The sequence below is a fragment of the Cyrtonyx montezumae genome, unplaced genomic scaffold (genome assembly GCF_038088225.1).
Source record: "Cyrtonyx montezumae isolate F1298 unplaced genomic scaffold, pur_monq_1.0 scaffold_10, whole genome shotgun sequence".
Lineage (NCBI taxonomy): Eukaryota > Metazoa > Chordata > Aves > Galliformes > Odontophoridae > Cyrtonyx > Cyrtonyx montezumae.
The window spans coordinates 28,197,499-28,255,928 of NW_027071826.1; the positions used below are offsets into that span (position 1 = coordinate 28,197,499).

At 38.2% G+C, this 58,430-nt stretch overlaps 2 protein-coding genes across 3 annotated transcripts; one reads left to right on the forward strand and one right to left on the reverse strand.

Moving 5' to 3' along the window:
- The first annotated feature begins 8,407 nt into the window (after nucleotides 1-8,407).
- On the forward strand, nucleotides 8,408-17,624 carry FAM98B (family with sequence similarity 98 member B). The gene is made up of 8 exons (XM_065753905.1): nucleotides 8,408-8,520; nucleotides 8,798-8,946; nucleotides 9,621-9,755; nucleotides 10,552-10,727; nucleotides 12,719-12,799; nucleotides 13,069-13,185; nucleotides 15,186-15,353; nucleotides 15,752-17,624. Exons 1-8 carry the CDS (start codon nucleotides 8,456-8,458, stop codon nucleotides 16,121-16,123), a joined length of 1,263 nt encoding a protein of 420 aa, XP_065609977.1. The 5' UTR covers nucleotides 8,408-8,455; the 3' UTR covers nucleotides 16,124-17,624.
- A 3,242-nt stretch (nucleotides 17,625-20,866) lies between these two features.
- RASGRP1 (RAS guanyl releasing protein 1) lies at nucleotides 20,867-56,431 on the reverse strand. Of its 2 annotated transcripts, XR_010623316.1 has the most exons (18): nucleotides 56,157-56,431; nucleotides 54,075-54,244; nucleotides 41,379-41,484; nucleotides 40,746-40,808; nucleotides 39,328-39,459; nucleotides 38,228-38,381; nucleotides 35,030-35,203; nucleotides 33,895-34,011; nucleotides 31,950-32,225; nucleotides 29,855-29,935; nucleotides 29,171-29,275; nucleotides 27,795-27,904; nucleotides 27,031-27,175; nucleotides 26,069-26,105; nucleotides 25,307-25,453; nucleotides 24,443-24,822; nucleotides 22,680-23,183; nucleotides 20,867-22,172 (listed from the first exon to the last, which is right to left on the reverse strand). XR_010623316.1 is itself a non-coding variant. In XM_065754117.1 (17 exons), the coding sequence occupies exons 1-17, from the start codon at nucleotides 56,186-56,188 to the stop codon at nucleotides 23,049-23,051; spliced, it is 2,364 nt and encodes a 787-aa protein (XP_065610189.1). In that variant the 5' UTR covers nucleotides 56,189-56,431; the 3' UTR covers nucleotides 20,867-23,048. The 2 variants fall into 2 exon arrangements, 1 of the variants encoding a protein (XP_065610189.1); XM_065754117.1 differs by having other exon boundaries at nucleotides 20,867-23,183.
- Between the last annotated feature and the right edge of the window lie 1,999 nt (nucleotides 56,432-58,430).

A 58,430-nucleotide genomic window follows, 5' to 3' on the forward strand; every position in this document is an offset into this window, starting at 1 on the left:
GGATAGTGTGGTGTCTGAATGGAAGTCTATATTGTATAAAATAAAACGAGGATGAGCACCCTACAAAAGAGCATTCACATAGTTTTGGCATGTGTATAGATGTCACTTAACGACAGGAACATGGGAAATGGTAGTGCACAAAGGTCCCCTTAAAGGGCTAATGTATATATTAAAAGTAAGTTTATTTTTAGATAGATTATTAAGGAATATCATTCTCAAATAAGGATCCAAACAGATGTACATCTGGAGCTACGTGTATCAGTGGGGGTAAAGGCTACAGTGGAAGTCAGTTGAGTACTGAGACAAGCTTATTTACTGGCTTGTTTTTATTCACTGTCATATAGGTTGATACAGCAGACAGAAAATCAACTGAAGCAGAACACCACAGCAGAAAGAGGAGTTAGAAAGAAAAGAAGGGGCAGACAGTGTTTTTTTTAATGTTAAGATAACTTAAAATTATGCGTAACTTTGATTTAGTATACTCTTTTCTCCTCAAATGTCATTTCTCTCCCATTTAAGGGAAGGCTGTGCAACAATTTCTTTCTATAAAACTACTCTGTGGACATACACTGTGTACATAGCACACAGAGCACCATCTTCTACAGAGTAGGAAACATTTTTTCTTCCTAAAACGTCGTTACTGGAGCTTGTAACTATAATTTTTGGTTTTGTTACACTCCACAGTCTGCCCTTCATTTAGTTGTGATTTCCTGCTCTAAGCAATACAGAAGCCTGTAGAAGGACAGTAAGGCAAAAGGAAATCAGGATAAGGAGTTGCTCATCATTCTTCTCTGTTCCATAGTGTATTAATCTTGGAAAGAAAGAATCAAGTCAAGAAGCCAATAAAAGGCACAAGAAATCTAGGCGTTCTTCCTCATCTGTCTAGTCTGGCCACCAGTTGGTTGTGAATTAGCAGTGCAAATAGTGTGAAGGAGAGGAGTATTTACAGCATCGCTGTATTGCTAGAGGGTTGGTAGCAGCCATCACGCATGTGCTGTGGCACTCTTTGCTTTCCCCCACGTTACTCCCTTTTCTCAAGTACAGAGGCCCCAACTCTCTGAGGAGCAGCCATATGTTTGGGAACGGGGATGGTGCTGCACGGACAGGATCTGTTTTCTCAAGGTGGGGGGGAGGAATTTCTATGCTCTCAGACAGAGATCTCTAGGACAAGCTATGCTTAGTTTGTTGCATCACTTTGCTATGTTTCCTCAGCAAGTTTTTGCAAGATCCTTTTCAAAGACTTGCACAAGTTAGTTTATAATCTTATCTTCTGGTTTCTGTCTTAATAATTCATGTGATGGTATGCTATTGGCAATGCTCTACTCTAAAAAAAAAAACAAAAAAACAACCCAGTCCTGAACTGCATAGCTGATATGTTAAAGGGCCATTGCAGCGTTAAGAAGACACCCATAAATCCTGCCAGATTCAATTTGAATGAATTGAAAAATGTCTGATTTCCTGAGTATTCCCAAAAGGCATTACAAAAATCTGTGGATAACCATTCTGATTTCATCTCGCTAATGTTATATTGAGGTCAGCTGAAATGTATGCAGTGCAGACCTTTATGGAAAAGGAGAAAATACTGTTCTTAAAGTGCTTCAAGGGTGCTAATAATTATTGTTATTATATGCTAATAATAAGCTCAGAAATGTATTGGATGCCTTCGAGGAGCATTAGCCTTGATGTTACCATTGGAATCAGACCCCAAAAAAGGAAAGCAGAAGCGATAAATGGGCTGGAAGGTCAGAGAAAGAATTCAGCACTGTCAGAATGGAATGGGTCTAAGCGTTTTTCCTGATGGGGAAAAATAGCCATTAGGGGAAGAAAAAAAAAAGATTGTTGCTATTTATGAACACCAGGTTGCTAAGTGACATCATGTGATGTTCACTGCTTCAGCGGCCACCCACAGTTCTCAAGGAATAGCAACTGGGCTAGGAGCTATTAACAAAAGTGATACGTATAGGTGAGTCATCTAAAAGGGAGAGAGCCTCAGAACCAAAACCTGTCCCCAAACATAGGTTAACCACTTGCTTTTACACATACATCTGTGCATGTGAATTCATTTCTTTTCTACAAGGAACAGCATACATAGAAAACCATACCATATATTTTTTTAGTTGCTCCTAACATCCAGATTCGGTCATCTGGGCTCAAATGTTTCATACTCCTGTAGTTTAATCCTTTTTACTTCAACCACGTCAGCTCAGCTGCTTCGATTCAATTTAAGCAGCCATGCCACTGAACACTAGCATTTCCCAGGAGTTGTAGTAGTTCTCTTGAAATTTGTCAGAGGAAGTGGGACAAGGACAAGATTGAGATGGACAGCAGAAAAAGTCTGGATCAACACCCCAGGGAAGCGTGCTTGCCAAACTGACGATGAGCTTGGATGAGGAAGCCAAGAAGCTGGAGAATAAACAACATTAAAATCCTGGTGTTCTGGTGGTTATGATGATGGTGGTGGTGGTGATTCTGAAAGAAAATACAGTGTGGGTTTGAACCCAGAATCCAAATCCTCGCCTCTTATATTTTGGAAATTCCTCACGCTCAGGGCTTTGGAAGCAAGTGGCGTAAAGGAAGCATGCTCAGCTCTCCTAGCCAGTGTATCGTTTTAACTATGAATGTTTAATCTTTTTCTTAATCCTTTTTTTACTCACCTCTTCCATCATAAATGGTCTTTGATGGCTTTGTGAGTGCGTTACTATGAAGCACAAGTATTCATCTTGACGTTCCTGGTACTTGGCCTTTAATACTAACATATAAAATGTCAAAATATATATTTATATCTATATATGTATATATACACCCTAAACATCCCTCCTCTCAGAGCCTTCTGTTGCCTCTCTCTTCTCCAGATTCTTTCAGTTACATTTATCCACAAGCAGAATAAAATTGAATAGATGTCTCTCAAATACACTGTCAGTTTTCATTTCTCAATGAGCAAAACTACAACAGATTATTAATTTGATTCCTGTTGACCAGACACAAACAAATCGGGTATTGAATTAATTTTCTTTATTTTCACAGACAGTGAGTAGAAAGAAATGGAAATTTGATGGTGGTTGTGAGGGTTGGGATATACATGTTAGCTAAGTAAATTAGGGGGAAAATCTATTGTTTTCTCATATGTGATTAACAGTATGTGCCCACTACCAGTATATCTTTACTTCCTCACAAAGTTAACACGCACAGAGGTACATAGCCTGTTTAGTGCTTCAGAATCACAAGATTACTTCAATTTACACTCAAGTCACACTGATTTGGAGCATAATTTCCTCCTTAGAAGAGAATTTCTGCTAGTGAATGCAAAGTGTTGCCTTCTAATCTTGCTTGGTTAAGCCTTTCCGTTACCAGACTCTCAGAAAACTGCTTGTGTAGCACCACTGAAACCTTAAAACCAGAAATGTGCCTGCTTTTAGAGGGGAAAAGGCAAGAATTTTATTTCGTGCATACTTCTTTTGTGGTCATTTTCATTTGTGCTGCTGGGGGGGGGTGGGGGGAACAAACATGCCTTCAGTTCCTTTGACCATACGAACAGAGTAACAGAGTAGCTTTTTCTCTGCAGCAAACACACCTTCCAGACAGGGAGTTGCTTTCGGACTTGAGTGGCTCACTCCCTTCCTGTTTGAGACCAATTCCATCTCATTTGCAATGCTGTTAGTCAAGGAAGTGGCTATCCTGAGGTCACCGCTGAGCCCACCCTTCCCAAATGGCACTGCAGTCCTTTCTTCTGAAACACCATCCCCAAGGTTGAGCCCTCGTCGTGGTGAACAAGCAATGTAAATCAGTCAGGATTGGCCACAACTGGTGCACATTGAAATTCTCCAAGATAATTTGAAAGCTGTGGTTTGAAAAATGATGCTGGCTATTTATTAAAACAGCAAGCATGATCAGACCAAGCCAACTTGCTGGCTTAACAGATGGAAGCTTGTTAAAAGTCTTTATTTCAATATGTTAAGAAACCAGTATTGCTACAAATTTTAAAGTATGACTTGTGTTTCAAGCCCCAGTGGGACAAGTGTCTCATGCTTTGAAACTCTCTGTTCTACTTTCAAGACCCAACATTTGCCACTTCATAATGTTTTGATTTGTTTTGCTGTTGTTTTTCTGGATTTTTTTTAAAGAAGTCAACTCTTCCCATCTTTTAATAGCTATCCCATATTTCCTGTCTTTTCTTTCAATTGATAGATACTCTGATCCTTTATGTTTTCTCAGTTGAGGAGAATATGATGATTACTTCATTGAGTTCTGATCTACCATCTTTACTATCAAGGTAACACTGTTTTGTTTTTTTGTTATACTTGAAGCATGGAGGTATAAGTTTTGTTCCCAAGGTCACACTGTGTGTGACAAGGAGAGGAATTGCTTTGTCTTACCATAGACAAAAAGGTCTTCCTTTTTCTGATTTCTTTTCTTCTCACCAGAAGGAAAATAATTTTATATATATATATCTACTAACTCAGCTGTGTCAAAGCCATGAAACAGAGAAACTGGTTGTGAGGAAAAACTGATGTTCTGAAGCTGAAAGAAAGACCTTCTACAAATCTGTATACTTACCTGATCTACGTGTCTGATCTATAAGCTTGTTTTGGCACACACACATTCTTGGAAATGTTTGCAGGCAGGCAGTGGCACTCAATAGCAGGTTTCTGACCCTGCAGACCCCTCAGGTAGCTCACACACGTGGCCATGCACCTCATTCATCCATTCAAATAGTCACCATTTGTTAATTAAGTTGGTGTGCATAGGAACTATCCTGAGGCTTTTCTCTGTTATTTCTTCTTAGAAGGAGGTCAGGCTAGGTATAAAAGAGGGACATGTGAATACATCACATATGAGTATAAAGGATTAAAATAAGTTTGTGTGCAATCATGAAAAGATCAATTTTCAATCGGAAAACCCAAAAATGGAAACACTTTGTGCTTGGTTTTTCACTTCTGTAACTCTAGTTTTCAGCAAAGATGAATAAAACCACCTTTCAGTGAAGGCAGTGAAACCACAAAGAAGAAGTGCAATACACACTGCTCCTCTCAGAGAAGCCCTACCACTTAACTTCTAAGAAATAATGTCAGTGTAAATCATGATGTGATGAATGCTTCACTGAAGTGATTCATGCCATATGGTCTGAAGAGCAAAATGGGCACAGTTTATTTTTAAAAGAATGAGAAATATGAACTTGGAATATTCATTGCCTTGTCCTGCCAGGCTGAACATTTGCTGCAGCAGGGGCCAGACTTACTGCAGGTCTGTCTTCTTTTGCTCACTTAATAGCATATGTTGTAGCTGTTAGGGCTTCAGTCTCACTCATAATGGAACAAAGCCCACAAAATGATGAGCAGTGCTCAGCACCAGCTTCTGCAGAGATACGTTCATTGGGCACCCAGGTCTTGCATTGCCTGCTCACTTTCTCTTAGAAGATTCTATCCATGACTACTTCACAAGCAAGTGGCTTTACAGGGTAATGACTACCTTGGTAGTGAGAAGCCAGTTAAATTCAGCCCCTGACAGAGGCAAAGGGTGCTGTCAGTTCTGTGAGTCACATATCCCAACTTGCAGATAGTGAAGTGCCATTGCCTCCTTAGACAAGCACTGGAAAAAGAGGCATGTTCAGTTCAGTCTGCAGCGTGCTGATGGCTGCCTGCTTCTGAACTCTCCCTCACCAGCTGTGCAGCTGCATGCCCTAGGAAAATACTTTGAGAGCAACCCATTTTCCAGAAACAGACTTTTTCATTCCTCAGAATTTATCGTTATGCATAATTTGAGGCAGGAATTCATTTTGGACTGAGAACTTCCAAGTCACCACTTCAGGTGGCTTGGTTTGGTCTGGAAGATGTCGGAAGCATGTTTCTTAAATCAAGCATTTGTAATGTGAGGGCAGTTTCAGCTTAAGTGGGGCGGCTCTCACAGTGACAGGTGGGATTCTTGTACCCAGTATAAACCCATTCAGGCTCTGTGAAGTCAGTGTGTGTATTATTCAAATCTATGCTACTCCCAAAATAGACTTAATTTATATACAGACCAATTTCACCTTGCAACCTGATTCTACAATGCTCTAATGAACATGGGACTGCTCTTGGTGGGTATTTGCAAATAGTCCTTAAAAAATGATAACAAGTTTATTGAAGGATTAAGAGCAGTTTGAAATTGTGCTTGAAACTAGCAAGCTGCTGTGGTTTAAATATCAGTGAGCCTGCAGAACAGTACCTATCTTTTACCTAATAGGCTTTTGCTATTTTATAGCTGGACGGTTCAAGCTGATGCATAAAAAAGGTAAAGATATTGTTTTATTTTAACATATAACCCTGTTATTGATCTGTTTTATGCTCGGTTCGCATAAGCTTCTCCTACTGACTTAAGCATGTGCAAAGTTCTGTGTTTCTTCAATCATTTTTAAACTGTACACACAGTACAACATTGTGTGCAGGTAAGTTCATGTGAGAAAGAAACATTTACTGTCTGGTAAATGTATTCAATTTTTTCTTCACTCCAATGAGCCCCTCTAGTGGTCAGTAATTGCCTGCTACATGTTTCTCAGTGCCACAAAATGTTCGTACCTCCTCCCTACTAAAATAGAGGCTGTTTCCCACTCGTTTGAATGCAAGAGATCTGTTTCTTATTCCGGAGCCACAATTTATAAAGGCAAAGCAAGGAAATCTTTCCAAACATGCAGCTGCTGTATCTCTGAACAGTGTCACTCTCTTCACTAGGAAGAAATTGTTTCTTTGTTTGTTTGTTTGTTTGTTTGTTTGTTTGTTTGTTTGAAGTAATATTCCAGACACCTTGTAATAGTAGAGATTTTATACAAATTAGCAGAAGAACCAAATTCCTGCCTTCACCTTGCTTTCAACTCATGTGCTTTCCAGTATACTTGGGAGAGGTGTAGACAGTTGCAGCTGCACGCTCTGCTAAGGTGCCATTTTCTATTAGTTTAGGTGAACTCAGGTCAGCCCTGGTCTAGGCCTGTCCCATTTTCTAAACCAAACTGTGTGCTTCTGCCCCATTTGCATGCTAGTACTAGGATGTGCCTGACTGCTGAGTGATGGTGGGCTGCCAGACTAGTGAAAAAGAAATCCTGTCAAAAACTTTGTTCTGGTTTCAAATATTTAGGCCTCTGAGGACAGAGCTGACAACAGAGAAGCCACATCCGCCTTTCCCATGAGGGTGATGTCCATATGCTGAGGCCTTTTCCATTGATGGTGGTAATTGCATATTTCACAGCACATGTGGCAAGGGCAAAACCCAATCCCTTAGGGATAAGCATTTTTAGCCAGCTATATTGCAGTATCTTGTATTCCTTCCCAATGGATGGGAAACAGAGGAATGGACTTAGAGAACAGTGTGGACTGAATGAATGGCAAAGTTGCAAGCAGATGTTAGGCAACATGCCTATAAGGACATCACCAAAAATCTTTCACTTGCAGGTTTCAAGACACTATTTCTGAAATTCAGACTTATTCTTCCTCATGTGTGTAATATTTGTATAATACAGAAAAGTTAGGAAGCAAAACACTTCCGATGTACAATAAAACTTAGAGACCCAGGGAATAATGCTGCCACCTACTTGCACCATGCAGTACTTCTTACATTACCATATTGCCTTCTAGTTTTGATAGGTTGTATTATGATAGTTTCAATTGCCCTCAGTTCTTCTTAGCATACACTTCTGTGTGGCATGAAGATTATAGAAAAGAGTGAGAAAGAAAACTACCTATTTATATGTGTTTTGCTTTCTTACTCTCTTAACTAGACATTTTTTTTAGACCCCAAATCAGAGTAGATAATTGCAGATAATTCTAATAGAGTGACAGTAGCCTGGACTTTAAGATTTAAAATGTAGAGACAAGAAAGCTTGATAATGTTACTGCTGCTTCATCAGATAGAGAGAGGGTGTAACTCTACACCTTCAAAAATGTTTTCTGAATGAAACAGTGTTTTCAACTCAGGACACTGGTGTACTGATCGCATCATTCCTGAATGAAATTCAGAGTTCCTTTCCATTCCTGTTGCTGCAGGAGTACCTTTGTTCTATTTCAAACAGCAGATGCAAATAGGACACTTGAGAGAAATAAAGATTACAAATTATTTTGGGATTGGGCCCGTTTCTCAAGCGGGAGACAAAAGGGCAAGGAAACTCCCTGTAAACTGCTTTTCTCATGAAACAGGCAATGCCACAAAACTCTGTGGCTTCTGTCATTCTTAAAGCTCTCCTGAAATCTTATGTATGCTGTTCACGTCAGTGCTACTCAGTGCAAGCTCCTCACTTCCAGTCAGTGCAGGGAAGCTCAAGTCCTCCAATATGTAACAAATTGCTTGTTGTTTAAGCAGGAACAAGAGTCTTATTTCCAGGTTGCCTGCTCGGATGCATGCTCCTGCAGCGGAACGCGGCGGCGGGCGCAGGTTGCAGCGGGGCCGATTTGAGGTGGGCACTTCTCGGCGCGGCGGCGGCCGCAGTGGCGGCATGAGGGAGCTGGGGCCGGGCCTGAAGATGGAGTGCGACATCTTGGACGCGCTGGAGGCCCTGGGGTAGGGTAACGGGGGAGAGGCTGCGGCTTCCCCTTGGGGGGAGCGACGGGAGGCTCCTGGAGGGAGCGGCGGCCCGGCCGGCCCTGCTCCGCTGCCGCGCGTAGCGGCCGCGTATGGGGACGGAGCCGAGCCCTGGCTGAGCCGGGCCCACTGCCTCGCCAGGGAGCTGCCCTGGTTGTAACGCCTCCGCCGTGACGGAGCGCTCAGCGTGTTTAAAAACACCTGTATTTAATGGTAAACCCGCTTCGTGTTGATCACGGTTTGTCTCCCTGTGCAGGTACGCGGGTCCCCTCTTGGAGGAGGGAGCCCTGAGCAAAGCAGCGCAAAGCGGATTGTCTTCGCCGGAGTTTTTTGAGCTCTGTGTTTGGTTAGGATCCCAGATAAAGTCGCTGGGTGACATGGAAGAAAGCATCACGTCGGCAGATGGTAAGTGAACGTTGGTTTATTGGAGCTATGTAGTGTTTGTTCAGAGCACTCAACATTTAATAACTAAGTAAAATGAGTGCTGAAATTCAGAAGGCAGCTAAAAGGTAGCCAAAGAGAGGCTGATGCTTGTGTGTATGTTGCTACTAGATTAAGGTCTTGCCTGGTGAAGTCTCTTTCAAAAGAAAGGAAAGAAAAAAGACAACCAACCACTGACAAGAAACCTGAGCACATAGGTGCTGTTGGGTTACTTTGGCTCTCAGAACTTGTTCATCAGAAAATGACTGACAGTGGTCCACTGCTTTGTGACATACACTGTTAGCTTGACGGTGATATTCCCATCATCTGCAGGAGTGAGTGCTGCTGTTTCTCTGCTAGGCATGAGCTACCAATACATTGCAAGTACTTGCATTACGGCTTCAAACTGCTGTAGCGTCAGCTTCTTGTTTAAAGCATGAACGCAGTGTTGCCTTTGCTATTGAAAGTGGTGTCTGTTTGTATGTAGGACCTCTTTAAGAAGAAGGAAAATGTTACAGGAGTGGTAGGTGGTGTTTGTCAGGGTTATCAAAACCTGTAATCTAAATGTATGAATCATAAAAACTAAATTAGTTGGATGCTTCTATTAATAAAAAATAAAATAAAAACCCACAGCCAATGGTCTTTATTTATTTCCACAGGTGTTAAAGATATAGAGAGCTTCCAGCTAGAGATTAGTGGCTTCCTGAGAGAAATGGCTTGTCCGTATTCATCACTTATATCTGGAGACATAAAGGACAGATTGAAAGAGAAAGAAGATTGTCTTAAACTCCTCTGTAAGTTAAAATCATTTTTTCCCCTTACAGTATTTTATTTGCCTGCTCTACGATTATCGTACAATTTAGATATTTAGTCATGTGTAATGTCTCTACAGTCACTTCAGGCTATCTGAGTGTGCCTCTGATCACTTTTGGAGAAGTGAAAATGCCAAGACTTATATTTTCCTGCTTTGGCAGGGGGGTTGGACTCAATGATCTCTAGAGGTCCCTTCCAACCCCTACAATTCTGTGATTTCTTTGTGATGATGCTCAGCCTACAGAGGCCTCTGTGTAATTTCTTGATCCAGTTCCAGCTCAGCTGAAACTAAGACCTTACTTCTCTTGTTTCTGAGAGGTTTTAGGACAGCTTGGAAGAAAATGCAGCATGACTGGTGAGATGTTGAAAGCAGTATTGAAGGGAGCAAAGTCTAGGTTTAAGCTAGACCTGGGCAAAGGGAACACCAACTGAGACCGAGTATGGAAAGAAAGTATATTGGGAAGCTAATGGTGGCCAGTACTTGAGATTTGACAGGAAAATAATGGAATAACAGCAGGGAGCAGTGTGATGGTATGAAACTAGCCAAGGAACTTGACCTGGGGAAGGATATTAGCAGTTGAGTATGTGTACTTAAGATGTGCAGACAAGAGACAGGAAGTTTGATGGAAGTTAGTTCAGGTAGTGAGTAGGAAACAGACACTGGCTTGTCAGGAGAGGGCTGAGAAAGAGCCTTTTATCATTGTCTTGTTTTACAAGAATGTGGATACAAAAATTTTCATGCCTCTAAATCTGCCATTTTGATGCTTTTCTTTCTAGTGTTTCTAAGTACAGAACTTCAAGCTTTAAAGATATTGCACAGCAAGAAAAGTAAAAGCTCTCATTTAGAAAAGCACAACGAAATCCATCAGGAAGTACAAGCTATCTGTGATGCACTGGGCTTACCAAACTCCTCATCTGAGATTCCTCCTTTGTTAAACAATGTGGAACAAAAGGTACAGGTTTTCTCTCTGTTATTAACTTCTACATCTGTAAGCATCCATCTTAGTTAAGGGCCTAACAATGTGACTCATTTTATACTGCTTAGTGTTCAACTGTTTTAGTTATGAGATGAAATATGTGAGTGGCTCTCTGAGGGTGAGCTACGTGGTGAGCCCTACCTTGCCAAACAAACTTAGGGCATGAGTTGAAGTAACACTTTTGTGTTACCCATTCAAATGCAGAAAACTTTGTCTAATAATTGATAGCATGTTTATATACCTATATTCTGGGGAGTATTTAAATTTGATATCCAGTGTTTATATTTTTCCTCTTCAGCTTGTGAGTGTCTTAATTGCAAGTGTTGCTTTATTAGTGCCATTTCCTTAGCTGTAAATAGGATGAAAATGCCTGAATTACCAAGTTAGTCAATATGTAAGTTTAAACCTTACAGTATAGACACAGTATATCCCACCAAATTCTAACTCATTTGATTATGATGATTTAATATTTAATTTGTGTTTCTGACTGAAGAGTTCATCTTCTCTGTCAGTCAGTTTGAAGTTTTACTGTTCATTTATCCCTGTTATCTGGGGAGAGAGTCAGTCCTCAGTCCCTTTGTGAGAACTGGAAGATGAATGCTGTCTGTGTTTACTCATTTTTATATAATAATGCTTCTTTTTTTCCTTCCTCCTTGCTCAATAGAGCAGGTGAATGATCAGTGGCTTTGGGAGGAGGGCCCATTCCATGATTTTCTTACGTGTGTGGCAATACAGAACCTTTAATAGATTAGTATATAAAAAGCAGCACCCAAGTGACAGTGAAAACATTTACGTTCCCATAATGTCACTGTGCTTCATCTGTTTAGCTCAAATGGAGTCTTTAAATCTTTCCAATAAACATTTTTGATGGGGTGGAGAGACAATTCTGGTGCTATTTTCTGCGGATTGAACCATTGGAGTTCCAGCTAGGAGCTGATCAGCTAACACTTGCCTAGGACTGTTGATCTCCCTCCATGGATTTAAGCCCTATTTATATCCAAGGGGCTTTGTAGGCTCCAGCCCTGGGCAGTGGCCTTCCTTCATGGCTTCTTCGTTTCACTTCTTGGATACAGGTTTAGTTTCATGCCATGGTAAAGGAGTAGGACTCCAGTTCTGCAGCAGCCAGCCTTTTGGGCCAGCTTCTCACCTACACACCTTTGTGCCTTAGAAGATTTTCTTGGGTTATGGGATTCCTTATGTCTGCCATATTTTGTAAAGTCCAGACTTCCTATCAGATAAGATCAAATGCTTGGGTTGGTGTGTAGGGTGTTACTGTTAAGAGTTTTTGTTAGTCCTAAAGTGTCTTCAAAACATGTTCTCTCTTTTTCTACCTCCTCAAACTGCTTTGAGCTGTTTTTTGGTGTTTCCCAGATCCATCAGTTCCGCTGTGCTTATACAACTTGTGCTCACTTCATGGTGTAGAAATGTGACAAAACTAGTTCATTCATTTTCTTTGATTGCATTCCTTAGAAATGAAGGATCTTTTTTCCGACTGTTCAGAATTGCTACTGTACGTTTCATTGTTCTTCATCCCTTAGTGTCATGTGGGACAGATTCAGTTTATTTTAGTAGCTGTATCTAGTGAAGTCTATGCATTTAATGATGTAGCTGCATTAGAATGGTGATGTCAGTGATTGGGTTTCTTTGACTTCATAAACTTTTTTTTCAGTGCCATTTGTTATCTTTTTAGATTCTTGTAATAATTCGCTTGAAATGATCAGTGTCTTTTTCCAAATATTTTATTGCTTCTAATTTAATTAGATTCTGTATAAAATTGCACTGCTAATACTTAGCATTATACTAGATGATTTGTAACAGAAACTTACAAATGAATCTACTGTTTTTATTGAAGTTGGAGAAGTAAGCAGAGTTGGAAAGCAGCATTTCAGCCTGTCTGCTCTTGCCTCTGTCTAGCATCTTCAGCACTGTCAGCAGCTGTGGGAATAGTTCTTTGTGTTTTGTTTCAGATAAAGGACATTCTCTCAAAAGTTCAAAAAAACCACGTGGGGAAATCACTGCTAACAAATCCTCTGAATTCTGATCAAGTGGTAAGGATGAAAAAACTCCATTTTTTTTTTTCTTTATTTTGCAGGATGGTCGAAATTTATACTTATGGCTTCATCTAACTATGCATTTCACAGTCACTGTTCTGTTAAATACAGACTGCAGCACTACGCAGATGCACCCCTAATTTTATGTAGCTTACAGAGGTTACCTGGGAACAGCCATCTTACTTGCTGAATGGGCTTAACTTTCATTTGACTTGCATACCTGTATAGAATTGAACACTTGGATTTTTTTTACTGTAACACTGCAGGAGAGATTGGAAAAAATCAACGATGCTCTTTGCAGTGAATATGAATGTCGCCGTCGTATGTTAATGAAGAGGCTGGATGTGACAGTGCAGTCTTTTGGCTGGTCTGATAGAGCAAAGGTAAGCTTGCTGTGTTCCTTGCTTCCTGTAGGTGGGAACCTGCTACAGTTCTGTAGGCCTTGTTAGCAAATATACGTACTACGTAAATACATTTCTGTTACTGCTGTCCTCTTTCCAAGCAGTTTCTCATCCTGGGTTGAAACATCTGAATCCTAGATGTTGAGAAAGGGCAAGAATTTGACTAAGTGATACAGCCTGTCTTTTTTGTGAATGTCTGTAGCTCTGAAAACAGAACTTCTAGCATCCTCTGTTGAGGTTTTTCACTTGAAGTCCACACCTTTCTTTTTCTTTCTATACCCATCTGCCCCATTGAAGTAAAGTAAGAGGTATCCTCAACATTTCTCTTAAAAATGCAAGAGGAAGACAAACTCTAGGCCTTAACATAGACAACCCACAAGGTCAGCGAGAATATTACAGTGGCTGTAATCTGTCGTAGCTGCAAAGCAACTGAATAAGCAAATGGTCAGCTGAACAGCTTGTATGGGAAAAACACACGTTTACTTGTACTCCTTCAGGTGGCTGAAACTTCCAAACCACTGTTGTGGATTTTATCTGCTGGTGTTGTTTTAATTGTCACAGAATCACCAAGGTTGGGAAAGACATCCAAGAAACATCATCCAGTCCAACCGTCCACCTACCACCAGTATTTCCCCACTAAAACATGTCCCTTAGTACTACATCTAAACACCTTTTGAACACCTCCAGGGATAGTGACTCAACAGCTTCCCTTGGCATCCCATTCCAGCACCTGATCTCTCTATTGGAGAAGAAATTTTTCCTAATATCCAGTGGCAATAATTTCATTTTACAATTTCCTTGCATATATTAAAAAAATAGTAATTATTTAACCCAGTCTGATATTTCTGATCTAGGAATGCATACTATTTCTATCTAGTAACATAAAGAGATAAGATACTAAAGTTTGTAACATGATGAATGTACATGCAGGAAGCTAAAGGGAGATACTTCTCCTCAAGAGCTGCAAGATAAACTTTCAGGAGAAGATGAAAGACTGGTGTAAAAAGTCAGGATGGATATGTCTTAAAACTTCTGAAGCTTACTGAAAGGTGTCCAAATTTGGCATAGGCACGTGGAGACAGAATCTTTATAATGAAGCTCACTAAGCACCAATGAGAATCATGAGTCTGAGGTTCTGCTTTGCTGCTCGTAAATGGCTCACTTCAGTTTCTTCTGGGGTTGTGAATGCTTTTATGAGAATGCTATGAGAGAAGAAAAGAGAGGGCATTTACTTTGAAGTTGTCAGATATCACAGTGTGTATCACTTCTTGTTGCTGTAGCAATACAACTATGAATTTTCAAATTTAGAGTGTATTTCCAGGATGTAGTTGCTGTTGGCTGATCACTAACAGACTAAAATTTTAAGTCACTTGATGTTAATCCAAATGACATTTGAAACAGTGAATACTTTCACAGCAGAACAACAATTTAATGAGATTGAAATCCCATTACTATTTTAGAATCATCAGCACTTTCCTGTCACAAAAGAACAGTTGATATGAAGTAGTATGCAATTACAGAAATAATATTATATATTAATTCAAAATAACATGTGATTTCTTAATCACTTTTCCTTCATTTTTCTTGTAAGATACTTGTTGAGAACTCCCAGAAAAGTTTCTGGGATTCCAAATATTTTGGTATTGATTTTGTTTTTAACCTTTTTTCATTCAGTTGCTAGCTTGCTTTCCTTCCTTGCAGCAAGGAGTGTAAATTTTAGTCTTAGATTTATTGCAGAGCATCAAAAAATGTTTGCTGCCAGCAACAAAAACTCTCCTAAGTTTCAGCAGTATTTTTGTACGTCACCATGTGAAGAGAAATGGTGACAACTGGAACTGTATTTTGTAATGTAACCCAGTTTTTCAGACATTACAGCCAGTGCAACTTACTGAAACCCATACAGTGTGTGTTTTACAGCCTACGGTGTGTGTTTGTATGTTGCATGTCTAGCAAGTGAGTTATGTTTGATTTTTATCATTCAGGTAAAAACAGATGACATAGCTCGAATCTATCAGCCCAAGCGCTATGCATTATCTCCGAAGTCAACAATAACATTAGCTCACCTTCTTGCTGCCCGAGAGGATTTATCAAAGATCATAAGAACCAGTAGTGGATCAACGCGAGAAAATACAGTCTGCGCTATCAACAAGGTAATTTTTTTCTGTGGGATATGATAAATGGATTTTACAGACCTATCAAAACTGGGATTACACCGTGTTTAGTATTTTTATTCCTTTTTGAAACGTGGATATACTCAGTGCTTTTGAAAATAAAGGTTTGCAGCATTCCTGTAAACATTGCAACAGTATTAATTGGTTTTGGTTTTTATTTTTTTGTTTGACATTTGGGTTATAAAACCCCAATATATGGGTGTGCATTGACAAAGGTGTTAAGGTGTTTGTGAGTGTGTAAATGACTACTTGAATGATTCAGTGGAATTGCTACGTGTTGCCTGTATTTCCTCTGAAGAGCAGGTGGCATGCCTTTGTCCAGAAAAGAATTACCTTCTGTCCCTTCAAGTTATTATATCCTTCTTGTTTCAATATAGGTTTTGATGGGCAGAGTACCCGACCGTGGAGGCAGACCAACAGAGATTGAACCACCACCTCCTGAAATGCCTCCGTGGCAAAAAAGACAAGAAGGTGGTGGAAGAGGTGGCTGGGGAGGGGGAGGTGGTGGTGGGAGGGGTGGCTGGGGTGGTGGAGGGGGTAGAGGAGGAGGTGGAGGTGGCTTTGGAGGTGGAGGTGGCTTTGGAGGAGGGGGTGGCTTTGGAGCTGGGGGTTTCAGAGGTGGTGGAAGAGGTGGAGGTGGTTTCCAAGGTGGCAGGGGGGACTATGGTGGCAGGGGTGGTTATGGTGGCAGGGGAGGTTATGGAGATCCGTATGGTGGAAGAGGAGGTGGAGGATACCGGAGATACTGAAAGAGGAACAGACAAAATATAGCGGTGGTGTTTACTGGTATCAGGAATTTAGGTATGGTACCTTTGGTTTAGATTAGATTGAAGTATGACCATGTGAATCATTGCATTTGACCAACTCATGTTGTCATTGAATTCTTTTAGTTAACTGAACAGAACTTTTATACTAAAATATCACAACTAGAGTCCTCGCTTTCCGTGCTGGTTGTGTTTGTTTTGTTTTTTATTATGTTCATTTATTTAAAATAAGCCTCAAAAAAACTGAATAAAAACCTTTTTAAAGAAAAAGAGTAAATATGATGTTCAGGCCTCTGTAATTACTGCATGCTGTGTGTGAATTCTCCTGCTTCAAAAGCCAGATACAAAAAAAAAAAAATTAGACCTAAGAGCTTGAGGAAGACACTTCTGAAAGTCTAGAATGCTGCTTTTATGCCTTGAAGTTTATGCAGTTTTCACACTGAACATACTGAATGAAGAACTTCAATTTCAAATTGTTGCTTTCAGGCTTTGGTCAAAATTATTCAATGAGCTTTCTTATTCTTTCAGAACTTTGCAAAAAAGTAATACTCTGAATTACTTCTCTACAGAAAGTAATAAAATTGGGTGGCTTTGTGTGTTCATAAATATATCAGAGATTAATTGAAGGTCAGAGCATGTGCTGCAAAACTGGAATCATGGTGACTTTTGATGTTCATTTTCACATTACTTGTTTTCCATTATATTGATGTTTCATAAAAGCATTTTCTACTACCATCACATCCAGTAGGACTCCATTTATGTACTCTTTCTGCATCAGCCTTTAAAGAAAAAGCTCAAACAGCAAAGCTCAGTTGCCTGAGAAAGAGCATGTCATTTCTTCTCTTTTTTTCCTCCTGCCTGCACTGTGTTTGGGAACTACCAACTGCCAGCTGATGAGTTATCTCATGCAGCAGTTGCTCCTCCCCATTGAGGTTTCTGGAAAAAGTGCTGATGTAGCATTCAAAGGCTTTTCTTTTTTATTCTGTCACCCAATTGGTCTGATAACCTGGAAGAAGAAACTCTGTCTTGATATATATGGATACCTTCTCATGTTACTCTAGTATAAGAGCACCTCCATGAGGAAGTGGATTTTGTGTAATTTTGGCTGTAAATAGTTTAATTAAGATAGGTGAAATTAAGTTCAGAGCTGTCAGCTAACAATGATGTCAGTTATCTAGCTTCTTCAGATCCCTCCTCTGTTGTGATGCCATTTGTGAGTAGAGTAAAACAGGGAGATGGTGCCCAGGTGTATATTCATGATAGTATTTAGCAGGGTTGTGTTACTGCAGAGATTCCGGAGGGCATCTGATGAACCTGGGTGCATCTCTTGACAGAAACCTTGAAGCACTTTCAATGAATATATAACTTGGACTTACCTGCAGGTTGAACGTTAAGATTTGGATTTGCTTTTATGTACCACAGTTAAGAGTTCCTTTTCTGTTTTCACAAGCTTGCTGTTGCTGTCCGTGTTGGTGTGCTTTAAAGTTGTTACTCTGTCTCCAGGGACACATGCATCATGCCCTCAATTACAGAGGCAGATCTATGCAGGAATGTGAAGCTGTTCAAAATCGATTATCCGGCACATTTAAAAACCTGTGGTAGATTTTATTAATTAGCTACCATCAAAACCTTCATTTGAAATTTTAGTCTAGATAAACTTTTAAAATTTCCTTCCCATTAGTTTTCTTTATGCTTATTGACTGTTTGAGAATGCTGCTTTATGGTGCGGTTGGTACAGCCTTAACTGTACTTCACAGTTCCAGTAGGCTTCTCAGTAATAGTGGGAGACTTCATTGCTTGTACATGTTGACTTGAATGTGAACTCAATATAATGAAGTACTCTGCGGGCTTAACTTCACCCACCTTCTAGCAGTAGTCTCATTATCACTTTGTTTCTATGCTCCTCTTTGTTGTCAGAATTACAAGTGGGAGCACAGTACTGGTTCTCTTCCTTTCCAGATTGGTTTTTGCATAGTGCTATGGTGTAGCTCACAAATGACATTCAGAGTGAGTCCACTGGGTATGGAGATGACAAGTGTTGGTCAGCAAGGGAAGAGGCAGGGTAGCTTATAACAAACAAAGCCTTAACTGAAAATTCTCTTTGCTAATCCCAATGCTCTTACTTGTGCTACAAGTAACTTATGAACAGTCAAGAACTTAGTTTCACCAAGGAAGTAGGCTAGGAAATTCAGATGGTTTGAATGCATGAAAATCTCATCAGTCTTACGATGTGAAGCTGCACTGGGTTAGCTGAACTGTAGGGTTGGTTGAACTGTAATACTTGTGGATGTGCCCCAGTGCTCTTACACTTGTCAGTTTGTGCTCTTTGTAAGTTCAGAATGAGGCAGACCATCTGTGTGCCCACATCCAGTTAAATTATTCCAATACTCTGTTTCAATTATTTTTCACGTAGATGATGTAAAAAAGAGAAGTTTGAATAAGCTGAAGTTTTATGGATGGTACTTAGGGGTTTTTTTGAGCCATATCATATTTTCTTGAGTAATCCCAGAACGTGAAGCCAGTAGTAGAAAAGCAGAGTAAGCACCACCACGTTTCATAGAGGTATCCTTTTCTCAGTCTTCTCTGTTGTCAGAATATATGTTCTTATTTTGTCAGAAGATGCAATAACAGTGTTAAAATAATTGATTTAAACCTCAAACTCTTCCGTTTCAGTCTTGGAAAAAAGTATTTTCAAAAATAATGTTGTAAGTAAAAGGCCCTTTTATATGTTTGTGATTATTTTTGTGTTCATTCAAGTGAATTGTTTTGGTTGATCGAGAATTGAAAAAGAAGACTCCTGTGTCAGGGCTTAAGAGAGATGGCTTTGTTAACAGCTGTGAACACTGAGGAATAAAGTGCTGTATTTGAAGTTATTTGCATCACTTGTGTGGTGTGATTTTGATTCTCTCTCTCATATCTCCTGTGTTTGCAAGACAGATTTCCTGCTGATGATTTGAAATAATGATGAAATGTGCTTTTGATGATCTTGAAAAAATAACAAATTTTGACAAAAGTAGAGAGGTAATAGGTAACGATACGGGAAAACTTGACCAGAGGAGAGAGGTCCCAAATAGGTCCCGATTACGTTATCTGGAGTTACTAAGGAATCCAGCCCCATTGAAGGATACTCAATTAAAATTTATCTTAATAAAGAAAATTCCATAGGTTTATATAGTCATTGCTTTTGCCGTTATGTAAATTAAGAAAGACCTCACAAGTAATCAGAGGTTTTCCTTCAGTTTTTCCTTTTTTCTTCCTCTGACTTCTGTAACTCGGAAGCAACACACACTTTGCTCTGTACGTGCAAAGACTGTAGAGCAGATTTGCCTGTAAATAGGAATTGTGTTTTTCAGTAGTCTGAACCCATTTCTTCTTCCTTCCCCTCCCTCACATATTTTGATGTTCACTGCCTGGTACATCAACATGTATGAGATACAGTATTTTGAGTTCTGCTGTGAGGTAAGGAATAGCAGATGTTAAGGATGATATGATACTGCCTGGATGCTGCCCTAGTCAAAATTCCAGACACCTCGTGTAAGTGTATCTATAATGCTGGAACATCTTTAGAGAGTTAATGTTCTGAACAAAAGCAAGAGGTTGTGCTATTGAACTGTGCTTGGTGATACCTTGAACAGTGTAACGGCAAAACAGTGTATTGTCTCAGCCACTGAACTCTGAAAACATAATCTGCAAATGCCCAGCTTCCCAAGTTGGCTCAGTGTCCTCAGGCTCGAGAATATAAAGGGAGACTTCAGACTCAGACATTAGGTCAGTTCTGCTGAACTGTCCCAAATGACAGACTCAAGGAAAATGCATATACGTTGTTAAGATTTCCTTCAGATACAAACTCAGAGGCAAGGTACGATTTTAATATTTTTTCTATTATAAATAGTAAACTGAAATCTTACACTTTTATATAAATGTTTACAGTCTGTACAGTTTTTCAATCCTCTTTAATAGCGCTGAAACAAAAACTTCTGGGGTTGCTGTAGACATCAGTTACAACAGGATAACACATTGCTACTGTAACAAAGAATTCCCAAAGGTAACTTGTGTTTTCAAAAGCTATTGTAAAGGCAGTTGTCTTCCAGTATTAACATTAGCTCTGACATTTTAATTGTTGTTTCATTCAGTCTACTTACTTTTGTCTTTTAAGGATCAGAATTCACACTTAAAAAATAAACAGTAGTTGGGGTAGGGACATTTCATTTTTTTTCCTCCTTTCTGTATGTGTATGCAATACAGCTGAGCCTGGAGAAAGAATAAAGGTGAGTGCTTTTTATTTATGTTAACCGAGACAAGATAAATTTTAAATGGTGTTCAATGCCAGTGCTTACTGATAAAGTCCTTTAAACAGCACTTAGTACTTTAATTCTATATTTTTTCTTAGCATAAAGTAGCAGTAAGATCACAGAGATGTGGGTGATTTCTGCTCAGTAGCTGTCATTTTCAGCAGTATCCCTGTACTGTCAGTTTTTGCTCTTAACACGAGTATTTCATGCAGCAAACGGGATTTGCAAAGTAATAATAAGAGACTACCACCAAAACAAAACAACAGAAATCATTGCAAGGGGCTTTGGGGCAAACAACCCGAAGGTATTTTGAGGGCTTTGAAATTTTCCAGGTATCAACTGACTCATCTGAAGCAGGAAGTTTTCAGCACACACAAGTGTGTTCCTTAAGATGTTCCTGCATACAGGTCAGCTTTAAATCATTCTGATGGTTTGTAGGAACAGTGACAGAAAGTTGGGTTTTAATTTGAGTCTGTACAAGTCTACGGTCTTAACTTGATTTTGAGCATTAAATATTCAACATTTCTAACACAGTAACCTTTGGGTCAGCTGTTGACATTAGGGAACTTTCCCAATATCAGCTGCTGAATTTCCTCCTACCCTCCCAGGGTAGGCAAAGTGTGTTCTGTGTATATACTATACAGAAATTCTGTTAGAATTCAGAATTCATACCATAAGCAAGCAGAGTTAGAAGATCTGCCAAATTTTGCTGCTCTTTTAGGGTATTTTCCAAATACAGTGAAATATTTTGAACATTTATCCTGTTGATTTTTACAGAAATAGACTTCTATTTGCTGAGTATATATTAGAAATACTTCTTACTGTAGTCCTGCATAGAGGACAAAAATCAAGAAACTTACAGAAAATTGGCAAAGCAAATGTGCAAACATGATTTGAAAGCCATCTTGACTGCTTCACTGATCAAAGTGCAATTTCATGTTAACCGTTAATAATTCAGGTTTAGTGTGTGAGGAACAAAAGTTTCACAGTCTTCACTACAGCTAGTTTTGTCATATGCATTTAAATTCTTTACACATATTTATTTACAGTAAGATAACAGAAAGTCCACTACTACTATTACTTCTACTGTCTCCCTTCATTTGTTTATATTTAGTCATGGATGCAAGCACGACTCAGGTTCTAACCAGGAATTTAGAACCAGTAGATTAGTAAGTAGCTCAGATTGACTTATTAAAAAAATAAATATACCTGACAATTAATGACTGTAAGCTGGAAACAGGGCATACATTTACGCCACTGAACACAAAGCACACATGCTATTATAAGGGATCAACTAAGAAGTCAGTCTAGCACGGATGTTTAAAACTACTTTGCAAGTTTTGAAGAGCACTAAGTGTATCACAGAATGTCAGGGATTGGAAGGGACCTTGAAAGATCAGCTAGTCCAGATCCCCTGCTGGAGCAGGAAATATGTCATTAATAGATAGGTTACTTTAAGTTTCTGCTGTTTAAATGCTTGATGACATCCCTTTTTGATAAAAGCAAGTGAGTTTTATACAACTGTAAGAATTATCATGAAATGCAGATGCAGTTTTAAGATTGGCTATTATGACTAAAAGATTTACCAGTATCTTGAAAGAAGGATTTGTCATCTCTTAACAGTATGTACACTTTTTAGTTTTAAGAAAACTACATTACCTCCCTAGCACCTTTCACTGTACAAAATTTACACGTGTAAGAGCACAGTCACCTTGACTCTTCACCTAAAGTGCGTGTGAAATCTGTGAGAGAAAACGAAGAAATCCTGGTTAGAACTGTAAGATGTTAGGAACCGTGGAATACAATATCCATTGCACTGGGATTGCTATGCAGCTTCCTTCATAATATGGTCTTTAAGGTTCTACTCAGATGTTACAACACCAGTATCCAGTTTGATATTAGAAAAAATGATGTCATCCCATACCTACAGTACAGGGACAGCAAGCTATCCCTTGAGCCCGATAAGTTGGACTGTGTATTCCAAGCTGTAACCTGGAACACAGAAATGGAAGCAGTATTCACTCTAAACTAATCTCATATTTTACCTTTGTCAGTATACCCTGACAAGGTCTAAGAATCACCTTAACTACTTACATTAATATTCTTGTTAAACCCTAGGAATAAAGATGACAGTCTACTTAATGTTTTTAAATGGTTTCAGCCACAATGAGAAAGAACTCTCTCTTAATGAAATACATCTACAACTTTACTTAAATGCTTATCTCTGTTGAATGTTTGCTTCTACAAACCTGAATTTGGGCCAAATCTGAAGTGACAGTCTTATGAGCAGCTACTTAGAACACTTGTAGAGTGAGATGTGCAGCCAAGTCACTGTAGAATCCTCGTGGTTGTCGTGAACATGAGCTTCAGGAACAGTGTCACTCCTTTTAGAAACAATCCCAGAAGATACTGTATTCATTGTGCAGATTATGCTAGCATACCTTAAACTGAAGGAATTCGTTTATAGACTTGGGAGTGTGTTTTCAATAGGGAAATATATTGAATAAAGAGAGTATTCCTGTTTTAAAATCCTTTGGACTGTCTTTCCAGTTCACTTGGTAAAGCAGCTTTATCACAATCGTTCCCTTCAGTCTTAAATTCTTCCAGACCCTCATCTGCTAGGAGCAGTCTTTGTGTTGTAGATTCTCGATAACATGATTTCTTCTCTGAATCATAAGAGATTCAATTGTTTTATGGGCCTGTTCCAATTGCATCTTTAAACCTTCGTTGTCTGCCTTTAAAATACTTATTTCCTAAGGAAACAAAATAAAGAATGGTATTTAATTTTACATTTGTTTCAGGACTGTCTGCTTGTGCAGAAAACTCACTGGGAATGTGGCCATCATTTTGTTTGCTTACAGAATTGCACTAATTAGTGCTTTAGGGACTGTCCACTACATGCTATAGCAACAATAAGATGATAATTTAATAATAATAAAATAATATTATATATTAATAATATATATACATAATAATAAGATCACTTATGCCCTTGTGAATGCAAAACTGGAAAGTGCAGACTGTGAATTTTAAAGGCAGATACAATAAATAGACTTCTGAACCTGAGCTACAGAGATAGATAGTGAGGTATTTAAAATGCAAGGTTTAAATGAAACTTGTATTCTGAATATATGAAGACAGTGGTCTGTCTCCTAGGAGGAAAATGTTGTCAGTTTCATTGTGTCTTTCAAGGTGGGTCCTGCTAAAATTTTATGGGAGACACTATATTGTAGAAAGTTTAAAGCTTGTGAGCAGAGCTGATTTATCAGCATTGTAATCTGTGAGGAAAGGAATGTTGGCAACTACTCCATGCGTTATCTGGAACAGTTGTTTCCAAGTAGATTGAGATATCAGGGTTAAAAAAAAAGGTTGATTTTTAACTTCTAATATGTTAAAAACTGTGAGATTTAAAATTCTTTATTTAGCTCATGTGCCGTCTCCCTGAATGTTTTTGTTCTACATTCTCCATGGTGCTGGGAATTTTTGGTTTTGGCTAACATTGCTGTTTTAAATTTGTATTAGAAGTCAGATTATCTTTAGTTACAACTGCTCTTGTTAAGGAAGGATTTATCTGGTTTCAGCATAATGCCGTACATAAATAGAAACCTGTCAAGCCTTAAAATACTAATACAATTACAATGTTCCCAATCTTGTATGACATGTGTGGAAGACTATAACTTAAAAGTAACTTGTTTCATGGAAAAATGTCTTGTTCTAAGCAGTCAGACTATGGTTGCAGACTTGCTTGTCACTCCTAAGGATGACAGGGATCAATCTAGCCATAACAAAGTCTTCCAAACATATTCCCTAAGACCTATACGACTACTAAAATTTCTGTTTGAAATGAAGCATTTCTGGAGGTAAAGTGACTAAGAATTCATTATATTCCTCATGGGTTCTTCTGGCAGTTGTACTTGAAAGCAGTGACAGAATGACATCTTCCCACCCAGCCACATCCTCACACTTTGCAGTACTGGTGTGTAAAGCCTAATTTCTTCCATTACGTACGTACCCGCTCAAGTTCCTGGTATGAGGGTTTATAGCTGTGATGCTCGCGATGCTCCTCCTTCATTTTCTGGCTGGAGTCCTTGTTTTCCCATTTAACATACGCTTTTTTGCGGCTTAGTAATGGGCTTGGACGTGGGGATGGTGGGGTGGGCTGGAGATAAGGATTTTCTTGTATCCTTTTCTCTTTCATCTCCATTGACCTGTGAGATACATCACCAGCTAGCAGTATGGAATCTGTCTGTATACCTTTATGAACCATGGCTGGTTTCAGTCTTACTGAGATTTTCTGAGCTGAGGAACCCATGAGCATAATAGTTCGGTCCTTGCTGTCTTCATTGTGTTCTACTATTCCGTTTGGAAACGTGAATGGTCCTTCTTCTTGTCCTATAGAATATATGTGGTAAATGAGTCAAGAAGAGTTGTAGATTCCTACCACACAGATACATAAGTAAATTGACTTTATAAATTCCCCATTGAAATTTTAGAATTGTAACAGTACAGCAGTTCCTTACTGCAACCATGGGGGTAAAAACAAGCATACCAAGACCTGCTTGTTAAAAGATGGGAGAGTTAAGTGAACCGGGCAGCTCTTTATTAAATGGCCTTTAAGTTCTCATGAGAATCTGGCTGAAGATTTACCCAGTTCTTGTGGAATTTGTGCACCTTACACTGTTCAGTGTGAGGAGAAATCTCCCAGAAAGAGAGTCTTAATTTACCCAAGACTTGAAATAGAATGCCTAGTTATAGTTAGTAGGTTGATAAAACTCTGTAACTAACAAAACTCAAAACAGTGCAGTACGCCTTGTCTTGTAAACAAAAGAAACAACATAGAAGTTATCTAGATCTTTTTAATGTGATCTTTCCTCACCGTGGAATTGCTCTTTAACTGCTACTGTGCAGAGGCTTGCAGCAAGAGTAGATGTTGGGCTGCTGTCTGCAACAGAAGTTTTGTGTCTTCTCTTGCACTCTATCACAATCAGGTCCTTGCATTGCTTGTGACAATTCATTCCACAGTCTGTAAACAAATCAGAGTTTACACGATTCAGTTCTCTGTTGTAGTATTTAAGATCAACTCAGATCACGCTGAGTTTCCTGTCCATGAAGTGGGGAAATGTTTGTCATGTTTAGGTGCATTACTTGAAACAACATATGCTACTTAATAAATCAACTGTATCCCTTTGCTATATGCACCTCAAAGGCCTTTCTTTCTGTTTTGAAAATATCAAGTAGCAACGTTTGGTTGCAATTCTGACTGTAGAGTTGCACAGAAAGCAGATACCTGCATGAGGTGGAAAACCCTGCAAAAATACTTCAGTTATACAGGTGTCACAGAGAGCTGACGTTCTCATTCATCAGCATAGAGGGATCTGTTCCTCAGTTCTCTGGATTCAGTGAAGGTTTGCAAAGCCTTTTATGTCTTTTGGAGCATCTTTTTATCATCTTATTTTTAAATCAGCCTCCACCTCCTTGAGGAGTCAGATTGAACAGGTCAACAGCAATGAATCTTGGAATGATCAGGATTGCTATTATTTTGTTGTTGTTTTGTGTGGATTATTTTATTTTTTGTGACTTTTTTTTGTCATTCACCATTAATTATAGACTAAATTTAACGATATATAAAAATTCTTACCTTTGCATCTGTATCCTTGTTTAATTACTCCCCATAGCTGAAATTCAGGGAAATAGAAAGAGTATTTATTTCTACACGTCTGATACCTCCAGATACATAAATCCACTAAAAGCTCCACTCAATTCTGAAATCTGAGCACCAGCAAAGTACTTTGTTGATCTATCCTTTTAACGGTAAAATCAAAATATGAACCATCTACCTCTTCAGCATAAATATGCTGTTTGGCAAACAATATTTATATGAATGTTCTTTAATCACAAACAATATAGCTTGATCTTGTATCTAATGAATACCTCAGCAGATATGACAGCCCAAAGTAAAGCTGTGGAACTAGAATAGATGGGGAATTGCATGTCAGCACTCAGGTTTAATCACAGCTAAGCTGGGGAGCAGTAGGAGTCAGTTTTACTAAATCTTTCTATGCTAGACAGGAATCATGTCACAACTGTATTGGACACAAGTTCATAAAATGATGGAGTATCCTGAGCTCAGTGCTGCCCCTCTGCCTCACTGAGAGGAGCCGTAGGCCACCATGAGGGCTCCCCTCAGCTTCCTTGCTCTAGGCTGAATAAACCAAGGGGCCTCAGACACTCCACATTATCTGTTGCCCTCCAGGCACTTCCAGCTTCTTCACAGCCCTGCTTTGGATGCTGTCTAACAGTGCAAATTCTAACAGTTCAGTGGAGTGGAAGTGTCTGGATGGGGAAGTCTGGTCTAAGTGACATAGCCAAACACAAGAAAGGAGCCAGGTTTAAACAGATAATACTACCAGGAGGAGTATGTATGTGGGGTACATTACATAGCTACACGGGCAGTTTTCTTTGTTGTTTCACTGGTGTTTTATATAGGTTAATTTCTGTATATCACATAAGGTAATTATGTGATAAAAACAAGCATTTTTTCCCAGACAATGTTAACATAATTTACCTTCAATAAAAAAAGAACTAAAAGGGAGCACTTACAAATCCAGCGCAGTTGTCACAGAAAGTAGGTCTTAAGTAAGTGGTCTCCTGAAAGTTGTGAGAAAAGCCAAGTCCTAATTTGGAATAGATTGAGCTAGCCCTCATAAAGTAAGCAGTTATTTCATCCCTGCTAATCAGACCTTCCCTGAAAATAAACAGAAAATGTTGTTTGTGAAGCATCCATTCTCTTAAAAGCATAAGAATTAAACATACCTTTTCTTCACAACTTATAATGGCAATACCTTAATTGACCAACACCTACAGTGATATCAGCAATGTTGTCAACTGCTCTCAAAGTTTACAGAAGCTTTGCTGCACATTATAATTGCAATCTGCAAGGATAAATGAATAAACTGTATATGAGATGCAACTTCAAAACTCTTTCATAGAAAACCTCTACGTTACCAGTTTGTTTTTCCATGTTTTAAGGTCTTAAGAAGAATGTTCTTAATTTTGCCAAAATATGCATTCCAATTCTTTGGTTTTAAGGAACAGGTTCATTTTTGGAAAGTTATTCAGTGGTACATACTGAATGTCATTCGAAAATACTTTATTTTTCTTTTATCTTTGTTCTTCCTGCTATATCAACCTGGGTACCACTGCTGTAAGCTCATTCACAAAACATTTAACAGTTGTTTTTGTCAGTTATGTTTTCACTCCACTGGTGAAGAGGATGATTTTATGATCCTAGTGATAGAAGAGGAAACAAAACAAGGCCAAGTTGATAAGCAGAACTGGATGAAAAGAGATTTATGAGTACTCACGAGTCCTTAGCCATTACGCAAAATGAGAATGGAAAACTGGCTGCTATCTTTTCAAATTCCTCTTGAGAAATGTAACCATCCTGATCATGGTCATAATTTTTGAAGACAGACTGTATAAGATAATCATAGAATAGTTTATAACAAGAATAGAAGCTACTAATTTGCCACTTCAGAAACTGTCCACAATATTTAGAGGATTCCTCTCCCACCTTCCCTCAATATCTACTAAATGGTAGAATATTTTTATAACCACTTTTTTTTTTTTTTTTTTTTTTTTTGAATCTAAAGAAACATGATTTCTTGATTTTTAGGAAAATGCAGAGATGTGAACACAGACGTGACTGAATGGTTCACTACAGAAGGCTAGCTCTTATTTAAATAGTTTGTTCCAAAAGTAATGCCTCCTGTGTACTTCCATGGAAACTACAACAGCTAGATAGAGCACATTAACACTATTTGATAGAACAAGTTGTCAGCTACAAAACACTATTTTTAAACTTGCTCACTACCATTAACTATGCATTTTCACCAGGAACAAAAACCTGCATGCCACGCTCGCAAAAATCTGCACCAGCAGAGCTGACCCACTGTTTCACAGGTGCTATGACAGTGTCAGTGCTGAAACACTCCATCCAACACCTCACTGTGCTCACATCCCGTTTGGTCTGCATAAACGTTCAGCAAGCATCAATGAATGTCAGTGGGTGAAATTTTTTTCTGCATGGGGGAAATCAGTGATAGACCTCTGCTTCATTTGCACTTCTATGTCAGATGCCATTTTGTTAGACTTCCCCACTTGTGGAATGACATTACCCAAAGCATGGAGCAGATATATGTAGGACAAATTTAGAAATACACTCCAAAACAGTATGTATTTATCAAGGAATAGCAAGCAATAACAAGCAAGTTTAGAAATGTTTAGAAGAGAACACAGGAACGTAAAGAAAATCTTCATCTTTCTCCATCTTTCTGTTTTGAAATCAGTCACCAATAAAACTGATGACCCAAATGAGAAAAATATCTGCCAGTAACAAAAGCTGTTGAGAGGTCTGCTTTCAGATTCTGCCAATAACATGATGTTGAACACCCTGCTAGAAAGGGAATCCCTGGCTGCTTGAAAGAATGACACTTGAAGCATACAAATCAACTTTCACATTCCTGGCTGGCTTCTTAGTCATTTAAGGAATTTCCTGCTGTGCCTCACTGCTAATGCTATTTAAAGGTTGCAGAAATATCCATTTGTGTGGATGGAAGTGCTAACAAACTCAGCAGAGTTTTGAATGTAGCCAATATCTTGTTTCTTTCTTTGTGTCTTTTTGTATCTAGTAGTTAAGACTGCAGCTGAGATGTAAGGTAAATGATCCAACCATACTTACATCCACCATCCTCTGAACATGTTTGCTGACGGTTTTCGGATCAGGTTTTGGGGCTACTCCTGAGGCCCAGTCTGCAACTACTGGTGGTCTGGAAGGTGTCAAAGGCTAAAATAAATCAAACGGAACTTTATTAGTATCACACTAAAATATTTTTGGTGGTATTCTTCTTTCAATTGTGACAAGACTGTGAAAAATACGGGACTGCAGAAATGGCATGTCTGACACAACGTCATAGCTTTGGTGATTCTGTCACACTTCAGATGAAGCACTTCCCTGAACTGTCCATAACAGTGGCCTTTTCTGACATTGTCACAATTCACTGACTGCCCTATAAACTCATGATATTTTCCAAAACAGGAACAAAACCAGCAATATACCACTCATGAGTCCGATCATTTGAATTGCATGAGAGTTCTTAACTTAAAAGAACCAGTATCGATTGTCAGGATGGAGCCTGATATCTCTCTATACAAGTAACTACATTTGTGTTTCTGTTAGGAAACCTGATATGGCATCGAGTCTCACATACGCTCTCCTTTATGTTTCTTCATCAACCAAACTGTTTAAATTTTCATGGATTTTGCTCAGTTTTATGTTTTGCACAAAATAAAATAAGATGAATGGAAGGGATAAAATTGCATTATTCATAAAATTATTTTGTTAAGAATCTGGAAAAGTCCTTACAGCAGCTCGGTGACTCCTTGGCTCTCGTGCATATGAAAGCTCATAAATTTCATCTTCTGTGTAGTACAGATCAAGGGACAGCTGAAAATAAATGGAAAGTTAGCTTAATCCCAGAGCAGTTACTACTAATTGATTTATTTGTTTGTGACATGCATTAGTATTTTTTGGCAGACTAGTGCTTCATCTGAACTTTGCACCTAGAAAAAAATAGACAAGCTGCACAGGTGTTGACAGTGATTTGAAATGGATGCATTTCTAAGTTCTGGTCTGTTGCTGCTGTTATCTGGAAATCTGTAACGTTAACACTGCAAGTGACTGTAGGCATAACTATCAGTGTGTTAGTAAGTAACATGAAAAAACCTGTTATACCTGTGCTATATAGTCTATCATGCAACTTAAGCACCACTGCAATGAAATTCAACATCAACTTTAATTCTCAGGAAACTCAAACATGTCAGGTTGAATCAAGAAGTGTATGATGAAGATAAAAGATGGACCATGTATACATTTAGTTAGAATTTAACTATGAGCTCAGTTATGCAGAGTGAGAAACGTTACACGTGGATAAGTAAAGGAATTTGGAAAAGTAACCAAATTTATATCTTCGTTTATGGATGTATCCTGTTAAGTAGTATAGAAAATAGTGTATTGACTGGAAACAATTTCAAGCTAAGATTAAAGACTAGTAACATGACACTTGGTGAATATTTCTTTGAAAATACTCACATTAGAAATGTGACCAATAGAAAAGCTACAGGCAAATGCATTATGAGCCTTGCTCTGTGGCAAAATTGAAGGAAGTATAACATTGAAGTACTATCTCAATAATAAATTTATTTCTGAGTTATCCTAGTGTGTCAGTCAAGATGGTGGCAGTCAAATAAAATAAGAAATAAAAATATACTGTTTAATCCAGATAAAACATCAAACCACAGCGAAATACCATTACTCAAATTTTAGATGTGCAAATTTCTTGTGAATAACAGAAAGAATTACTGGTAGTAATTTCAGATTCTTGTGGAAATCTTAATGTTGTTTCTGACACTCAAAAATTAATCCATTGTCAAGATACTTCTCTGAAATGTTGACTAATGTGTTCAAGTGCCTCTTGAAACTGATTTGCCTGTTGATAGTAATGCAAGGGAGAAAGATTGGTGGGGAAAAACAAGAAGCAAACAGGAAAATTATGTGCCTGGGAATATTAGTTGATGAGAAACTCCTGCTTTGAAAGGAAGCAATTATTTTATGTCCTGTAATGCATACTTTCATGAAATTGTGTTCACGATTGCTCCCTAAAACAACAAATAATCTCAAGCACATGAGGAGTGTATCTACCAGATTTTGCTGAAACAGGGCATGTAACCATAAAGCAAAGGCATGCTATATGGCTTTTCCAATCTGAGATGCTTGATAGGGCCAAACAAAACTTAGAAACAAGAAAGGTAGATTTTCTATTTTAATCAAGAGATAGTTCTTAAATTTACCAGAAGCTACAACTATTTTTGTGACATATGTGCTAGGTAATATTAGTTCTATTCCTAAGATAGCCCTGACTAAAGATGACTAGAAGCGTAATAAAACAACTGTACTTGTCTGATCTTTTTGTCTGACAGGTTTACTAGTACCAGAAGAAATCTGGCTGGAAATGTGATGTTTAACCCTACACTTCTAGAGGAACATGTTCCATACAGAAGTTCATGTTTGACACAAGACAGCCTTAGATGCCATCTTCTGCTTTCATAATGTAGCAAAGGAAGATTTCTACCTTTCTCCCTACTCAGGCTCACTCAGCAGAGAATTCAGTGTTTCATTAGGGAAAGTACAGAGAGAATGTATGCTACTGTCACGAAACAGACAGTTCTCTTCTTTTAAAGAAATAATTGGAAGCAATTGGTATTTCTACCCTTGCTGTTTGGTAAATCAGCATCACTAACTTTTTCTCCTCTTCTGCTACTGTAGACTTCCTTAAGGAAAAAAAAATAGAATCTTATAACATTAGGTGTTTGTAATTAATATAATTCTCTATTTAGTTCAGTGAGAGGTAATTGAAAATAATTTTAAAAATTGAAGTATTTCTCTCTTCCAGTAGACTTACTGTAAGCAAATGAACAAGGTCCATATTAGCCTCCAGGGGAAGTGGCATTTCCTGGAGTTGTATCAGTTCATTTATATGGTTATAGAGAGAGTACATTTTGCATATGTTAATTTTTTTGTCCTCTAAGTAGTCTGGCATGGCCTCATGAAGTGATATCAGATCTTTCAGGTGGACCCCAAGGATTGGGATCTTAAAGTTAGTGCACTCATTATAAGCACGTCGATAACAGTCATAGTTTCTGTAAGATGAAAGTAGTTCTGTCATTTCATTAAACACCTAGGAAAAAAAATAAGCAAAACACAGTCAAATATAAAAAGAAAACAGTCAAATCTCTTTCTGTTCACAGTCACAGTAATATCCCATGTTATTCTTAAGCAGTTTATTCACAACAGCTCCCAAAATGGATTTTAAAATGTAAATCTTTAGACTCCTAACATGAAATCTAGTTATTCACCTCACTTCAATTAATAATATGTGTTATCTGTCTATAATGCCAGTTTTCCACATTCCCTATTTAGTCAATGAAAAAAAATACAACTCTCTCAAATCAAGGGGATGTGTCTACAGGTGTCATGTATCTGATCCTCCCAGAAGCAAGCATCTTCATCTTAAAATGTGGAATTTAATTCTCTCTCTTCCAAGTCACCAGTTGGAATTGCAACCTGAAAGCCCTGGCAAAGAAACTCTACACTTTGCCATGGCCAGAATTCCTATAGTTCAGATTGGCATGTCTGTGCTTTTAAGAAATTATTCCTCAGTAAATAAGAAAGAAACATACACCGTAACTTGTAAAAGCAAAATAAGTTTAAAGTCTAGCAATGTAAATATCTTCCTTAATTAAAGCTATGGAGGCATAAAATTGCATTTTAATATTATAAAGTTAAAAGGTCAATGTTTTTTTTGAGTTTCTGGGTTTTTTTGTTTGGTTGGTTTCTTTTTTGTTTTTCTTTGTTCCTGTCTGTCCACTCATTTTTTAACCTTCATGAATCAGTCCTTTTAGTTAAATTTTTAAGTAAACTTTGAAAAGTAAAGCCACTGCTTACTAGCCTTTATTTTCCTAGTTTTTATTAATGCTTGTATAAAAAGATGCAAAACATTTTTCAAATGGTGAGTACATGTTTACTCCTCATGGTATGGAGCTTTTGTATAAACAACAGCAACAAAAAACATGCTTTTAAAATAAGCCTGCTAAACTGGATCAATGGATCTTGAGAGCTGCAACTGTTATCAGTGGAAGGTGATATTTCAGCTCTGTATTACAGACATGCAGTGTTCATGAAACCTGTTTAAATACACTGTGATCAAAGCAGGTTCTTTAGATGCCCACATGAAATCCTTCAGGCAGAAGTAAGATAAAGTGTATTAAGGAGCAAATAATTTAGACTATTTAATTGCTTTAAAAAAAGAAACCTTTTCTTATTAGTTTTAGTAACTAGAATCTCAGTAAAATTACCACCACATGTGTGTCTTATGGCTAAATCTGTTCATACCTGACTTGATAAAGTCTATTATGGGGAAAGATCAGATAAACAAAACTGGTCTTTGCAGTATTAAAGTGTAGAGGCCTGTGCTTTCATTTTATAGTCTCAAGATAGTCACTGTTGCTATGGACACTAAAAGTTTTTTTCTTAAATGTTCTAACTGTTTGCTTTTGCATTTGAATGCTATTCTGTACTATTGCTTGTAAAAGAAAACAAGTATTCTCATATCCAAATATTAAACAGAAACCTTGAGGAAGCTCTACAAATCTATAAAGGAGAGGTTGAAATTGTAGGAGTAACTGATGTTTGTAAAGATGAAGTGACAAAAAAGATCCAGGAATGGAAGAAGTCTTCCTTTTTTTCCTTCCACTCTCATGTCTGACAAAGTAAGCTTGTTTATTTTTGTGTGTGGTGACAAAAGAAAAGTTTAAAATTACCTGATTTGTAAAAGTTACAATACCAACCTTAATTACATCATGAGGAACACATGAGCTTGTTTCCTTGAGTCTGGAAATGGAACTGTGACAGAGACCTCCTATCACTGCCATTAATGTATTGAAATTCTGCAACTGGTGAAGCTTCTGTGTTGACATACAAACAAGCAGTATTTATTATTGAAAGCTTTAAGATACATACATCCAAATTCTACTTTTCCTCTATTATTCAGGACCGAGGTCTTTCAAATTTTGTGCCAAAATCCATCTGACTTCATTCACTTTGGTATTGAAATCAGTGCATGTAACATTTACTTGTTCTACTGTTATTAAATGACAACAATTCTGCATATACAGTATGTCTTCAGAGACTCCTCGGTATTTCTCCCTCTTCACACAGTCTGCAACAGTACTGTCTATTTTCTTGTTTATGGCTGCAGATGGATTAGTATGCAAAAGATATCAACAGAAAAATAGCTTTGCTTCTATCACATTAAGCACAAGTCAAAGTAGTTCTACTTATGGTCAGTCATCACAGCTGTTCATACATTGGAATGATAGGTATTTTCAGGTTGGCATTTCATAAGCTGATTTTAAAAAATACATAAATCTCATTTTTCAGTGGAAATATATTCTTCAGAGCGGGTATGAGAAAGCCATTGTGCACTGAAAATACTGTGTTTATGGGAACCAGTAGATCACAGCCAGAAAACAGGGACTGAGCACCTGGTGAGGGAGGATGGCCAGCCCTGGGAGCACAGGTGCAAGAAATTCACTTGTGTGAGAAGAAGTGGTGGACCCTCCCTGACTTCATTTAAGGGCTGGCAGCCAGAAGGAAAGCATTTCTACTTGGAGGTTATCTTCTTTGGGAGTTTCTAGTGAGCCCTCATCATGGAAGGAGGTAAGCTATTTATTATTACTAGACTGTGACCTCTAATTTTCTTTGGTGCTGTGAAGCTGGCTAGATGCAACTATATCTGCTGCTGCCTGTCCTTACAATGTAAGATCTGAATGCCTTGTATAAGATCACAGCACTGCACAAATGCGTGTGCTATACGTATGGAATGAAAGATTGCTGCTAACTCCCTGTTCTCAGTTGTCTTTCTTGATGTGGGAAAAGAAACTAAGGGACTGTTTAAGTATTGTGTGTCAAAACTTAACTGACCTGTGCAACATGAATGAACTTGATAAATACTTCAGCTCGAAGTTGTGGTGTTGGTCTACTGAGAACCATTAGCTGTACCCATTGAGAGATCCCATTGCAAAGAGCAATTGATCTTTCCATTGTTGGATTCTCTTTCACGCAGCTATTCACAATGTAGCTTTGATAATCTGAGAACTCAAAAAAAAAAAAAAAAGTTAATCTATCTCATGGTCTGTATGCAAATACAAATAAAATACTGAAGAACAAAGATAACTATTGCACCTTACATGTTTGTAAGCCTGAAATCTCTCCTTTATCAAAGCTTTGTTCTTTTCAAAGCAGAAAGTTCATAGTAATTAAATTTATGAAAAAGAAACGTTTCTCCATAATTTGTATTGCATCATTTACATCATGCATATCTCACGAGCCTTGGCCCCTATAACACTAGGCTGAGCAAACTGGTTTTTTTTTCTATGTCACTAGCTCCACAGATCCACTGAATCTAGCTCTCCATGAGGAAGACTAAACATATTTTTAAGCATAATCTGGTAATTCAGTGATATCTGAAGTTATAGATATATAAATTAAAAATATAGCACTTCTGGATTAAACTATTCTAGTGAAACAAAACAAGTTCTATCAGATTTACATGAAATTGACATTAGATTCATTAAGAGATATTCAATGTTTTGATGCATCTCATGGAATTCTCTTATTTAACCAGAGTGACTAAGAATCATTTAGGGAACGTCTGTGTGTGACAAACTACCGATATTTATTTTTGAAGCCATTCTTCCCATTAAGATCAAAGAAGTAATGTTTGTTTTGTTTTTAATTGATGCAGTGTCTTGATTTATCTATGAGCAATTATTCACCAAAAAAAAAAAAGTGAATAACCAGGAAATATGGTTGGAGTTTTGTATATATTTCACTATGGACAATAACATTGACATCTTAACAAAACTTTGATAGTTATAGTAGATACATGTTATATTTGTTCACCTTAAAGATACTGAGTGGCATTGATACTTAAGGAAATAATCACTAGTGGTAAAACTGCTATTTGGTTCTTGCTTGCTATTCCTCTGCTCATCTACTAAGTACTAGAAACACCTTAAGAAGTCAGATGACAGCAGATACCTGGATTAATCCTCTTACTAAATTGAAAATCTTATAATTCATAAGAGCAGTAAGGAAATAATTGGTAGAGCTGTCTCTAAGATTTCACAGTGCTTACAGTTATTGTTTGAATTCTGAACTACAGCCAGATTTGGCTGGATGTTGAAATTTAAGCAACTACACTGTATGATAATTATTCAGTATCTGACTACATAATTATCAACCTCATAGCCATTTCAGTACAACTATAGTTTGACTAGATTTTGTTCTCAGTAACTCTCTCTCATTTGGAAAATGATCTTTTTTTTTCCTAGTGATGAACAAATTCACATATAGTACTTAAATTTTTGCACTGTTTCCTTGAAATTTTATTAGAGTGCTTAGATGTAACCGGGTTATTAGCAGCTGATACAGTGAAGAAGTCCAGTTACTTAAATAATGCAAGAGTGATATTGCAATGGCTAATTAAAAATCCTCAATTGTAAAGCAGAATCTGAATGAACAGCTTAGGCTCCCTGCATGTTACAGCTTTATGTTAAAATGCTTTGCACATATGCTTGTACTTGCAGCCGTTACTTTGTGAATAGCACCCTGCACTTCTTTTGCTGGAAGAGACATGGTATTTCATGGAAGATTTTGCTATGGGCTGTATATATTTAGAGGATCAGCTATCCCTTTCTGACTTTCAAATAACTGAGCCTGTGAGTAGTTATTCCAATGACTGACAACAAGCCATTTGTAGTCTCCCTCCTGGTATATGCTGCCAAGCTAGATTCAGAAAGGATTCTATGGCTTCACATATCATGAATTATTGTTAACTCTTTGTACAGTATAACTCTTTATTAATGCACACTGTCTTCTGATCTGAGGTTTAAGAAAATTCTATTTATACTAAAATGTATGCTGGCGTTTAATAGTTGGAATGCTAAGACAAATATCAAACTGATTGCAGTCATACCTGTTATACTCATTAGTAATTGTTTGCATAATGTTTTGAAGGTGATGGGAGTTGCATGAGCTTTCAATGTTAGCATTATCTACAGGCAGCAGTTTATGTCAACCATGCAAAGTCAAACATCTTTTCTCTGAAAGAGTGGTCAGGCACTGGAATGGCCTGCCTAGGGAGGTGGTTGAGGCACCAACTCTGTTCAGAAAGCATTTAGATGAGGAGCTAAGGGATTTAAGTGGTTTAGTGGGTAGGGATGGTGATAGGAGGATGGTTGGACTAGATGATCTTGTAGGTCCTTTCCAACCTAATGAACCTATGCAGAAAAATGCTTAGCCATTGCGTGAGAATACTGCGTTGATGTTTCCTACTGCCACAGAAAGCTGGCTTTCTAGGAGCTTTCCAGGCTTCCTTTACCCTACTTGAGCCTGCTTGCTGATCTAAGGGTTTTTTTTGTTTTACCCAATTACACCACTTTTTATAGTAAAAACAGATTATTCCATAGTCCAAATTGTTTATTCCACTTCCCCAAAGGCCCCTTCCCTCGCTCTGTTGTGTAGTTACCTAATATGTTCTATAATTGCACCCTCTCTGAGCTTCCTGTAACAAAAGTGAAGGTAGTCAGAATGAGTATCACTGGCCAGTTTCAGTCTAGTAAAACAAAAAAAAAAAGCATGAACAAAGACATGACATGTATCAGTTAATACACATAATTGTTAGCAAAAACAAACGAACAACAACAAAAAAAAAACCAATTAGCTCATGCCATTACCTCTCTCAGCAATTGCTGGATATGGTGGTTTGGGTATAGCACAGACCAAGGAACATTCTCAACACAGAGCATGCATCAGTGTCTTCTGTACAACAGAAACTACAGAACTAGAGTCATACAGAAATAAGCTGAGCTGTGCTTTTTCTGCTTGATCTCAGGGCCAAAGAAACAGGCCTTATCTATTTCATTCAGTTGTGTGGATACACAGACAAGTTTTTCCATCTGATTCTGTAGCTGCCCTTGACCTTGCCAGCTCTCCACTGCAATAATTTCATCAGTATGTCAAAGTGCTTGCACCTCAGAGTTAATCCTGTAACACTACTTCTCTCCCATCATTCCTATCTCCTTCACATTTTCATTTAAAATAAAATAAAACACTTACTGAAATTCTTCTGAAAGACTTAAATTCAAGATAGGTAAGATGGTCTGACAGCTCTTCTGGCTCAAGATGATCAAAAAGGAGTGAAACTTTCCGTTTCTTACTGCTGTTAGCTTTTACACGCTGTGTCAGCTTTCTAGACCAGTCCCTGGAATTTCTTTTAGAGAAATTTTGAGAGAATTATCTTAAAAGCTTCATCTTCAGAGGATAATTTATTATCTTCCTAATTTAAAACTTGCATAATATTTTCACGCTGTACTGCATTAAATTTATTATTTAGATGTTTTTTAAATGGCAAGTATCTTTCATATGTTACAGACTATATGACAAAACATAATTTGTTATTGTATTTAGGTGCTACATGAATATAAAGCTACATTGCTAAACAGCACAAGATCATATACTGTACTTCCAGAATTGCTTTCCCTAACTTTGGTCTACTGACCAATAAACATTCCCTTTAATAGTTCTTAAGAGTTCATTGACCTGGCTCAGCATATGAGCTTTCTCCCTACACAGATTTGATCCATCATATCTTTCATAAACAGATATGAAATGTATACAAAGTTCAGTTTTGCTTTTACTTGTATACGTCCAATCAAAGCATGAATTCAAAGCTAAACAGTTCCACAGTTATCACTCATATAAGGAAGGTTCTTTTCCCAAGACAGTACTGTACTTCACAGTGTAAATGAGTTCATGACTAAGAATTACATAAGATTCTGATGACATAGTAAACTGTATCTTTTAACATACAATTGGCATTAAAAATGCAAAAGTACTTCCTCTGTTCAATCAAAACGTACTCACTGACTGAGTCAATAAGGTTCCCTAGGTATAATAAAACTCAACTAGCATAGGGAATCAGCACAAAGTCTACAAAACAGTCCAGCATAACCTAGCCCATTCCTGAAAGGATTATACATAGACGATAAAATCTCTTAGAGAAGAGTTCATGCATTAATAAGTTACAACTTACGGTAGACTAAAATTAACCCACTGTGGTATCATTGTCCTATTATACTACAAAGATGTTATATTTGAATAAAGGAAATCTGGAGCAAAACTTTGTTTTCCAACTATATTGAAACTTCAGCACTCACATTTGAGTTGTATCGATTAGACGACAGTGAAACTCTTCCCCATTAGCTTTAACCAGTTCTTGAAATGCCTCCATAGTTGTTGATAGCTTAGAGTCCATTTTGAACATAACCCAGAACTCTGTAATCCAATACCTATTATACAATGGAAAAATAAGTACGTATTTTGCTTTTCCACAAGTAAGGCTGAAACTCAGATAATTGCTTATGATTTTATTTCTTCCTGACAAGCTTCAGGGGAAAAACCTTGCTTTTAAATGTTCTTGTTAGGGTACTTCTTTTTTTATACTGTATTAAAAAAAAATAAATAAGTACTTAGCCTAATTCTGTGTAGTACTATAGCACTTGCATTAAATTCAATATTAAAATATATAGATTTACACAAAATTTAGATATGTATGCTGATTATTTTCATGAGCTTGTATATAATTTTCATATTCCTTTAAAACCTGAAGTTATTCTGCCTGAAAATGCACTATGCTAGTCAGAATTTTAACTATTAAATGAAAAATAAGATACTATTTAAATACTTGCTTACTAGTGATTCAGTCTCACGTGCATAAAATATTTTGAGGACTATATTTTTCTGTTAGGCATTCAAATTAATTCTGTCGTATTTCATATTTCAGTTCCCACATGTAACCTGTCACCCAGTGTGATATGTTGACTCTAGGCTAGATACTAAATGCTGACCTAGCTGCTTACTCACTCCTTTCCTCCTGAAGTGGGACTGGGGAGAAAAAAAAAACTAAAAACAAAAACCTTGTGAGCCAAGATAAAGATTTAATCTCTAAATGAAAGAGAGAAAAGAACAAAACCCCAAAGCAATCGAACAGAAAACCCACCACCAAATAGGAGATGCAAAGGCAATCACTCAGTACTTCCTTACAAGCAGATTGAAGCCCAGTCATTATTCAAGCAACAGCTACCCCCACTTTTATTGCTAAGCATATTTCTACTCTTTTGTTTTCTCTAAATTAGGATTTCAAACTTTGTGTTCAATAAAAATGATCAGTGATCACTGCAAGTGACTAAGGACAGTTACTTGGGAAAATTACACAAAATTTGTTTAATATTCAAGTGGGATATTGCAGCTACTTTAATATTATATAAGCCTATTTAAAAAAAAAATAGATGTAATGCTACTGATTTCTGAGCACTGTCAGTTCTTACTGGTGTTTAAGGAAAAGATTCATATAGAATCAGTTCAGAAGTGTGACCCAATAATTCATACATTGACCTCAGTGGATCTGTGTGAGACAGCTTGAGTCACGTTTTGTAACGCTGCTACAGTGAACTTTGAAAAGCTGAAGGAATGCAACTTTCTCTTTTTGGTGTAATCTTAAGGTGTGTAAAAGCATCCTTCTGTATGATACAGGGACAGCTGCTGTCTAACGGCTACCAAGCAAGAGTATTCTTACCTCACAAAATAGCATATTTTTACACACAGCACAGAAGATTTCTTCTCTAAAGCACTAAGATAGGTAGAAAATGTTAAGGAAAACCACATTTATATGAGTCCAGGCAGTTCACCTCATAATAGCATCAAATCAGGAGGAAAAAAATGATTTAAATAGATTATAATTGAGTGCATGAGAAATAGTACTTGTTGAGAATTGTCATCTTCAGCTGGTAACATTAGAATATTATTAAAACTATGCTTTTGTGCTTTGCTCTTGTACTTCTAATGAGGATAGAAAAACAGTAGTCCGTAACAGGCCCAGGTTTTCAGTGTCTAATTGAGGTACATATATTAATCTAACACCTGTTAGATATTCCCTCCTCAGACAATTGAGGATGATTTAACATAATTAAAAATTTGAACTGGAATTTCATCTCAATCTATGTGCATCGTAAGCTAAACCAGACACATCCCCTGAAACAAATAAAATCCATGCTGTGCACACACACAAAAAATGTAAAGATCAGGTCTATTGCTTCATTAGCAGAAAATTAATACATCTCTATATTAAATATCCTCTACTTACCTATATTACAGTTGTCAAGTATATCTAAATTTTACCTTAGGGGCAGGTGAATATTGCAAAGGATATAGATCACTGAGTTTCTGAAGCATATCTGCAGAGGAAATGATGAACTGATGCATAGTCAGAATCATCTTCAGCAGCTGGTTGTTCTGGTAAGAATTTCCTTCCAAATCTGTGAGGGGGGAAAAAAAAAAGAGTATTTGTAATAGAATATCATATAACTTCATAAACATGCAAGAGGCCTTTTCAGAATCCTAATTCTAAGCAGGCCTGTTCGTCTATGCTATTTGGAGGATGGTAGTTACTAACTTAGCAGGTCTCTTTTATTTTTGATGAATAGTGAACTGTTTTTGAGACAAAGCCATCAAAATATTCAGGTAACTATACATAATGATCAGATTGATGTAACGTATGAATTAAATCAATGAATTGAGTTGCAAAGGAATTAGGATACTGATCCATATCAGTCAGTGGCATGATTGAACTCCTTGGAATGGAGATATTCTTAAGTGACTATAAAGTTATTTTTGTACAGCAGACGTATATCCCTAAAGTAAATACACATATAGAAATGCATGGAGTGGGGTATAGTGAATGCAGTTTCAGGAGTTAACCAATGAATGTTCTCAGTGGTGGCCCTAAACATCCTAATGCATTTCTCTGAACTTCATGTTACAAGGATTTCACTTGAACGAGGCTTATAGAGTATTAACTCTCCTGTGGGCTTTGTGGATGCTTTTTCCCATACGTGGAAAAGATCAAGGACATCAAATGTATCAATGTTTTACGAAGTTTCCATTTCTCTTACACGCTTTAACTACTGGTGTGTTAATATTAACAAATGCTGGTTTTGCACAGACTGCCCTGAGACAAAATATGTAATTCTATTTACAGTTACCTGTCCTTTCAAAATTTACCTTTTTGCACTACTTTTAAATATTTTTGTCCTCTAAGACAAATGTAGTTACCAATTGAAACAAGAACAGCATGTAGAAGCAATACATGATAACACAAAAAGGAAGAGGCAGATGAAACAGATCTGCAGCATATGAAGTAGCATCTGCTACTAGAGAGGAAGAAAAAATGTTTTTAGACTGCGTGACACAGCAAAAAGGAATATTAAACTTAGCCCAGGCACAAAACAATGTAATCTAGGCACTAAGCAAAAATTTCCATGTCCTCATACAGACAGGTACCACATGTGAAGAGGACTCCAAAGCCAAGGCCTTTCCTGTCAAACAGTACATTAGATCTGTGGTAGAAATAATAAAGCCCAATTTCCTCTTGATCTATCTCCTACTACTCACTCCACAATACTCTCCTCTGGAAGCAAGCATTCTCTTGTCTTTATCAATGCTATAATGTCTCATCAATGCTATAATGTCTCACCCATGCTTACAGTGGGTAACACAGAGTATGCTGTGCCAGAATCCAGGCTGATTGGCCACAGTGTGAAATCTATCAGCCGAGTGCTAGGTTTGCACGGCTGCCCTGCATCAATCTGGATGTCTCCCTTCTACATATTCAGTTATCTAGAGAGCTCTATATTTCCATCATCAAGCAGACTTCATGTAGCGTGTATGTAGTTTGGTAGGAAGGTGATTTAGAATGACCTAAGCCTGTAGTTTACAAGTTACTGTTTAATCTCTCAGTTTGAACCCTTAAGAGCAGAGGACATGTTTGGTATCTACCATGCATCTGATGAAGATATTCTAGAATAAGTTGTACAATGGTTTACAGGAAAATCAATGTGGCAGTCCCTCAGGAACGACAAGTGGAAAATTCCTGATCAGTAGATTCTGGTACTAACCCACTCAGCAGCATTATGCCAAGAGCAGAAACTGTATACTAGGTCATCAGTGGTGAATGTGAGAGACCACTTTCTGAATGTACTTTCTGAATGTACTTTCTGTAATTACACCTACATCATAAGAGGCAATTCTGTTTATAGCCTCAGTCTAATAAACTGACAGGGAGAAAGCTGTGGAGAATTAAGAGAATTGCACTATTTGACTCCAATTTGGAATGGAAAACTTTGTATAAACAGTTACTATCAATGCAGAATTTAAGACTGAGCTTTCAAACTATAACAGCCAAACTGTCCTGTACCTGTGGCAATAATAAATCATAAAATTCCGGGAGACTAATCTCTGTAGTGTTCTTCTCTACTTTCAGTAGTGACAAGAGCAGTTGCAGATGTATACTCTTTAGCAGTCATTCCAGATTTGTTTTCACATATTAGCTGAGTTTCACAATCATACAGTGCATTCACTACTCAAGAAATACAAAGCAATCAGAGCAATCAGCTTAGTATGTGGTTCAAATAAGATGATATGAAGAGCATACAAGTTCTGTTATCAACCACAGACACATCCTTAAAAGTCTAAAATTTTGGTAGCAATGTCTAAGAACTACACTATGCACTATTTTCCTTTCAAGGAATCAGTAGTTAAATACTTAGCATTGATTATAATCATTTTGAACTGTATAAATACAGTTTCCCACAAAGTCCCCTATTCTCTACCCATTGTTCTTTGTAAGGTTAAGAAGGAAACAGGCTGTCATTTATACTGGAAAGCAGATGGATCTTGGCTCTTAGGCAGTGATGTAAGAAAATGCAGGCAGATTAAGAGAGCTGAGTAACTAGAATACTGACCAGCAATCTCAAAAAAAGAAAAAAGTAAACTAACAAAGTGTTAGCTTTGTAATACAGACGTTCAAGTAATAGATCAATATGAAATAAAAATTGACGTTGGTGAATAGGCATCTAGATCACACTTCAAAAAAGTTCTTCAGCTGCCTTGACTTTTATTAAAAGTTCTTCGTTTTATAGCAGAAACCAAAGTTTACACATTCCTTATTCGTGTACTTGCTTAATTTCACTTATTACTTATAGGGTCTTTCTGTTCTTAATGGAATATAAATAGCCCAGGCATTAGAACAGCTACTATGTATCAGGGCACTGAGGATGAAATAGTAAGTTTTGCCAGTGAATTGGGGAATTTGCAAAGGAAGGCTGGGACACCAGGAATCAATGTATATTAAATCCTTTAGAATTTAGCTTCTTATTCCAAGTGTCCTTAAGAAGGCTAACATTCTTTTAGGTCTAGCACATGGAGGTCTGTACCAATTTTTACGAAGTAGAATTGTAGAAGGGCTTGGGTTGGAAGGGACCCCAAGGATCACAAATTTCCAAACCCCCTGCCACGGGCAGGGCCATCAACCTCCAGATCTGGTACTAGACCAGGTTGCCCAGTGCTCCATCCAACCTGGTCCTGAGCTCCTCCAGGGATGGAGCATCTACAGCTTCTTTGGGCAGCCTGTTCCAGTACATCACTACTTGCTCTGTGAAGAACTTCCCCCTGGTATCCAATGTAAACTTTCTCTCCTTGAGCTTAAAACAATTCCCCGTTGTCCTATTGCTAGATGCAATTTAAAAGTTGGTTCCCATCCTGTTTACAGTCCCCTTTTAAATATTGGAATGCTGCAATGAGGTCTCCTTGCAACCTCCTCTTCTCCAGGCTGAACAAGCCCAATTCCCTCAGCTTGCATTCATGGGGGAGGTGCTCCAGCCCTCTGATCACCTTTGTGGCCCTCTTCTGGACCATCTCCAACAGCTCTATATCTTTCCTGTACTGGAGGCCCCAGATCTGGGTGCAGTACTCCAAATGGGGCCTCACAAGGGCAGAGTAGAGAGGGACAATCACCTTCCTGTCCCTGCTTGCTGCCCTTCTTCTGATGTAGCGGAACACCACATAGGCTCCAGTCCTTCATCCTACAGATTTTATTTAACCAAAAAAGTGGCTCTATTATATCCTTAACTTGAAAGCCAAAATGGTTATTTGCTCATGTTCTATTAAGTGTGTATATAGTTAAATCACCTGCTTTTCTGAAGTGTTCAATATAGATCATCTCCAGCTGACAAAGACAATAAATAACTTAATATCTTAAGTCTCTCCTCTGCACATGTTTCATGCTTCTACCATAGATACCACGTGGCATTGTGCTACCAAGTGAAGTTGTCTTTTTAATTATTCTTTTTTAATATTTTTTTCTGTATTGTAGAGATATGGAAAGAAAAACAGCATGTTCTACCTAGTATTAGTGACTAGATCAACACACGTAATTTTCTCATCCAACAGAAGTGAATTTATGCTTTAAAACATCCAGCTCTTACTACCTCGCAGCAGAGGTGCATGTTGTTACAATAGAGTATTTATTTTGCACATAATGAAACAGTACTAATTTTTTTGCTATCTATTCCTACCCACACCAGTGATGATCTGCACTAAGAAAAGCTTTGTGTTTGTGATGCACTAAAAAAATAAAATACACACTACAGACAAAAGTCTTAACAGTTCCCAGTACAGCTCAGTACAAAGTAGGAATCCTGTATGGGATTGTAGGAGCAGATGATTTTAAAAATGTTAAATGTTTGATAACTTTTGTGTGACCTTCCTGCCATGTCTATAAAAGAAATGCTTTTTAGGTGAGTACACCATTATTGAATAACGTTAGTAAAGAGAAAAATGTTGGGTCTGATTCTTCTATTTGTATTTCATAAAATATTAATTCAGTAAAAGTGCTAAAAATTGTCCTTCAGTGAGAACAGACTCAAGCTCAGTTTCAGTTTCAAAACTGTCACTGACCAGCAGGCAGCTTCTTTTCAGAGAACTAACCTGCTAACCATAACTGTATGTAAGGAAGTTACGAAAGTTTTAGTAAACTATCTTTTTGCAAACTGGGAAGGTAATTGTGGGGGTTTTCCTGACTCTTGGGAGTTTCTCTCTAAACACCTCTACAGCATTCTCTTGAATCTCCAAGGGGTTTGTTGGTTTTCTTGTTTGTTTTTTTTTTTAAAGTTTGAGACTCATTTTGATTTCCGTTTGTATATCTGTTTCTAACTACATATTCTGCTTAGCAAAAACTGGAGTGAACACTAAATAAAGTATCATGGGTGTGTTTCAGTTAGTCAGTTTACCTTAACAGAGTGCTGCAAAATACTGCATAAGCTTTAGATTTGTTTCACTACAGAAAAATATAACAGTCCACAAGTTACATTTTTTTTCCTTCTGTAAAATGCCCTTAAGATGCTTTACTAAAAGTTCCCTGAAGCAAAGAATAAGTAGGAGCCCAATATACTTTTTCGGTCTTTAACTATGTGCATGAGAATACGAAGAAACAGAGGAGTGAATATTTTATTATTTATACGGTAATGTAAGATCACTAGAAGTTACATTTACTGAAGTTCCATTTTATATGTGAGAATCAGAAGACGCATGAATAAGACCATTTTAACCTAGGTCTATCAGCCATTCTCGTGCAGGATCCAACTGGTGGCTCCCTGCAATGTGATTTATGTATAAATGAAATATCACTTGTTTCTAGAGTAGAAGAATCTAAGTTTCAAAAGCTGATAAGAAAGGCATTAAGAGCAAATTAAGAGCAAACTACCTATTTCTCACAGTTCCAATGGGCATCAAGCTTACTGTAAATGTACTCACTAGAAGATGTTCTATAGGTAGAATCATTATACGAATGTAATCATAAGGCAACAGGAAGAATGCCTGGGAGATCTTAACTGAGCTGAATTTTGCATGAAAGAAGCTCGTTTTTCCTTGATCTAAATAATAGGCATTTATTTTATAAGCATTTCTTTACCATTAGCTTCCAACTCTATCATCTGGTGTACAGTTTGAAATGCATAAGAAGTGAATCACAGAACACTGATATCACATGATCAGTGACTAAACTACTAAAAATATGAAAAAATTCTTGTACTATCTGAAGTCTTCCAGTCATTATCAAACCTAGCATCAAGAACAATGCAATGCAATCAGGCAATTGCCAAGCAATCTTAATAAGTGCAAAGCTGAAAGTCATTGGTTGCTATACTGGTGTTGCTCTATGGTATTCTATATTAGTATTCCACATAGCATTCTGCAGTGGTGGTGGTTTTTTTTCTTGTTGGTTTGCTTTGTTCATTTGTTGGGGTTTTTTTCTACTTGATATTTTTCTTTCAGAAACAATGTATATTAGTTACAATTGACCTTACAAAGATGATGCACAACTTAGGTAAAAGAATTATTTTAGATGCAGCAGTGTGCAGCTGGAATCTTCAAGTTTTCCTGGTTTTTTTTTCAATTCTACAAAGGATGGTTGTCCCCAGCATGCAGCAGTGCACTTGTAAACACTATCAGCCATATAAAAATAATTTATAGTACAAGAGAGAACTCTAAAATTAAAATAGAGCTCTTCTTTTTGATCATTTCTGCACTACTAACAGAACCCTAAGCAAGTCTAACAGATGCTGCAAGAAATTCTAAAAACGTGATATTTCTTTAAGTCTATTTCACACTCCCTACACAATAGGAAGAAAAAGAAAGTTCTTCTAACTACTCACTAACAATGCAGATATGACCAAGACACAAGCAAATCTACGCCTCCCTATGAGGGTAGGGAACACTGGGGGGTGGGGGGGATAAAAACCTCAAGGGAAAGAGATTACTCTCTCAGAAATGGCTTTTGGAGAGCTACCTCTTGCAGAAAGCTCTGGGTGGGTAATTCTTTGAAGTGAAAACAAGAGGATAAATGTTCTTGTCAAGGGGAAATCGGATGATTTTGAGAAATTAAAATGTTCTTTAAGAGAAACCAAGTGAAATGTGGGTGGAAAGTGTTCCATTAGCCTTGGAAATTCAAATCAAGCACGTATAACAAAGTAAAATGTTAACGCCCCCTCCATGCACTAATTTTCATTGTTCTAAAGTATAGTTAAAGTATTGATTTTGGCAAATGAGAACTTTTTAATCAGTCTTTTTCTACAAAGCCTACCAATTGTAATTTTAGTGTTCAAGTTTTTTAAAAGCTATGAATCATGACACTGGAGGAGCCACATGTAGTTTTTGAGCTATAGGCAACTCTTGAATAATTCAAGTGTAGTGCCTGGCAACACTGCTGTGCTAGCGTAAGCACTAGTGGATAAGACAAATGAGACATCTAGAATGGAACTAGAAAATTCTGAGCCCAGTATTGCTAGATGACCACTGAACTAAACTGCATGCTCAGCACTTATCATCCCACAACTGTAGTGTTTTTACAATGATATTCTAAGTGTATGATTGATCCTGGGGCAATCATCAGATCTGCGGAAGCACAAAGTCAGCAGCATCCAAAGAATCAAACTACAACAAACCAGCAGACGCTAGGTATCTTTCCTCTCAGAGACCTCAAGATGTTACAGATAGATTAGGCCCCAGTTTCTGGCCTTAATTTTCATTGCAGACTCATCCTCCTACCCCAGATCTTGCTATGATATTCCTGATTTACTGTTTCAAATTTCCCTTCCTTACATAAGTCATCGTGCCAGTTTCTGGTCTAACATAGATATACTTCTGGAATTAATGTTTATAGACTATGTGACAAGCTATCTTCTAACCCATTAGATGGGGATGTGTCTTTGTCATATCCTGAGAATGGAACAGCCCTTGTGTTGCCCATAGACCAAAAAATAAAAGCTTTGAAAAACAAAACAAAAAAACAAGGAACAAAGGAAAAAACAATACAGCTTCGCTACAAACTTTAATGTACCTAAACACCATGCAATGCTATCAAACATCTACGTACAGAAACTTAACATAGAAAGAAGCTCTTGACATCTGGCATTATAGTCTCTGCCAGAGACTATTTTCATATTTTGAAAGGTATGATGGTATGTCACTAAATGATCACAATATAGCTGGCACTAGCCACTGAATTCTTAATGTGATTTCTATACATATTTGAGCATGAAAGCTGCAGTGTGTGGGGATTCCTGAAGTCAGCCCCAATGCAAGTTTAATCTGAGTGGCTCTAATGGGTGCTCTCTTATCTTTGCTTTCTCCCAGCTCTTGCACTTCCACATTCTGACCTCAGTAATGGAGTAAAAAAGTGATAACGTGTTTAGAAAATTATCTTGTCTTTTCAAGCCTGTCCTATGACAAGTATCTATTGAACTATGTAATACTTCAAGTGAAGACACTTCTTTCCCAGACATAAAAATGCAATGCAAAAAGTATCTGACAAAACACAGCAAAATACTGAAAGATTTTGTGCTAAAGCATATACTAACCAAACTAAATAACAGAAAGTAAAATGCACAGGGAAGCCTAAAGAACAAGAGGCTGTTGCTTGCTTCTATTTCATACACACAATGAGGAGAAGAAAACTGAAATTCATGAAACATTCTTAGATACAACAAGAAAATAATTCATCCTACTAAGTTTTTGTACACTGATAAATAGAAGTTAATTGTCACCTTTTCAGCAATATAGATGTTTGAAGATATAATTTTCTGTCATGCCCCTGTGGTAAGTATTAGTAAGTGGGAGACTTCTTTATAAAGCAAGTAGTATACATTTTGTGCATTTTCTTTTATTATTTCATTACTTTGGACAGCCACAATGAACAGATTGAAATCAAATTAATTAATTAGAACTTAAAATATACACAAAGACATTTGAAAAGTTTCATTACTTCAGGGAAAAAATTCTACAGGCATCAGGTTAAAAAAAAAGAAATCATTTTCCTTTTAACACAATCACAATCAACTTTAACAGTTAGCTAAATAGCACTTAACATTCTACAGAACAGCAGCTACTCTTCTGTTCCCACAATGACATTAATTGATCATTAATGTAGTTTCCATTGCCAAGCAACACTAGATTTTCCTAACTATGTTGTAGCAAATCACATGCAAAGATCAACACCATTTTAATACAGAATAACAAACTGTGTATAAATTTTAATGACTCTTTGGAGAACCAGAGACTTAAACGTTCAGCCTAGGTTTCGTGTGCATGTTTGTGCCTCCTGCAAGTTTCTGGAGCATGAGACAAAAAGAAACAACTGCCCAGGCTAAACTATAGAAAAAATGTTAATGACAGAAGTTCTCTTCTGTGGGTGTTTGTATGTCTTAAAAGACATAAAAGGCATTTGCCTTAAAAGATGCATCTGTTTTCTAATTAGAATTCTTCGATATAGCTTGGTATTTGGCAAATTTTGAACAAAACATCAGTGTCACAGTAGCATGAGATTAGCCAATGGTAAAAAGTATGATTAAGTGTTACTGTTTTATTTCCATACCTAGCAGATAACAGTTAACAAAAAGCAGTTAAGATACAAATATCCAGCAAAGTGAAAAATAACTGCTGAAATATTTTACTCTCCAATTTTTAACACTTTTTGGACTAAGTATATGTCAACATGCATTTACACAGTTTTACAAAGATTATTATAAGAACTAACTATAACTATAAGAAGAATAAAGCTGTGCTACAGAGCGTATGCTTCCCGTGTTCTACTGAACTGCTAGAACTAAATAGTCAGTGCTGCCATGAAACTGCAAGCTAGACCTTACTCTATTGGTTTTGATAACAAAGCTGATAACAAAGCATAAGTATCTTTACAAACAAGGAGTAATGTAGGGAATTAAGCCATACTGATAATCTGCCAGCCAAAAGTAAATTATTTTCCAGTTGCTTTATACTGCATAAAGAGAAAAGATGGATGTAAGAGGTTACTGTTCTACCTAAAATTCCACTCAGAAATCAGTCACTAGCAAAGAATTCCTCCAGGAAAAGAAAAAATTCTCCTTGATTTTGTCATATTCCAAGTCAAAATCTAATAATTGCTTTGTTTGTTTAGCCATCTTGTCACCAATTTACTGTATTTAAATCACTATAACTTTCTATTTAAAATCAGTCTCTCTGGTGGAGAGGTTGCAATGAATCCAGCCCTTCTACACAATTCATTTTCTAGTGTTTTCGAGCACCTTACACTACTCACTGCTCTTCTTCTCCATGCATTCCTCTCACTTCAATTTATCTGTTTACTCCTTTTCCCTATTATGACTTCTCTTTCTTTCAATATAACCACTTTTTTCATCTATAAATGCTATTGTTGGCTCCATTTAAATGCAGCACTTCCCTTTCTTTCCTAAGGCCATCACACTTCACAGCTCTTCTTGACAATCTAGATTATAGCTGTAAAGCATCCCGTAGCTACTTGTAATGTTGAAAAGGTCTTTCAAGATGCATAGAAAATATTTGGAATAGTTGCCCTATGCAAAAACATTTTTCCTCTTTACACTGTTGAGAATTGTTTCAAGTCTCTATGATTCTTCTGTACTAATCTCAGGACCCATGCTCCTTTCTAAGAATTTTCTGCCTTAAATATCTCATCACGTTTTTTTATGAACTCTTGCTCCACCTCATGTCCTGGCTTTACTATTGCCTTTACTTTTGGCAAATATCTTTTGGGATTCAGCCTATTCATTCCGATGCAACCTTTCATGAGACTTGAAGAAATTACACTTTTAGTATCTCCTATTTTTGTTAATAGAAATTGTGCTATTGAATAAGCACCGGTGTAACACTTTTCTCTCAGATATACATAGGTCATTCTAAAAGCAAAACCTAGCCACCATCACTGACTATTCATTTTTGCCAGCCATCAAAAATAACCTGCACGCTTCACTTGTAATAATCTGCATGACCATCCAGAACATGGCTTGTCTTTGCTGAAACATACCTCCCACCACTTTACTGTGCTCACATCTACTGTTTGATCTGCATAAATGTTCAGTAAGTGTCAGTGAATGTCAATGGGTGCAATTGTTTTCTGCATGGAGTTCAATGCCACACCTCTGCTTCATATGCACTTCCACAACAGCCACCATTCTGACAGACTGCCTCTCTGCTGCCATCTGTCATACATCAACAAAATGGAATATTGATGGGAAGGCTCGACCTCTACTACCACCAAGATCCACCTCTGATGTCGCAGGCCAACATAATAAAACACATTTTAGTACCACCTTCTATCCAGCATTTTAGTAGACCCAGAGGCAATATCATAAATTCCAAGATCCAATTTTTACTCCTCACCTCCTGTGGTGAGATGAAACTGTGACATCATTAGTACAGGTTTTGTTTTACCTCAGCTCTCTTGACAAACACTGCCTTTCTACAGACTAACCTAGAATCATCTGCAACACTTTGGCAAAGTCTTTCATTCATTATCTGAGATTCACACTTCCACTTATCCATACTGGAAGATAAATAACTACTTAGGTACTGTGCATGGGAACAAACTTGCTGAATCATTCAATTTACATCAGCAACTATTCTTTTTTATTCTGTTTCTTGTTAGTCTTTTTGCCCAACAAAGAGTCTAAATGCCCACAGTGCATTTCATGACTCTGGAAGTCCTTAGTGAGTCTACAATTGTAAGTGCTGGTACACTACTACTCACTTTGTGAGACCTACATACCATTTGTCAAAGTTCAAGAAAACCCTATTTAGATTTACAGTACACTTTAAGAATGAAATCCTTAAGAAAAACTCCTGTGCATATATAGCTTAACTGGACAATTTTCTTCTTCTCTCAACTTAGTCTTTATAAAACATGAATGCCCAGCGACATGAAACCACATGCTGATGTATATACTTCAAATATTAAAGAATTACTAAAATAAAACAAAGTCAACAGTAGTCTCCCATTCAGTGTTTAGTATATAGAATTTGAAATCAACCTTCACAATAATTTTACTAGATGTTGTATTTATAATTCTCTTTCTTTTCCTCCTTAAAAACATGAACATAAATCAATATTGTTCTCAGTATTATAACTGTACAAACATCTCACATGAGCTTTAGATGCCTAGTCTCACTTCCAGTAAAGCAAAACCTACAGATTAACATTGGTTTAGGAACTGGGACTTTACAACAGTTCAGTGGATATGTTCTTTACGATAATAAAGTGAATGAGAAAAGGAGCCAGGAAGAAATAACTGCATGTTTTATTAACTTCCCTCAGACATGCATTTCTCTGCACACACTGAATATAAAGTATATTAACATTAATGCATTTCTAATGGGTGTGAAAGATTACTCATTGTTTATATAGTACTTGCTTGATGCAGCACTTGATCAGCACTCAGTGTTACTATTTAACTACACAGATTAATTATTTTAGAGGTGAGTAAGCATTGGAGTGTGTTTAGCATTTAAAGACTACTCTGCAAGAAAACTTCACAAGACTTTCAGAAGGACAGTGTTTCTAAACACTGGAAGATAGAGGGTTCACAAACAAATGCCTTATTTGCAAAATATTAAGAACACTTTCGAGTGTCTTCAGTGCTAACATATTTTAATAATTTTAAAAATAAACATATTTAAAATTAAAAAGAAAAGAAAAAGCAGACAAGATATAAGGTTTAGGCAGTAATCATCACTGTCTGTGTATTATGATTTTAGCAGTATAAAGAAACATAACTGACAGGCTCAAAAATGTATACAGATGCAATTTTTATTTGGGCTCTTTCTCTCCATGGAGAAGCAAATTTAAACCTATACTGATAATGTAAGAAGTAATTCGGTATTACTTCACTTACTTTATAAAAACAGCTCTGTTCATTTCAAATTTTTTTTTATTAAGCATGCATATTGCAGTAATGTAAAGATTACTTTGTTGCCATTGTTGTTGTTATTGCTGTTCCTTCAAGTATTGGTTTGGTAAACACCAATATTAATCTCTTAGCATGTATTATGTACATACACAGATTCACAAACTCATAAAATAGATGCAAACACTTACAGAATACATCATGTTCAGTTGAGCTTTTTCTACCTTGTTATTGCATCAGTGTAATTCACTGATAACCAGCCTAAAAGTAACCAGCGTAGAAACATATTCACACCGTTCCAAAAACCTCCAGATACTCACCAAAAGACTGAATGCAGGTTTCAAGAAGATCTTCCAAAGTCGCCCCTTTGGCTAAGTGCCCCAAAGGCACCATAGTGACTTGAGTAAGATTTGAATGGCTGTGACAATGACTAATCTGCTTCAGCTCAAGTAACGATTCAGAGGCAGGGCTGCATCCTTGGGCAGGTTGCCTAGAAGAAAGCACAATAGTGAAGTAAGTACAAGGGTGAGCAGCAAATTTTAAACTGCATGAAAAAGAAAAAGAGATTTAAAGGGCACTGAACTCCCTGTAGCTATGTTAGTGAAAGACACAACCCTCCCTCTTTGCTTACGCATAACAAAGAGTCTGTTCGGTAAATGACGGGTTTTTTTCCTGCTAAATGTAGATAGTAGAGCATATTTACAGCATTCCTTGAAAGGTCTGTCAAATTGCCTCAGACCTTATTTCTTCGCCTGACAGTTACCTTTCCAATGCTATAAGCCACAAAACAGGAACACAGTAATCTGCCACCACACCTTTGTGTGGTCATAAAACTTAAAGGAGAAAAAAATATAGCAATCATCCAACATTATCAGAAACACATTGTAACAAGTCAGGCCAGATATATTAATGGCGATATTCCAAATGAAGTATCCAGATTATCAGTGCAACTTCACAGTGTACCATTTCACAATTAAAAAAAGCTGATGAGTTTCTATTCATTCTATATTATTAATTCACATTAAATTGTTTTAAAAGTGCATACATGACCAAATTAATACTTTCGTTATTAAACACTTAGATCTTTAAAAGAGATAAAAAATAAAGAAAGAACCTTATCTTAGGCCAGTACTTTGCTCCTATTGCCATGTCTTCGAGTTTAAGAATATACATTTTACAGATAATATTAAAGTGTTCATTGTTTGCATGCAAGTTCATTGTTCTGTATGAAATATTAAAGAAGCACAGTGTTCTGATACATGTTCACGTGCAAATAACAGGAACTGCTTCAAAATGTGACGTGAGAGCATGACCATGTTGTTCACAAAATGGCAACAGCTGCTGTTGTTTCAACGAAACTTCAGTCTTATTTCAGAGTCAACGTGCAGTCCACTGCATTCCTAAGTTACTGCAGCTTCTTTACGTTGCTATCCTAAGCCTTCATACAACTTAGAACACTACTGAAAACTTTATTAATAAACTGACAGTCCCAAGAAAAGGCACAGAAACGTATCTGGTGTGCTTATGGCAGACAGGCAGAGATGTCGAGGACATCCCACACTCCCGGGTCAATTTGGAAATACGGATGGGTAATGAAGACAGATCAGACCCTACCTCATCTCAGTGAGTTTCAGGCCTTAGCTTAAAATTTCTGACTCATCTCCATTCTGGAAAAGTCATGAAACTGTAGATAAGGTCATTCATGGCCCACACGGCCATCAGAACCCAGACCTGACTGCAAAGGTGGTGGCCATCACTTAACTCTCCTGCAGCAAATCTGACACTGCCTATGCAAAAAACGTTGCGCTCCCTTCCCCTTTTCTTTAGATTTCCCCCCTCGCTATGCGAGCTGACTTCCTGTTCTCATACAAAAAAAGAGCGAGGCCTGCTTAGCTTTCAGGGTTCTCTTTTTGCAAGCTTAACCCTCACCCCTCCTCACTCTATTCCAGCGGTTCTTCGGCGCAGGGCACGGCCAGAGCCGCAGCAGCAGAGAACAATTGACAACAACGTCAATACCGAGCAGCGCACAAAGCCATCCACGTCCTCCTCCAATAAGTTTACAACAATACCCTCTGTGGCCGACTTGGCAGCGCTCCTCGAGTGACACATCCGAAACCGATCGCGCATTAATTAGCTCGGATCCCCGCTCGGCGGCTTTTCGGCACAAGCCCTCCGGGCTCCCCGGCACGCCGCCGGGGCCGGGAAGGAGCCGCCCGCCGCTCCCGTCCCGTCGGCGGCGGCGCGCAGGTAGCGGGACCGCCTCCCCGGCTGAGCCGCACGCTCCGGCCGCGCCTTCAGGCTGCTCTCAGAGCACGGATGGGCGAGAGCCGCCGTGCTGCCCTGCTGCTCTGCTCCCGACCCCGCTCCCTCCCGCCGTCCCGACCCCCGCGCTGCCGACTCACTGAGTTTCTCTCTTCTTGCCCAAGGTTCCCATGCCTGCGGCGGCTCCGGCTCCGCGCGGCCGCGGGGCGAAGGGGACAGCGGGGCGGCCCCGCGCATCGCCCCCGTCCCGCTTCAGGAGGAGCTTGAGAGCGGCTCAAGCGGAGCAGCCGCCGCCCGTGACAAGCGCAGCGGAGATGTTATCGGCAGGAGGAAGTGCTGAAGCTATCGCGCCGCTTTTCTCCGAACCGCCGACTTTACCAGGTACCCCTGGTACGCCGCTGCGTGCGGCGCGGGCTGTCTCCCAGGGCAGCCCACGGGGGCCGCGGACCTGTGGGAACACGCGTGCCTCGCTGCTCCCCACCCGCGGAACCGCGTGGGACTGCCGCCGACGCGCTGCGGGAGGTGAGGGCCCGCACGAGCTCCGCTCCTGTGCGCGGTGATTGGCTGCTCGGCAGCGGCCGGCGGGGCGGGAGGCGGCAGGGAGACGCCTCGCGTGGAAAGCCCGCGGGATGGGCAGCTCCGAGGGAGGTGGCTGTCGGTCGGCCCCGGCCCCGGCCCCCTGCTGCCGGCGGTACGGGACAGAGGATGTGCAGTGTGGGCACCGAACTGAGATTCTTACATCGACGGTTACTGGTTTAAAGCTCTTGCGCTCAGCTCCCACCTCTCACCGTCCGTCCAGTGTAACTGCTATATTTCCTAAACGCTTGCACCATTAATTGTCCCATTTCAGCCATTCATTCTTCTCACTTCAGCGAAGAAATGACCTGATAAGAAAGCTGAAAGTCAGACTCACTGCGTGTAGCTTGCAGCGTGACCAAAAGGCATTGTACTGGGAAACACAGGGACCTGAGCAGCAGGAAGTCACAGGGCACTCGGGTTTTGTTGTTCAGAGAGCTCTATTTGCGTGTGGAAGTTACTTCAGCACCAAAACACCATCGTACCTCACTCTGAGATGTGGGTGATTCCCTTAACATGCTTCTTTAACTGATAAGATTCAGATATTCAGAGCAATTCCCTGCCAGAAGCCAGGACACACTTCTCTTCAGGTCTACAAAATGATCAAATTCAACAAGGCCTCATTGCCATTTCCTCAGGTTCATGGTGACTGCCACTGCCACCACAGCTGTGCAGACCTGACTACAGACCTGCAAAGGGAAGGAAAACCCGGCATGCCTCTGGAAATCACCCCCGTGATTCACTGGGTGACATTCCTCTGAGTAAGCATCGAGCTCATGCCCAGCTTGAAGATCACTGTGGTTTATGAAATACATAATGTACATCCAAGACCACGAATCATGTCTGCAATGTTCTCTACAGCATCTATGTTGGTAAGCCAATATCCTATCCCTGCCTCATTCTACTTTAGAACAAGTATATTCCAGCTATCTTTGCTTTTTTCTTAACTGCAGTTCCCATGAGTTCAAGCACACATGTACACTCAAAAATAAATGGAGCTTTGATAGAAACAGTACTCCCCAGCTTTTTGGTCAGGAGTTAATCCATAAGCAAATGTTACACAGCCTCATACGAATATATACTTGCAACTTACATACCTGTACAACATCCGAATGTGCTGGTCCAAAAATGTAGTGCTCTCCAGGTGACATGCCCTCCTGTTGGGATGTAGATTTGTACCTAGTCTGTCTCCAAACCAGACTTACTCCACTGAAGTGTAAGATCATTCTTTCTTTTTTTTTTTCTTTTTCTCAAAGCTGAAGTTTACAACTACTTTGATTATAATATATGGTGTCATGGACACATTCTTCCTGTAGCTTTCACCTAAACCTATTTTACTTATATCTCTGAGAAATGCCAGGCCAATTACAAAGACACACAGGCGGAATGGTGAGTGAGGAAGTTCTCTGGTGATGACAGAGGGCCCTGCAGGGTGTGGGGGTCAGCAGACGATGTTAGGAAGGCAAACCAGACAACCCAGTGTGGGAAGCAGCTCCAGAAGAGGAAAGTTTGAAAATTCAACTGCAATGAAGGACAGCACATAGAAACTATGAAAAGCCACTGCTGGATCAATTTACATTATGCAAACAAGTGGTAATCAGAATAATTGTATTTAATAAGTTCTTTTCAGTTAGAGCTGCTAGCAATTTTATATGAAAAAACAAAAAAAATATATAATTGAGCTGTGATGTGCCAAAGGTGGAGCTAGCATCATTTAAATATGCTTCCATATTGTAACTGAAGTTTGTAGCTATGTTAAAATGCTTTTTCTTGGCATGAAACTTGATTTATGTTGCAGCTAGGAGGGCACTTCTAGTGTCTCATTCCAAGCCTGGGTC

Bases quoted from the DNA above. Each gene is read 5' to 3' on its own strand.
- FAM98B (XM_065753905.1), top strand. From the start codon at position 8,456: ATGAGGGAGCTGGGGCCGGGCCTGAAGATGGAGTGCGACATCTTGGAC. The intron at 12,800-13,068 runs GTAAGGATGAAA...GTAACACTGCAG, and splicing joins CTCTGAATTCTGATCAAGTG to GAGAGATTGGAAAAAATCAA. The intron at 13,186-15,185 runs GTAAGCTTGCTG...TTTATCATTCAG, and splicing joins GCTGGTCTGATAGAGCAAAG to GTAAAAACAGATGACATAGC.
- RASGRP1 (XM_065754117.1), bottom strand. From the start codon at position 56,188: ATGGGAACCTTGGGCAAGAAGAGAGAAACTCA. The intron at 34,012-35,029 runs GTCAGTTAAGTT...ATGTCAACACAG, and splicing joins AGTTCATTCATGTTGCACAG to AAGCTTCACCAGTTGCAGAA. The intron at 29,276-29,854 runs GTAAGGACTTTT...GATTTATTTTAG, and splicing joins CAAGGAGTCACCGAGCTGCT to CCTTTGACACCTTCCAGACC.